At 45.5% G+C, this 53,119-nt stretch overlaps 4 protein-coding genes and 1 pseudogene across 13 annotated transcripts; 3 read left to right on the top strand and 2 right to left on the bottom strand.

Moving 5' to 3' along the window:
• The first annotated feature begins 2,881 nt into the window (after positions 1–2,881).
• LOC133906789 (glucan endo-1,3-beta-glucosidase 12-like) lies at positions 2,882–4,902 on the top strand. Its single transcript, XM_062348806.1, has 5 exons — positions 2,882–3,066; positions 3,496–4,083; positions 4,188–4,236; positions 4,328–4,544; positions 4,897–4,902. The coding sequence occupies exons 1-5, from the start codon at positions 2,967–2,969 to the stop codon at positions 4,900–4,902; spliced, it is 960 nt and encodes a 319-aa protein (XP_062204790.1). The 5' UTR covers positions 2,882–2,966.
• Positions 4,903–8,914: 4,012 nt separating this feature from the next.
• Positions 8,915–14,439, top strand: LOC133906698 (INCREASED PETAL GROWTH ANISOTROPY 1-like protein 1). 3 transcript variants are annotated; one of them, XM_062348669.1, is made up of 8 exons: positions 8,915–8,968; positions 9,808–10,044; positions 12,182–13,027; positions 13,137–13,268; positions 13,381–13,565; positions 13,649–13,760; positions 13,853–13,984; positions 14,110–14,439. In XM_062348669.1, exons 3-8 carry the CDS (start codon positions 12,368–12,370, stop codon positions 14,188–14,190), a joined length of 1,302 nt encoding a protein of 433 aa, XP_062204653.1. In that variant the 5' UTR covers positions 8,915–8,968; positions 9,808–10,044; positions 12,182–12,367; the 3' UTR covers positions 14,191–14,439. The 3 variants fall into 3 exon arrangements, with proteins under 3 accessions (XP_062204653.1, XP_062204655.1, XP_062204654.1); XM_062348671.1 differs by having other exon boundaries at positions 12,169–13,027; XM_062348670.1 differs by having other exon boundaries at positions 11,752–13,027.
• Positions 14,440–15,328: 889 nt separating this feature from the next.
• Positions 15,329–19,032, bottom strand: LOC133906418 (uncharacterized). 8 transcript variants are annotated; one of them, XM_062348312.1, is made up of 4 exons: positions 18,747–19,032; positions 17,782–18,207; positions 16,998–17,271; positions 15,329–16,961 (listed from the first exon to the last, which is right to left on the bottom strand). In XM_062348312.1, exons 2-4 carry the CDS (start codon positions 17,839–17,841, stop codon positions 15,643–15,645), a joined length of 1,653 nt encoding a protein of 550 aa, XP_062204296.1. In that variant the 5' UTR covers positions 17,842–18,207; positions 18,747–19,032; the 3' UTR covers positions 15,329–15,642. The 8 variants fall into 8 exon arrangements, with proteins under 8 accessions (XP_062204296.1, XP_062204297.1, XP_062204292.1 ...); XM_062348313.1 differs by having other exon boundaries at positions 17,082–17,271; XM_062348308.1 differs by having other exon boundaries at positions 15,329–17,271; positions 17,782–17,910.
• A 1,671-nt stretch (positions 19,033–20,703) lies between these two features.
• Positions 20,704–26,774, top strand: LOC133906128 (nuclear pore complex protein NUP98A-like). The gene is made up of 11 exons (XM_062347920.1): positions 20,704–20,917; positions 21,485–21,793; positions 22,622–23,089; positions 23,310–23,525; positions 23,794–24,320; positions 24,468–24,537; positions 24,640–24,700; positions 25,027–25,165; positions 25,342–25,455; positions 25,580–25,757; positions 25,959–26,774. The coding sequence occupies exons 1-11, from the start codon at positions 20,899–20,901 to the stop codon at positions 26,552–26,554; spliced, it is 2,697 nt and encodes an 898-aa protein (XP_062203904.1). The 5' UTR covers positions 20,704–20,898; the 3' UTR covers positions 26,555–26,774.
• A 449-nt stretch (positions 26,775–27,223) lies between these two features.
• On the bottom strand, positions 27,224–39,579 carry LOC133906127 (uncharacterized; annotated as a pseudogene).
• Positions 39,580–53,119: the final 13,540 nt, after the last annotated feature.

Raw genomic sequence — 53,119 nt, 5'->3', positions numbered from 1 at the left:
AAACCGACAGTGATACTCTAAGGTAGTGTTTAGTTCGATGTACAAGATGATACATATATGGAATGATGCATGATATGCCGATATGTCTGTCTTTGGTTAGATGAATGGTATCAACTCGTTCAGGACAGGGTGATACAAATTTTAAAAATATTCTATTAAGATGTTGAACCATCCTATACGGAAAAATTAGCCAAACGATCCCGTACAGGCTTTGTCAGCTCCTGTAATTACATGTACTTAGTGATGATTAGTGAGTATTAGTGAGAATTAAGAACAATTAGCTATGCATGAGTTACGGTTAGATGTTATTAGTCATAATTAAGTATTATTATGGGTAATTAGCGATGGATAGTGACATGTAAGTTATAATTAATTGTAATTAGTAAATATTGGTACTAATTAGAATAATCTGTTGATAATTATAATTATAAATTATCATATTATAAAGAAATTAAGTTATAAATAGATATAATGCTTATCTTTTTAGCAACTAAACACATTCATATATACATCCTATATATCTAACTAAACACTCTTATGTATTGTTCCATACATCGAACCAAACATGCTACTTGTATCATCTCATCTAGAACCATCCCATCCATCCAGGATGATCCCATCCTATTTAACTTCGTACAACCAACCAAATATTACCTAAATATCACTGTCGGCTCATGATAAGAACCGACCGTGATATGTACAGAGAGCTAACATGTTCATTCTTACTTCTAATGTACATTGTGAAATGAAAAATAGCATATATACCAGTTCATTCTCACATACATGTATTACAGAGCATTCACATACACAAATAGTCTTATCTCAACATATTTCATTCACAAATGACCCATATACAAAATCACATGTCATCCTCATTAACAAGTATAATTCATCCATACACATCAAATAAGTTATCATCCTTGTACATAGTTTTGCATCAAGTTTGAAATAATAAGGATCTACAAAAGTGTGAACCTCATCAATGATGAACTCGATGATTTGTTCTTTGAATTGCTATGATTTGATTGATCAATAATCGACTTGTGTTCAGCTTGAGCGCTATCGTTACAAGAATTGAAGAAATTAATACTTAAATACGTATAAAAATAAAAATTAGACATCAATATATATTTACATATCTTAGCATCATCATTGATCAAATTGTCCCTCATGAATCCGTGCATGTACTCACATGCATAGAACCCACATAAATTGTTGCATGGGTTCTGCCTCAAACATTGAAAAAAGAAATTAAAACATCAGTGATATGGAACAAGATGTTTAGTAGGAATTGTGTGACATGAATATTTCAGACGTACTAGAAAGCCGGTTCGGACAAAAAAAATCCTTCGTGCATGGTAGATATTTAGCACTCTTCTTACAGTATCGTTGGTACGCTCTGTGCATGATTATGATTAGTAATTAGACTTAGATTCAATCGAATGAAAGATTACTAGTGCAATAACGAAATGATTGACAGGTTGGTGCTGTATTTGTTCTCTCCTTTGTGAGTATAAGATAACAATCTTACTAATGTTCTGTTGGATGATAAGGAGGATCCAACGAAAACTGCATATATGCCATAATAGCTAATTAGTCCTAATATCATGTTACGCATAAAAGAGTAGAACAAGTAAATAGGGAAACACATATTTAAAATTGTAGTGTAAAAGTATGAATGTCTTGTATTGATGGTAGAGCATAGCCTTGAATAAATAATTCTTAGTTTCTTTTGAAAAATCTTTGGGAAGGCCCTGATTTACTAGTGTTGGGTTGAGGAATCCTACTTTGGATGCCCTCGTTCCTGCATTTCTATACCTCATTCTATATAAGAAAGAAATTAGACATGCAATTTAATAGTACAAGAATGTATACTATGAATTACACATAAAACACTTACAGATTTCAGCAACTGAGTACAGACACGTTGAGGTTATCTTACTGCTACAATTGATATATTTCCTTGAATTCTAGCCACAATATGCCATCCCCATCATGGAAATCTTTATGTTTGTATCTGTCAGCGAACATTTCTTTTAATGCCTTACAACGTCAATTCGGCATTTTTTGGAAGTTTTGGTGGATTCACGGAGTTCTCTCTTTATTTCGGTGAATCACAGGAGTTGTGTGTGTGCTATGGAATTATTTAAAAGAAATATATATATATATATATATATATATATATATATATATATATATATATATATATAATGGATGAGCTATCTAGAGAGGAAAGCCAGCCTTTTCACCTCCCACTTGGGCCTTAGGACGGTCCAATTAGGCCCAAGCCCCCTTTTCGCTCAACCTTAGCCTCCCCCCATCCCCCTTGGCCAAACTCCCCCTGGCTGACTTCCTCTTCTCCCCCTATTCCCCCCTCTCTCCTGGTCGTCCTCCCTTGATCCTGCTGCTCCCTGCTTGAAAGATGAAGGAGAGGAAGAAAAAGGAAGGAGAAGGAAGAGATTCTTGCATGCATGATCTAGATATGGAACTACATCAGAGGACAGTCAGTTTATCACCGTCCATCCAACTCTTCGCTCCCTACCTTTGCTCGATGTTATCTAATATGGTCTAACAAGTACAATTTAGTGTGGTTTAAACAGAAGCTCAGCTTAGTCTGTCTAGACAGATAAAATCAACTAAATATTTTTTTTTGGTAAATATAATTTTATTTAGCCTGCTTTCACGCAGTTGGAAAACCAAACGCAGCAAAGATGAAAAAAGTGGATGCACGGGTCAAGACGGTCGAGCGCGTGCTGCAGGCTTTTGGGCAGCATCGCGAAGCGTTGGATGGCTGCGCGGACGGCGATCTGCCCTCTCACGTAGTTTCAGCAACGTCAGAGGACTCCCGTAGCTTGTTGCCTTGTTGGAGCAAGGAAGCAGGCAGCAGGAGGCTTGGCTAGCTGAGCTACCCCATTTCTCCCTTATTCTCCTCCGAGCCTTTGCTTGCTGAGGCTGGGGCTTGGGGCATGGCCAGGACGACGAGGAAGCTGCTGCTCTTCCTCCTCCACATCTTCGCCATCATCCCCTTCCCCTTCGCAGAGGAGCTTCCCTGCTGCCCCGCTGCAGGTTCCCACTCGCTCGTCTACCTTCTTCCCTTCCCTATCCGGAATTGGATTAGCGAGCTCATTAACTACAGCATTGCCTGCTCCTCATCTCCAGTCACCAATGCCTAGTGTTATTAGTCTCCTGTTGCTTGGTGCTGGTAGTGTTAGTTACAGATGCAGGCATTTGATAGAGCTTTGGCTAGGGAGATTATTCCCTATTCTGTTTTCGCAGAACTTTCTTGTTTGGAAATGGGGAACAGACCACTAGTGTTCCTCAATTTTCGTCACTACAGTTATTAACCATCATTTATCTTTGCATACTCAGTCGGCTAATGAGTGCTAGCTATATCTGAGCTGAGCTCTATCTCTATCAGGATAGATGGACATAAGAGTTAGTTAACCTTGGCTGGGTCTTCATGTGTCATACTTGGCTAACTGAACTGAACCAAAGGTAAACAAAGTGTCCATGATGACCTGAATCCGGTTCAGGTGACCAACCTGATGACAACAGTCCCCTCTAACACCAACAATCATCACCGTGCCTTCCACAAACCCTACCATCACAATCCCTTCCTTGAACCCTCTGCCCACACCCATCACAGCCCCCTCAACCAACCCCCCTTTTTCTGCCACGCCGGTTCCAGTCATATATCCACTGCCTACGCATCATCCTCCGCACCAACTGTGCCGGTCACCAATCCCGATGTCACCACGCCTTCGACATTCCCTCCGTCGGCACCACTGACCAACCCTGCAGCGTCAAGCCCAATCACACCTCCAGCTGTTTCTGCAGGGCAGCAAGTCTGGTGTGTGGTCAAGGCTGCCGGCTCAACCGAAGCTGCGCTCCAGAATGCGCTGGACTACGCATGCGGCATGGGAGGAGCAGATTGTTCAGCGATTCAGCCATCGGGGAGCTGCTACTATCCAAATACCCTCCAGGCCCATGCGTCTTTTGCTTTCAACAGTTATTACCAGAGGAACCCTGCACCTTCCAGCTGCAACTTTGAGGGGACAGCAATGCTCGTCAATGCTAATCCGAGTACGAATGACTTCCTGTTTTCTTGCTTCCAGCTGGATCAGTTAGAAGCATTTCCTTTTCAGTTTTGTGTTCTGAATGATCTTATGTCTATTTCTTCTTTGCAGGCTCAGGGAACTGTGTCTTTGCATCCTCCTCCTCCTCCTCCTCATCAAGGTAAAAACTTTATAGTCGCAATGTGATAACATGGAACTCTTGCATGTGTAATGATGCATTCGTATGTGAAACTACTGTTCCATCTTTGCAGCTCTACTGTTGCGTACAATCCTGCCTCCACTTCTTCTACCACTCCATCCTCCTCCTCATCCAGTAGTCCTGTTACTAGTGCATCTGGTTCTGATTCGGGATCACCAGTGCTGAATGCGAGCGGGTCAGGATCTTCCGAACTGTCAGAGTTTGGGTCAGACATCCCAGGAGCGGCCAACACGGGCAATGGTTGGAGGTCAATGTCGCCGTCCCACTGTGTTAGGATTTTAGCGGAAGCATCATCAAGATCATCAAGCCAAGCACAAGATCAACACACAAGACACGATATTTTAACGAGGTTCAGTCAAGTTGCCTACATCCTCGGGGCATGACTACGGGCGCTCCTCCCCAACTGTTTCGTCTTGCCATGGTTACAACGGTGGTGCCTTCTATTTAAAGGCCCGGAATTAGAGTTCGACTACAACTCTAATCCTAGTCCCACCCAATTACAACTCAAGTCTATCTGTAATCTACTATGTACACATATTCGACACATATTCCAACAAACTCCACCTTGACGAATATGCACGCCAACTTGAGTCTGCCATGTGTGAACCTCTGTGTACCTAGACTTGAGCCGTTTATCTCTACTGCTCATCCTGCACAGTCCGACGAGGATGCCTCGCCGTTAGGAACGTATTCCGCAAAATTTGCAGCTCCCACCTTCATGACTTCACCTTTCAACTTGTATTGATGACCTCCCATCTTCTCACCTATCATCACAGTCTTGCCATCCTGCATCACATTCAAGGTCTTCTTATTTGACATCGCCTGATATAGCCAACCTTCTCCATGCAGAAATCCAAGCGATATTAGATTCTTCCTAAGTCCTGGCACATGCCGCACACCCTCAAGTAGCACTTCTTGTCCATCATACATCTTCAGTTTGATATTGCCGACTCCCATAACACGGTAACCCGTGTCATCTCCCAAGCGAGCAAGACCAAAATCACCTTCAGAGTATGAAGAGAACCACTCCTTGTTTGATGTTGCATGATATAAACTCGCCGAATCTAACAACCATGCTTCACCATAAGACTTTTCACTTGATAGTACGAGAAGATCACCATCGCTATCCGAGTTATCTTTCTTGGAAACCACAATATTTGCCACGCCCTTCTTCAGTTCTGGACAATCTTTCCTTACATGTCCCCAATCCTTGCATTTATAGCACTGTGGCCCCTTCTTCTTCTTTTTCTTGTTAGTCTCCCTGCCTCGATCACCTTTGACGAAAAAAGCATCTCCAGATGAACTCTCATCAGCATTGTTCTTCCTCCTTTGTTCATGAGCAAACAACGCCGCAAGAATATCATCCACTTTGACTGCCTCTTTACCATACGTCAATGTTGTGACCAAGTGCTCATAAGACCTTGGCAAGGAACACAGAAGAATAATCGCTTTGTCTTCATCATCAATTGTCACCTCCACCTTCATAAGATCAGCGACAACTTGATTAAAGACGTTTACGTGCTCAGCAAGATCTGACCCCTCCTGCATCTTCAGCCCATACAGTTTTTGCTTCAGATACAGCTTCCGAGTCAATGTCTTGGACATGAATTGATCATCTAATTTATCCCAAATCTTCTTAGGTGATGTTTCATCCATGACATGATACATGATCTGATCGGAGAGACACAACCTTATTGTCGCCGCCGCTTGTGCTTGCATCTCTTCCCACTTGTCATCATCTACCGTAACTGGCTTCTTGTCGCTAAGAGCCTTCAGGATCCCCTGCTGCGCCAGCAAGTCCTTCACTCTTGTTTGCCAAAGCCCGAAGTTGCCAGTCCCGTCAAATCTCATCACCTCGAATTTGGATGCCATCGACGCCATCTGCCTGTTGCCGCAGACCGCCGAATCCCGCTCACGTGTACCTCACGTGTGCTGAACGCGCCTCCGCACGCTCGTACCTGCGCCCCACGTGGACGCACCGCCACGCACACGCCGAACCGCGCGTACGCCCGCCTCGTACACCGCCCGTGCACGATCTGCCGCTCTCAAGCCCCGTCGACTACCACGCCGCTTGCACACGACGAAACCGACCCGCTCGATCGCCGCCCGCCGTTCGCCGTCAACCCCTCACAAGCAACAGTTCACGAACAGCACAATTGCAATTTTTCCGCAATTCTATGAACTTGTACTTCGGTTGCCTCTGCGTTCTGCTATTTTTGCGTTCTGCTTTCTTGGTGCTGTTACGCGTGCGCCTCTACTATTTATTTCCCGTCCGGCACTCCGACACGGTCCCAACTCCAACTGATATCCCAATCGGACACAACTGACACGCTAGCCCGACTCTCGCGAGACATCACGCCCGAGCTTTTCACAGACCGGTCTCCACCTCACTTACGAGCCTTGTACGTGCAATTGATACGTGACCAACTCCAACTCGGTGATCAATCCACGTCTCCCTGAGCTGGACCCACCGAGCCGAACACGCCTGCCGAAACCAATCCAAACACGAACTCCAACAACATGAGCTGCCTCCCTTTTTAATGCCACATCCGAGCTGCCTCCTTTTTTAATGCCTCTTCCTACACTCTTCCGTCACCTTGTGCATTATGACAGGACAGACAATCAAAGCAGCTCCCTTTTTTTATTTGTCAAAGCTGCTGCCCGAACAAACAATCAAAGTAGCTCTCTCTTTATTCAGCAAAGCAGCTCTTTTTTTATTCGGCCACATGCACCCCATCTGCATGCATGCATGTCCACCTGGGCCCGTGAAACCCCTCACATGCAAATCCATTGCATGCATGCATGTCCATTGGGGCCCACGCACCTCACCTCCCATGAGATACTCTCACATGCAACATGCAAATTTTGGCATGACCACTGGAGCGCCAGACCGCACGCGAGTCCAAGCCGGACACCGGACTGAGCCAATTGCCCACGCGTGTGGTCCACCTGTAACGTAGGGAGGATCGACTCCAGCTGCCCACGTGCTAGCCTGCCTCATGAGCCGACGTCCTGCTGCCATGTCCTACCAGGACACGTCTCCAGAAGCTAGCAGGACCATCCAGGCCTGCCTCTTCCTTTTGCTTCTGGTCCAACCGCAGTTGTCACGCCGATTTCAGATCGAGACTCTCCAACCGTTGTCGTTCTGCCGCAACGCAGGGCACGCACAGCAACTCCAGCTCCACGTAGAACACCTCCATCAACCTCCAAGTCCACCATAGCTTGAGTCAAAGCCGTCGCTCCGATCTGCAACGTCTTCCAGCCGCATCGTCGAATTTGGCCGTCACGTCTGACCGACCCCTATCGAACAGCAGCCACCGGCCGCCATCAACCCGATCTCCATGTCTGGACGGATCCCTGTTGATGCAGCCCATCGGACGGTTCAAGCCACCACGCTCGAAGTGTCCGAATCCACCGATCGAGTCGTCGATCGCCGCCATGCTCCACCTTGCGCCGTCCTTCCTCGGACCCGTGCAAGCCTTGCGCGGTGTGGAACATATCCTCGTGTCTTCTCTTGATCTTCCAATATGGCTCTGATACCACTTGTTAGGATTTTAGCGGAAGCATCATCAAGATCATCAAGCCAAGCACAAGATCAACACACAAGACACGATATTTTAACGAGGTTCAGCCAAGTTGCCTACATCCTCGGGGCATGACTACGGGCGCTCCTCCCCAACTGTTTCGTCTTGCTATGGTTACAACGGTGGTGCCTTCTATTTAAAGGTCCGGAATTAGGGTTCGACTACAACTCTAATCCTAGTCCCACCCAATTACAACTCAAGTCTATCTGTAACCTACTATGTACACATATTCGACACATATTCCAACACACTGGTCGCGGGCAGCTATGGTCTGCTGGATGCTGGCATTTTGTGCACATATCGAAGGAATGGTTTGAAAACGTATGGGGGCTGCTCCAGAATTCGGGGAGAGATAGCAACTAAGTGATGTAGAGAGGTAGCTAGCTAGAGAATCAGGCCTTAGCTTGATTGTGCTTGTGGATGTATTAAGTATGTTGATTGATGATTAGGGCGGTTTGTATGATACTCCAGTTAGTTGTAGGAACTGGGAACTAAGTATCTAGGGTTGTCCTGATCGATGCACTCACTCTGACTGGTCGTTTAGTAGAGTAGATATATTCGTTAAAAAAATAGTAGAGTAGATGTAGCTGGTGCTAGTTGTACTTTGCCTCCTCTCGACGGAATGCATGGTCGTTATAGCTGTATCTGAGTGTACCGTGCCGTGGCCTGCATAGATGAAAGGGAAGGGAAGTGACTGCATGTTGATCGTTTTGTGCAATTGATTTTGTTGATTCTTCCTGATGCTAGGCTACGAGGACTGGTGGAGCGGGCCGGGCTGGCAGAGGGAAGTGAGTAAGTCATCTGCGGAGTCCTTGAAATTAAAAGCTTGCTTGAAGAGATTTTTGGGTGCCTACTTATGTCTTATGTTACAGATTTTGATATGCAGTTTTACTAGTTAATATCTTGTATTTAGCAGGTGTCGAGAGAGAATGCCTGAATGTGTTTAGTCAAAAAGCCTTCACCACCTAATGCCACTCCCTCCTTATCCCCCCCCCCCCCACACGCACTTTGCTTGCTTGCTCCACTAACAATGCCTACCTACTTACCTACTGTCAGTGTGGCTCTGAAAGGAAAAGATATTGCTATTGCTATACATCCAGAGCAGCAAGGTAAGCTCAAAAGTTGTGTGGTTCTGCTCTGCTGATAGATTATCATCATTACACTAAAAGATGTGAGCACCGTTATGCACAAGAGCATAATACTCTTATTACATGAAAATGAAAAAGTTTCATGACCTACAGCTTGATATATAACAATATCAGACACCACTAGTTTTTTTCCCCACTTTTCTTTTGGAGAAGTAACATAGCTAGCTAGAGTTGAAGAACAGTGTCGAAATTATGATTTTGGAGGTAGTTAGTAATCCGGTTTTTAACAAATGTCGGGAACTATATATATAGCCTATTGGTCAATGGTCATTGTGCTGAAAATGTATGACCTGATAATCACATCAGTTCTTTTTTAAAACAAAATTCAGTTGTTAGTATAACTGTGCCCAGAAAAGCAGTAGCAATTTCGTGACATCAGATCGAAGTGTGCTGCTATGTGCATATTATGTTCTTCCCTGCTGCTAGCAGTTTGTTTGATAGGAAAACCTAAGGCGCTGCAAATGTTTAGTTGAGTGCGTTTTCAGTTGAACCATCTGAAGGTTAAGGTTATCATTCTTGAACGCGTCATGTCCAACAGCAACCACAAGCTACTAGGGTTAGCTGTACTACTAGCTAGTTTTGGAAGAAATAAAGACCAAACCATGCGTTGAAAAATCGATCAAAGGGGGGATTTGCCTCACAGAAACAAGCGATGCAGCTAGCGCATCGTTCAGAGACATCTTACAAAGTAGGGTCAGCTAGCTGTACTGACAAATAAGTGACTCGTAATTCTTTAAGACTGCTCTGCACTTTTCTTCCTCAAAAACTGCTCTGAATTGTTTAAGCTTTGGTTGGGTAAGGTTGATATATGGTTGAGCCATCAGTGATGTCAAGGGAAGGATCCAAATGTCGCGCCTACTTTCCCACTGTCTCCACCAGCTTTGTTGTTTGTTGGCAGCTATAAGTAGCAGCAGCACTTCTCCACCATTATTTCTGTCCTCCCACTAATTTCCTTAATACAGAGTTGAGCTGCTTGTCACTTGCTTCCATTCTACGAAATGCAGGTGCCTCTTTGTGCTCATCGTACATTGTTACAGGTAAAATTATGAATCATCTCTTGCGAATCCTGATTCTTGTTTCAAGGATGAACTGCTTGGTTGTTACCCTGTTTGGCCTTTCTTCTTTCACAATGATGTTGATTCTTGTTGGTGTTCTCTTGAGTTAGGCCACTTGATACCGATTTTTGTTTGGAGGATGATTCTTCGTTTGTTGCCACTTTGCGCAGTTAGCTTGATTCGGTTTAGCAAACGGGGTCTGTCTATCGGGAAAACGCTTGCATGTTTCATGATTATGCCATTGCTTAAAGTACAAAACTAAGTACTCCTACGCATTGGTTGAAAGATTTAGTTGTCAGCTATCAATGCAAGGAAGAGCCCCCAAGTAGGTAGATCATGGCAATCAGAACCATCATGCATATATATATTTTCAGTAATTAACCACCTAAGTAGTAGTAATTAACTAGGTACGTACCTGTATATATCTTTCCTATAGATAAGGTGCCGATAACAGGCTGTGAAGTGAAGAGACTACTCGATCAGTAGCTAAGCTAACTGGTCTGTTGTGGTAGAGCTGAAGCAGGCAGGCAGGCAGGAAGGCTGATGAGGCTCGATCATGCGAAGAATCGATTGATGATTCACAAGAAAGACAAAAGGGAAAATTGCTTACATGTATGCATGTCCTCTATGACCGTGATGTGTCCCACCCAATTCCGATTCCGATTCCAATTCATACTGGTTAGCGAGAAGTACATATTTGTGCCAACTACATATTACCAAAATCATTCATGGATACATGTCATTGAGTGAGCGAGCTACCTGCGCTCTGCGCGATGATCACCCGTCTGTGTTGTTTGCACTCGGACGGTAGCGCAAGCTCTACAGGACCGGCAGTGGATACGGGACATCCAAGGAGCGATATCTATGCAGGCTCTTGTGGAGTATGTCATGCTCTAGTCGTGGCTCTCGGAGGTCCAATTGGACAAGCATAGAGAGGATGTCTATGTTTGGCGTTGGACCGCGGACGGGCTGTACTCGGCACGGTTGGCCTACAATGCCCTTCACCAAGGTGTTGTTCCATTCCAAGGTGCCGGCCGGATTTGGGGGATATGGGCGCCTCTAAAAGTTAAGGTCTTCATCTGGCTCGTGTCGCGATGACGTCTTTGGACGGCGGACAGGCGACTGAGACATAGGCTCGATGCTCACTCCACTTGTTGGCTATGTGGCCATACGCTTGAGACTGTGGATCATATCTTGATCGACTGCTCCTTCTCTAAGTCCATCTGGTGGGAGTCCCTCTCGTGGGTTTAATGTTCTCGTGTTTTTCTCTCATAAACATCCTTGCAAGATTGGTGGATACACACCGCCTCTCTCCAACCGGCGGCGATGCGGAAAGGCATCAACACCATCGTCATGCTCATAGTTTGACATCTATGGAAAAAGCACAATGCCAGGCTCTTCGATTCGTCACTCTTCAACGGTGGCATAGGTTCTCAAGCGGATCAAGGTGGATGCAGAGTTATGGATCGCGACGAGTGCACGTCACTTAGGTCGTTTACTTTGTAAGTAGTCCGTTTAGCAACGCGGCATTTTGGTGCCGTCAAGCGGGTGTTCGTTCCCCCCGCCTTGCGTCTATAATCAAACTAAAACGTTTTTCCTCTTCTTAATACAATAATATGCAGTACTCTTGCATATTCGTGAAAAAAAGTAAGCGGACTACTTATATGTACTATCTTGTTTAATATGTAGGGAGTTTACTGATGATGGGGTTGGGGCTAAAAACGCTCTCTCAGTCAGCATCAGCATGCATAATGTTCATCTTCGTCTCTTCCCTAGCTAGTTCCCTTCCATGTCAGGTAAAATCAGTGGTGTCGTTGTCACATGGGCATGTGCATGCAACAATTTGTCAACGGCCTGCCTGCCTGCGTGCCCTAGTAAAGTACTCCGGTAAATATGACTGACTGAATTAGCCAGCCAGTGGCTAGCTTACTTAGTATTTTTAATGTATTGTGAATGGTGAGTAGCCTGGCTGTACCTGTTGTGCTGATTTTGCTGCTGATTGGATGGAGTGAGTAGCACAGCAATTTGCTGTATTCCTTCGCCAGCCAGCCATGTCTTAATTCATCATCTCTTTCTGTTTGTCTTGTGTTGGTTGGGACTTGGGAGGAATTTCCTCCAGTCAGCAGAGCCAGATCAGGGAGCAGAGGCACTGTTCACTACTCCATGATGGTTCATGATTGGATCGCATCGACCAACCCAGCAATTAAAATTAGCTGAGAAATTAACAAAGCTACCTACTGCGGTGGGGCTGCTCCTCCAGTCCTCTGCTGTCCTCGACCAAGCGGAGCGACCAGCCTAGCTAGCCATGAAGCAGCAAGCTCTGAGCAGCAACGGCCATGGCAGCAGGGTCTCCTCCTCGCCTTCGCCGACTCCGGCACCCACGCGAACGCGGGGGGCCAAACATGCTGATCCTTCTCCTTCGCCTCCAGCTCCAGGGGTGAAGGCCAGGCCAAGAACCACCACCACCACCATGGCAGCAGCGAGGAGGCAGCCTCCTGCGCCCGTCGCTGTCAGGAGGGTGAGCACCAAGGACAATAACAACAAGTCGAAGGAGACAGTCGAGGAGGAGGTGGTGCGCCTGCGCGGGGAGGTTGAGGCCCTGCGGAGGGAGATGCAGCGCCTGCTCCGCCTCAACGCAGACCTGCAGCACAGCCAGCAGAGCAAGGCCATCGTCAGCAGCGATCTGTCACAGCTGCCTCCCAATCCTTCGCCGCCACCAACCAAGAAAATTCCTGGACGGCCACCACCGCCACCGCCACCGCCACCGCCGCCGCCGCAGCAAGGCCCTTCAACTTCAAGGATGATAAGCCCCGTGAGCAAGGCCACTGCACTGCTTGACATGTACAGCTCGCTGACCAAGCATCAGAGTGACACACGGGGAACAAGCGCTGCCGCCGCTCAGGCTCAAGCTCATCACAGCAGCATTGTCGACGAGCTGCAGAACCGTTCCACGCACTTGTTAGCGGTCCGTCGGTCACCATCCTTTCATTTTCAACTCTTCAAAGAAACTATCTGCACTGACCGACATCTTTTTCTCCCCCCTGACTATTTCATTCCTCATTTCTATCGCTCAGATCAAAGCAGATGTCGCAACAAAAGCCGAGTTCATCAATGATCTCATCAAGAAAATCCACACTAGTACCTACACAGATGTAGATCAAGTACTCACCTTCGTGGATTGGCTGGATCAACAACTTTCAACTCTGGTAATCAAGAAGATGCATTCACCTTTCCTTCTCTATATATCCATCCATTACCTTGTTCTTCGGTCACTTATTACTGATGTATCTTATGATAAAATAATTTACAACTTTCCAGTCTGACGAGACAGCCGTCTTGAAGCACTTCAACTGGCCAGAGAGGAAAGCCGATGCACTGCGGGAAGCAGCATCCGAATACCGACATCTCAATTCTCTTATAAAAGATATCTCTTCCTTGAAAGATGATGGTAGCCCTACAACATGTGAAGCCACTCTCAGGAAGATTTCAAGCTTGCTAGATAAGTATGTGTGGCATCAGTCACCACTACTGTAGAAATATCTTGTCAACGCCAATTAACTCAAAGTTATGATATGATGTCTGTTAGGTTGGAGAAGAGCATGAACAGATTGGTGAATCTGAGGCGTTCAGAGATGCCGACGTACAAAGAGTTGAGAATTCCAACTGACTGGATGCTTGATTCAGGGATTGCTTCAAAGGTTGTCACTCTAGCTAGTCTCCTCCTGTTCTGATATATGCTATCGAACCATTAACAGGTTCATTGCGGTTGTAACATGTTTACTTTCTGCAGATGAGATTGGCATCAGTGAATCTCGCAAAGGTGCACATGAAGAGAGTTCTAAAGGAACTGGACAGGGATACAGCAGGGAACGAGGCTACTCTGGTTGCTCAGAGTGTGCGCTTCACCTACAGAGTCCACCAGGTTCACTACTCTACACTATCAATCTATCATCATGTATATATGTTATGTACAGTATTGAGAAACCAAGCTGATGGATGCATGGATTGTTAATTCGCTTCCTTTTCTTTCTTGAAATCTATGTGCAGTTTGCTGGAGGCCTCGATTGCGAAGCGATGCACGCTTTTGAAGAGCTAAGACGGCGGGTTCGGCCGATCTCTTCTCCTTAACTGTACTACATCTACATGGTGGAGCTCAAGACCTCTTCTTAATATAGCAAAATGTAGTGCCTAGTTCCTTCTGAGTATTCTTTTTTCCTTATTTTAAATGGTAGAGCCAAATCTTGAGTGATTGAGCACTGTTTAGGTCCCAGGCCAATCACGATCTCTGTCCCCTCTAGATCTCTGAGCTATCTAGTTCAAATATTTTTCATTTTTATTCTATGTATCGTGTCAATTTAAATAACACTGTGGAGTACATTTGCTGAAGCAAAATGTAGGTCTAGTAGTATTACATCAATATTTTGAACTAGATAGCTGTTCATGAAACCAAATGCCAAGTTGCAGATTAAAACCTATTTATGCCGAGCAGAAGTTTTGAAGAAAAGGGGCTTGAAAATTAATTTTGATGGCTCCTTCCAATAAATGAGTCACATTGAGCTAGAGATGGTAGATCCTGAAATTGTCTCTGGAAAAGAGAATGTGACATTTTAGCTCGCTCATGAACTTTCCAAGATTGGCACTTTCTTGGTACCTCTGTGCTAACAACTCGCCATTGCCATGATAGAGAGATTGGTGGAGGGTTTGTAGTAGGAGTTGGGAACATAAGGAAGCTGATAGATGAAGCGAAAAGCTCTTAGGATAGGAGGGGGTCATGGTCATGGAAGGAAGGAGGAACCAGAGAGGTGGCAACCAAAACCCAGGAAAAGCTTGAGATGGACAAGAGAGGATGGGAGCTTGACAAGAGTCTACTTCAATAAACTGGGCGAGCTCAATCCGAGCAGAGTTAGAGACCGAGCTAAAGAGTAGGCTCAAACTTAGCTCATATCTCACTCAAGCTGATTTCAAGCAAGATTCGGGCCAAATATAAAAATTAATATTCTAATAATCAGTTTGTACAACCAGCATTTGAAAATTAATTATGAGTATACAACAATGATGCAAACATACACAAACCTGCGACCATTCAAAACAACTTTTACATATTTTTGACATATATCAAAGAGAAAAGGAGAAAACCTGTTTTCAAGCACATCAAATATTTTGGCTGCAACTACAATACAATTTGTAGTGTTATACAGCAAAGTCATAGAAGATAAAACACTATAAATCACTTATAACAAAGTTGTAGAAGATTAAACACTATAAATCACATAAAAGCCACATACATACGTGTATTAACAATCAATAGATTTACATTAGGTAGAAGATACAGAAATTAGAAGAAAAATAAAATAAACAAGACTGAACCTATGCATAGATCATGACTGATCCAAGGAAACCAAGAGAAATAAAATGGTACAATTGCATTAATAGATTCACCAGTGCTGCATAGAGCATTTACTTGTTGACTGCTGGAATAGATGAAGACGGAGGATGCATGGGGAACCCAAAGCATGATATGTGCAAGAGTGATAACAACTTTTTTTTCTGTAAATATATTAGGTGTACTTCAAATGCTGCTCAGTTTACATTGATTTCAGCTGCCTCGACCAGTGGTTTCAAGGTCTTGGACCTCGGTGACTTTCCAACGATCACCTTTTTTACCTTGACGATGGACTGCTTCACCTTGGACATGATGTTGATGGAATGGCGCTGAGAAGGCTTCACAGCTTGAGTGGAGTCTGCCTTGTCTGACTCTCCTTGTTTCTCCACTTCACTAGACATATGTCCTAGGTCTCTTTGTGCAACACTTTTCCCTTCTTTTGTGTCCTCTGCAGCAGATTTTGCATCCTCAAGAACCGATTCCTTCACCACTTGCTCAGTGATGGTTGAGTAGTCCTTCACCTCAATGGCTTCAGCAGTTTTAGTTGTAGCTACAACCAAGTCGCTACTGTCTGCAGCAATATTTTCTTTACACAAGTCAGAAGTTTCCACACTGTTAGAATCAAACTCTTGGGCTGTCGTGGAATTAGGCACATCAGTGGAGTTCGTGGGTTGGTCTCCAATCGGTAGTTTTTCAGTGCTCTTCTCAGCCATGAGCAGGCCTTGCAACGTTCTCCTCTTGATCTGCTCAACAATTTCAGGAGTAACTGCTACCTCGGCAACACAAGACATTTCATCACTTGGGCTCCCATCATCGTTCTTCTCTTGCATAGCTTCAGCTTCTGAGAATTTCTCTTCAACGCTGTTTGGTGCCTCAGCAACACCCTCTTGACCTTCACATGGCTTTGCTTCATCATTTTGCACATTCACAATAGAGCTAACTGCAACAGGTTCTTGACCAACACCATTTGATTCTCCAACAGCTTCAGTATCTTGACCAGCACTAACTTCATCAATAGGAGCGGTGACACCTGGATGGATTATTGCTTCAGGTTCATCAGCTACTTCTGATTTCAATTCTTCAACCCTGTCACCAGCGTTAGCCATTTCATTGGCATCATCAGAAATAGTAGTTGTCACACAAGATGCTTGTGCTAAATTTGATGCTGATGCTTCAAATATCTCGCCAGCAATTTCGTCTTTAGGTGCTTCCTTGTGATCCTCAATACCAGCGGTTGCATCTGATGCTGCTAGTGTTGCACCATCAGTCGCAGCTTCCCCAATAAATTGGACTGGTTTTTCAGCATCTGCATGAGCTCCGCCACTACACAAAGCCTTGTTACTGTCCTCTTCTTCTGACTCGTATATAGCTTCTGCCTCAGCAGGTGTCAAGCCACGCACTGGTAATTCAGGTTCAGCAGTAACTTTTGTGTCTCCGGCTGGTTCTTCAGTTGCAGGTAGCTCCTGCATGGTTGGTGGGGTGGCTTGAGGTTGCGCCACTACTTTGCTCTCCGGTTCTGCAATACCATCAGTTTCAGAAGTTATTTTAGCACCTGCATTTTCGGCAGTTGAGTCAGCAGTCATGTCCATATTAGCGTCGGGGTTTTTACTCTTCTCTCCTAGGTTTTCTGCCGCACCAGAAGCTTCAGCAAAAATTGCTTCAGTGGTTCCAATTTCAGTTTCAGCAGCCTCCGATTCGGTAGTTATTTCAAATGATGTGTCAGCAATAACTTTGCTTTCTTCTTCTGCATAAGTACATTCCAGCACCGAGACAACTGCTTGTACTGCATCTTCTGTGGTCTCATCTTTCTTTGTTTCCTCAACAGCCTGCACGGTGCAAACATAGTATATGTCAGGGGTGATGAGCTAAGAAGTAATGGGGACTTATGTGCACTCATAGTTTTGTTGGTGTTCGCTCCTCGCTAGTTATTGTTGTTTCCATTCTTGACTCGTAGACAATATACACTACGTTATAGCTAGCTTTGTTGGTGACTGACCGTGCCGGATAGCAACATGAGAACCATCTCTATCATGGCAATCTTTATTGACTACTTCCACATGCTTCTAGTGAACAGGGTCGAATTACCCCAGAAGACGAAGTCTTTCAATATGTAGCGTGCATGAGTCTCATAGGAAAGATTCACAAAGCAAGGCAACATGGTATCGTTTGGAAGTTGGAACACAGGAAAAATCATATGAAATAGTCGAACACAATCATAAAAATTCATAGATGTACAAGATCGAACACACAGTAACAATAATTGGTACGGTAGGCGACGCAATAGAAATGCAATGGGTGGAGCAGAAGAAATGAGAGAAAAGAAGGAACTGACTGACATGAGGAGGCAGGATTGCAGGATCGGTGGGAGGCGATTCCATGTCCATGGATTTCTTCATCGAACTCTGAAGCTATACCTATATGTGCCTCTTCTTCCTCCCTATTGAGCTGGAACTGCAAGTAGCTAGCTAGAACAGTGGTCACGGGAGAGACAGAGAGAAGGTGGTGGGGTTGCTGATGCTTGTGAGCTGTCTCATGAGCATAATACAGGCAGGCAAGAATCCAACATGACACCATACGAACTGTACTTCATGGGATTATATTAGGATGCTAAGCACATTTAGAAACCAGAGAAAGGGCCCAGCCGGCAGCTCAGCAGTCCAAGGGGTTGGTTCACTTTTGGTCATGCTACCCAAATGCCTCTAGAAAGATCCGAAGTAATTCGTCCTCTATCCTTTCCTTTCCTCTCCTTTTTTTTCATTTTGCTAATAAATAAAAAGGATGGAATGAGGCATACTGTAACATCCAGCCCAGCCTGGAAGAGAGAGGGTCACTGCTGGGCCAGCAAGGATTCATTGCGAGATACTAAAAATCTCTGGAATACGCAGGAGAACTGCGTATCATTGCATTCACTAATGTATCATCCCAAAGAAACTAGAAGTAGTGATTTTTGTACGACTTGTTGCAGATATTAAATAATTTTTTTTCCAATACCTATCTATTTGATTTGAAACTTGTTTCCAGATTAATGAATTAAGAGGACAACCAACTAGTATATATCGTAGAGCAAGTTGCAGCAAGATTTGGGGCTTTATGAATTCATATACACGTGGGGATGGTGGTGAGCAGGGTTACGATACACATGGTTAGTGGAACAATTATCTTTCATCAGGAGATAAAAGCACATCTGACTTGGTGGTGAATGTATCATCTAATCTAAACTTGAATAAGAGGAGAAAGTCTATTCCATCTATTATACCAGGAATTGGAACTGCCAAAGAAAATGGAGAGGAGCAGTAGGTACCTAGTGAGCAGCAAGGTATATTGTCGTATTCATATCAGAAGCGAAGATCATCAAGTTGATTTATTTAGGACTAACATAACACAGAGCAAGGGCGAATAAGCTCGAAAGGTGATTCATTCCATTGGATGCTACCTGCTGCTGCTTGATGATAATTCTATTCGGGGCGGCCGCCGCGACTTGGACTTGGTGGTGATTTTCCTTGTAGCTACTACTAGCTAGGGATTGGGATTTGGGATGCCGGCCGGCCGGCCGGCCGTAGAGAGTGGAGTGGTGCGGGGAAGAAGAAGAAGAAGAAGAGAAGAGGTGGTGGGTGCGGGAGCCTTGTTGGCCCAACCCAACAGCTGAAAAGCCCATTTGGATTCCACGCTGGGATTGGGCCGGGCCGGGCCGGTCTGTCTCCCAAACAATTAAGAGAGTAGTCTGCATTTTGGGCCCGGCCCGGCGTTGAAGCCACGCTACTTTCTTTCTTTCGGGGGATTACGCGGCACGGAACAGCGTCGGAGTCCTTCTCCTGTCTCCTCACAGCTGATGTAAGCTACTACTGACTTCGGTTTCAGATCGTCGTATAAAGCGGCGGCGGAAATAAGAGGAGGTCTCATTCTCATCATACTCTTTCTTCTCAGTCTCCTCTTTCACGTACTTTTCACTCTGTTTCCTTAACTGTCTCTTTTATTTTTTCATGGTACAAGTAACATAGGTGGTTAATCCTTTTACACAATATTCTGCACTTATCTCCTTTAATGCCAGTGGTTGCCTAGTACACGCTATTTTTCAGATAATTACTCACAATGCTAATAGTTATCTTTTGAGTCTCAGAATCTTTTAAACCTCGCATCAATAATATATACAAGTGTTCGATACTTTTGTGCATAGGTCTAAAGATACACTTATTCATTAACTGAAATACGAATATCACTACTCCTTCTAAACCATACAATATTTTACTGTCTCCATAAAAAAAATCCTAAACTGCCATTGATCCAACATATCTGGCAACCAACGATAAAAACTTTAACATTAATACGAGAGAACAAAAATAATTATATTAAACTACATCTACAATGAAAAATTTATTACAAACATGACCCACTATACTGCAACAAAATATTAGCAAGTCGCTACATCAAACACCTCTAAATCCTACACCTACTACCTCATTTATGCTTATACTATATCTAAATCCTACATCCAATATCTAATATATGTCTAAATACTATATCTAATTGCTAAAATATACGTTAAAATATGATCTAGTTGCTAAACTATGTCTAACCCTAATTCTAAATTTAGATCTCCATTCTATCCTACGTCTAGTGACTATCTTACTAGATTTATAAAAAATTTCTAGATCTAACCTCTAAACTATGTCAAAAATTAGCACTAATAATTGTTTTACCGGGTTTGAAAAAAAACATCTTTACTTCGATAGGGCTTCGCCGTAATTTTTTTTTCTGTCCCCTCTCCTCTTCTCTCTCCTTCCTCTCTCTTGATTGAGTTTGAAGCAAATGGGGCATTGACATCGAAACAACCGCGCTAGCGGAATTATATACCAAAAGATCTCGCCCACTAAATGAACAAGAACTTTTAGGTGGGTCCACAAACATCGTAGCGATGAAGAACTCGTCCGTTCATCGAGGAAGACCTTAGGGTCACTAGGCTTCACAAGATCTCACCTGTTCAATGAGTGAGATCAAAATCCTGTCTAACGAGCCTTGTTTACCGAACCCAGCAGCTAAAAAGCTCATTTGGATTCCACGCTGGGATTGGGCCGGGCCGGGCCTCCCAAACCGTTAAGAGAGTCGTCTGCATTTTGGGCCCTGCCCGGCGTTGAAGCCACGCTAGTTTCTTTCTTGGGATTACGCGGCACGGAACAGCGTCGGACTGCCTCACAGCGTTGCGTTGGATGTAAGCTACGTACTGTACTTTGGTTTCAGATCGCCGTATAAAGCCGCGGCGGAAGGAGGAGGAGGAGGCCCCACCCTCCATTCAGAGAGACTGAGAGAGCGAGACCAGATCCCCCCCCCCTCGCTTCCGCCTCTGCAAACGACAACACCCGCCCCGCCGCCGCCGCCGGTGATCGAGGGGCTAGTCGTCCCTTCCCTCCCCGTCCCTGCCCGCGAGAAAAGAAGCAGTAGCAGCAGCAGCAGCAGCCATGTTCGGCTCCACCAACCGTAAGCACCTCACCCCACCCCACCCTTCTTCTCTCTCATCGCCTCCTATTCTCGTCGATTCGCTTCCATTGGATTGGACTTGGAGGAATCATGCTTCCCTTGCTCGCTCATCCTCTATTCAACTATGTATTGCTGTATTGCACCACCTCCTCATTCGATCTCATTCCATATCTGGATTGATGGATGTCTGCGCACCTACGCTAGGGTTTGGTTTGGTTTCGTTTGCTTTCCCGATTTCGAACAAATCACCAGGGTGGGGAGGATAGTTGCAATGCAAACTTGCAAGGATCAACGGATTACCTACGCTAAGCTCCCCCCCCCCCTACTATGTTACTACTTAATTAATGCTGTTTGTAGATGCATGTTTGGTTCCCTACGTTCTGCTGCTCATCCCTTCTTTTAAGCTAGCTCATACAATGTAACACCTGATTATGATTGCACATCTTTCTTATGATTCTTGTTTCACTTGCTGCAACCCCTTACATCACTGCTCACAACTCTTCTTATTTACTTTTGCAATGTTGTATACTTATTATTGTCATGACTCTCTTCTCATCTTCATTGCAGCATTCGGGCAGTCATCCACGAGCCCATTTGGCCAGACCTCATTTGGAACCCAGCAGGGATTCGGCCAGGCTACCACTGCAGCCAACAATCCCTTCGCACCAAAACCATTTGGCAGCCCAACTACCACTTTCGGGGCACAGACTGGGAGCTCACTTTTTGGCACTACATCCACTGGCGCCTTTGGGCAGCAGCAATCCACTCCCACGTTTGGCACCCCATCCTCCTCCTCTCCGTTCGGGAGCTCCACACCAGCTTTCGGTGCATCGCCCACCCCTGCCTTTGGTGCCACATCCTCCTCCTTTGGCTCTGGTATGTACTATGCCAGCAATCTCAATGCTCGTCATATTTTTTCCTATGTTACGTTTCCTTGATCCCTAGAAAAAATATTGTTATTCAGCATATCAGCATTTGGTGAATCTCCATTCTTCACACACTTGCTAAGTGTTTGTCATCAAACTTTGAGGGAATGCTACATATCAAAGGAAAACTGATGATAGAATTCTCCTGACGCCCCACCAAATATATTCACTTTCCAATAGAACTATGTAACTATGTGCATATTGGGTAAATACATGCATTCAGTGTGCCCCTAGGCGCAAGGCGGGTGGCTGACCAGGGCCTAGCACCTAGTCGGTGGTACTAGGTGGCCGCCTAAGGGAATACTGCCTGTATTTTGTGTTACACATTTTACTCATTCCATGTATTGATGTTCTGTTCTTGTTCACGCCCAACAAAAATTACGATGCTGGATTTTCTATTTATTTCCTTTTCTTGCTGGATTGTCGGGTTGGTAGTGCCTCCCCTGTGCTTGTGATGTGATTGTCCTAGATTGTGGAGGTGCTAGACTCTAAAGCCACTTTCTAGATTGTGCTACCGAGGATGACAGTTTGATGCTGACTTTTGGGGGGCTTCTTATATTGGAAACACCACGAAGCATTTCACAGTTTTTTCCATGTCTCACAAGATTTGTTTATCTTTTCTTTACTGTCTGATAATGCATTCTACACTTGTTCTACATGGCTACTCAATTGAAGTTATCTTGATTCATGTGTTATTCTGTTGTTCTTTCTTAATCCTCTTTAGACCAATAGTGATGTAGTGTATATGTTGTGACACTCTATTCTGCACATGTTGTAGGATCTTTATTCGGGCAAAAGCCAAGTTTTGGGGGTTTTGGAACATCTCCTAGCCAGTCGAGTCCTTTTGGTAGCACGCTCCAGCAAACACAGCCAACATTTGGCAGCAGCACTTTTGGTGCAGCAACTACACCATCCTTCGGCACCCCAACTACACCGTCCTTCGGCACCACAACTACCCCAGGATTTGGTTCAACGTCAACATCTTTATTTGGTGCTTCCAGCACCCCGGCGTTTAGTTCTACAGCTTTTGGTTCGTCCACTCCTGGTTTTGGATCTTCAGGAACAACAGCGTTTGGTGCGAGCAGTACTCCAGGTTTTGGAGCTTTGAGCACGCCTTCATTTGGCACATCAACTAGTGCATTCAGTTTTGGTTCTTCAGCATCATTTGGGCAAACGGCAGCTTCATCTGGTAGCTCTCCCTTTGGCACAACTCCATCACCTTTCGGCGCACAGACTTCTCCCTTTGGTAGGTTTTCCCATTGGATATTCACATTATTTCTTAGCTAGTTATGATTACATGCTCACTGAATTGTTGTCATCGATTCTGTTGGTTATTTGCAGATTCTTTTGTTCTTTCTGACTTCAGCAATCCTATTTTATTGCAGATCTCTCTTTTTTACTGTTTTCACCCTGGCCATGTCATCTTTTACCCGTTTCACTAATTGTTTGCTCCCTTTGAGTTTCAGGCTCACAGACAGCAGCGCCAACTTTTGGGCAAGCACAATTTGGTAACCAAGCTGGAGGAACCAGAATAAAACCTTATGCTCAAACACCAGATGTTGACAGTGCTACAAGTGGTACTCAGCCTGCTGCAAAAATGGATTCCATATCAGCAATGCCTGAATACAAAGACAAGAGTCACGAAGAATTGAGGTGGGAAGATTACCAGCGTGGAGATAAAGGTGAGCGAAACCCTCGTTCAAACCATCATGTTTAATTTCATTTATTTCTTTTCACATGATTATTTTTGTATGAACTGGAGCAACCAAGTAACTATTATGTCCTGGCTTATGCTGCAGCATAGCTGGTGTTTTTCTTAAGTACAATCAACTAATAAAACGTGCTATTTGATGCTCCCTTTATTAATTGTGTATTATGATTATATTTATTTGCTCCTTGTAACTTGTTCCTGTAGCTTATTCGTGAATTTTGTAATGTTTGAACTCCCAGGTGGACCAAATCCTTCTGGAACTCCAGCAGCGGCGCCTAGCTTTCCCTCTACACAACAAAATGCTTTTACCGGTGCATTTGGCCAAGCTACTTTAAACCAATTTCCATCGACAGCAACAAACAATCCATTTGCTGCTAAGCCCTCAACTGGCTTTGGTTCTACTAGCACATCAATATTCAATTCGTTTAATAATGCATCAGCTGCAAGTTCGAGTCCATTCCCATCGTCCAGTGGTAGCACACTATTTGGACAATCAAGTGGTTCTGCATTTCCATCAAGTAGTTCACCATCTTTGTTTCCAAATACCACTCCTACTTTTGCTCCGTCTTCGTTATTTGGCACATCATCAACGAATGCAAGTCCATTCAGCACTAGCTTGTCGTTGGCCAACACTCCGGCAGTTGGGCTATTTCAACCTTCCCCAGCATTTGTGCAACCGCCATCAAGTACACCAGCTTTCTCCTCTGGAAGCCTATTCAGCACACCTAACTATGGCGGTCTGAGTGGGCCTTCACTTTTTTCAACGGTAAGCATTCCTTGCATTTTTTTCACTTTTTAGGCTAGATAATTCTTATCATATTACACTTATTATTAGTACTTAATTCTTTTCTGTATATATTTTGCTTTGCAAAGTTCATTGTTAACAAGTTGAATTTTGCTCCTAATGATTAAGCCAACATTTCAACCATCTGCCCCTGCTCAAACTTCAAGCATGTTCTCCTTCCAACCTCCGACTCAGCCAGGTCAGTATTTTGTCTCCAAATCATTCTCTGTTGTTTATAATTTATCTTCAAAAACTAATTTGTGCCCAGCTTACTTTTGCAATACCTGCATGGATACTGCAGCTCCTACAGGTGGATTCCCTGGTTTTTCCAACACTACAAATCAGGCCCCGATTGGACAGCTGTATGATCTCTTGCTACTTCTCAAATGCGCGTGATTATTCTTTTCCTTTTTTTAGTAATTTCATGGATTAAAACACTTATTAGCTATAATACGGCGAAGGAAAACAATACTATGATCAATGTAATGTGGAGATGGATGGTGTTGGCAAAGAAGAAAAATATTTGATGGTTCTTTGAGCCTATAGCTTATATACGAACATGGTTTTGACTTAGATCATAATTATCCTCTGAATTCACAAATGAGTTTTGGCAACACATATGATTCTTTTTTCTAACTTATACACTATCCATTTTAACTTCAAGTATCCTATTGCATATTTGACACAGAACTCCTGGCCAGTCCAATATGGTCATGCAGCCTGCTCCTGTTTCGCATCCATTTGGGACACTTCCTGCATTGCCTCAGATGACCATTGGAAATGCTAGATCTTCTCCTTCGGTTCAATATGGAATATCAAGTTTGCCAGTTAGTTTTATTTTTGTCTTAAATATTTCCAATTGTTTTTATAGAGTGGGTGGACTGTAGAGATAGCAAGATGGTTGTTCATTAGCAACGTGTGGTACTAAGGGTGCTATGAGCAGGTGTCATAAGGAAAGGGTGTTTGGCTGTTTGCTTGATTGCAACATTTTTCTGGCTTGCAGGTTGCGGAGAAGCCACTTCCTAGCAGAACATTATCCATGGTGGTTCCTAGGCATTTGTCACATAGAAGGATAAAATTGCCCCCAAGAAAATATAATCCAATATCTGATGGCAAGGTAATGACCTGTAAGCACATAACTTTTATGTGCAAATTTTGTTTTATGATTCATTCATGGAGCTTGTGAAAGCCATGAAGAAAGCATGGAATGCGGTGCTCAGTTTCTTTTGTTATTCCTGTAGGTTCCATTCTTTGCTGATGATGAAGAATCTCCTGCAACACCAAAAGCGGATGCTTTCTTCATCCCTAGAGAGAACCCGAGGAATCTGATAATCCGTCCAATCGATCAGTGGCCTTCACGGAGTGGAATTGACAGGCAACTGATTCCAAAGGATTCAGCTGATTTGGAAAAATCTAAAGGTAAGTATTGTCATTACATTACAGTACTGGAATTCCTATTGCCCCCCCCCCCCCCCCCCAAAATAAGGTGACGTTTGAAGCAAAAGGCTGCTTATGTAACTGTTTCTTTAGAATTATTCTTTTTGCTTTTCTTTTGACTCAACTTCCATGGTGTATGAATCTGTTGGGCTGTGAATGTGCTGATCTCAGGAACTTGTGCAGGTGCTTCCTCAGAAAGTGAGCGTGATGAGACTGACATGTCACCAAGCAGGCCTTCTCCAGTGGAAAATGGCAATCACCGCGAGCCCAAGGCTGTGACTCAACATGGGAACGGTACTTCAGTTGAGAGGCTGATGCCTAAGCTCCCACATGCAGATTACTTCACGGAGCCTAGCCTAGAGGAGCTTGCCGCCAAGGAACGTGCTGAGCCAGGCTACTGCTGTCGGGTGAGGGACTTTGTTGTTGGGCGTCATGGTTACGGCAGCATCAAGTTCCTGGGGGAGACAGATGTAAGGGGCCTGGATCTGGAGTCAATTGTGGAGTTCAATAACCGCGAGGTGATTGTGTACAAGGACGATAGCAAGAAGCCCCCGGTGGGTGATGGGCTGAACAAAGCCGCAGAGGTGACTCTTCTGAACATCAAGTGCATGAACAAGAAGACTGGTGAGCAGTACCTTGAGGGTCCGAGGGTGGACAAGTACAAGCAGATGCTGGTGAAGAAGGCTGAGGAGCAGGGCGCTGAGTTTGTGTCTTTTGACGCTGCCAAGGGAGAGTGGAAGTTCAGGGTGAGGCACTTCAGCGCCTACGGGTTTTGGTGAAGGCGCAGCAGTCCCTGCAGTAATGTAGTCATCAATCACATTGCAATGTTTTTGTTCGCTTTGTTGGAGTTGTAGCAATTTGCACGCTGTGCTGTCAATGTCATGCATGGGTTTTGTTATGCTTTTGTACAGATCTTTTTTCTCGTTGCTGTAATGTTTGCATATTGTGCATGTACTGCTTTGCTAAAATAGTAAGCACAAAGGCAAATTTTTTTTGTAACCGTAGCAATAACAGCGATTGGCACTAATGCAACATAACGCAATGTGTGTCTGCTTTCTGCCTTCATCCCCTTGTTGCCTGTCACGCTCTTGCTTTGCTCACAGCATGCAGTTGACCAAGCTTAACTTGAGCTCTGTGGTACATTATCATATCAGGGATATACTCATGTTGGAGATGGCATTTTACAAGAGCAGCTGGGCAAGGTGCTCCCTGCTGTGCCCTCTCTGTTGCTGCAAGGAGAAGAAGAAAGAAAGGAGAACGGAAAGAGGAGGAAGAAGAGAAGGCGCCCCATGAATTCTTGGTTTCCATCGACCTAGGTAATGAAATCACGTTTTCCCCCCTCTGATTTGCCACGTTTTAGGGCTTGATTTGCAGAGGTAACGGAGGTTTAGGGGACGATGGATACTGCTCAGTTCACTGAAGCTGCATTCCGAACAAGCCATGTCAAGTGCTCAACACCTCAGGCAAAAATATACTGCTCTATACTACACATAACTGACCACTGGTGCTACAAAGTCACCCCCAAGGCCTTGCCATATCTTTTTTTTTTTGGTCTCGACCCCATGACATAAGAGAGTACCAGTTGAGTCCTCTCCATTATCACACATAAAACTGTTCATCTCTGCATTAAAAGAAAACTATTCCATTTGGGTTTGGATCTAGAATTGCACTCTTGCACTATATTTCTTCCATGACAGGTGGGTGATCTTGAAAATTGACCGCCTTCATAAGCTTGTACCTGTATGCACCATCACTCACCAGGTGGGGCTAACTTGACTTCTGGAGATTTGATCAGCTAGCTACAGACAACAGATGACCATGCTAGCTCTAGTGCACAGGGCCGAGATCAAAGTAAGTACAGAAACAACCAAAACCTTATATACACTTTCAAAATTGCAAAATTCCTGTTATTTTGCCACAACGTTTACTTTATTCCCAACATGTGCCCATCTGCCCTCGCCCCTCGGCGTCACCGCTTAGCACCTCCTTCTGATTCTTCTGAGTGTAAAGTAATAACTGGCATCCATCGTCAGCCACAGCCACTACGCCTGATTTGGCATCAAAGGCAATACAGGATACTCGTCCACCTGATCGCACAACTTGGAGATTAGTCAACTATTCTTACAATTGACTACAAACATGACGGCTTTATTTACCCAACAGACACACTTGTAATATGAAACAGGTAAATCACTCGTAAAACAGATTGTAACAAGAACAAATCCAGCTTAGCATTGTGTGGGCTTTACACTGAAGTAGCATCCGCAAAGAAAAATATGTAAGAATTAGCTTACTCTCGATAACAAAAACTACAAAGAATTGGTGCCGTGTCACTTACCGTTGATACATTGTGTACCAGCAAGTTTTCTCCCAGAAGACAATTCCCAAGTATACAACAGACCTTCATATGTTCCAGCAAATCCATAGTTACCAGAGGCATCGACAGCAGTAGCTCTGAAAAGATAGATGTATATCAACTGAGAAACTGAAGATCATTCATGATATGCCGTTGAACATAATGATCCCTGAGATCTAAGATTTAATAGGGTAATGGTTCAACAACATTGGGCTATTCTTGTTTTTCAACCTTTTCTCTTTCTTGATGAGGGGCTTTAAATTAGCAACTAGTCAATAACTTCATCCACTACTTTCCTCAAATAAAACTATAGATGTAACTCCGTTACAAGAATCGAATGCTATATTACTACGTTGATGATAACCCCAGCACGACAAGTTCCATTTTCAGTTTCCTTGAAGATGGAACCTTGATCAATCGAGGATCGCCAGCAGGGACAATGGAGTCACAGGCCAGTACACAATGATTGTGAAGAATCAGGCTGTCCATCATGGACTAGTGCCTGGTCAGATGGTTGGGACATGCTCTGCTTGAACAAGGCGACCTCCTAATGCAAGTTGTTGAAGAGGAGTAGCTGGTGGGCTCAGAAGACCTACTGAAACCCAAACTCATCTTGTGAAATCCCGTTCAGTGTGGCTGGATTGTATTTGCTGATAGCTTGCAAATACAAACATAGTAATCAGCTCCATCCCCTGCCCCCCCCCCCCCTCTCCACCACCACCACAAAAAAAAATGGTGTAACAGTAGATGGAGAAGTGAGAATACCTCGGATCCAAAATATTTCCCATAAAAATTCTTTTCTTCAGCAGCGCTAGCCTCCATTGTGCATTGTGTTCCTTTGCTCGAAGATCATGTTGATACTCAGCTACTGAAGCAGAAGAAACCAGAACCCAAACTGCTATATCTTCTCTTGGTGCATCAGAAAGGACTCTCTGTCCTTTTCTCTGGACATGTCACGGACTGTGATCTCTCGTAGCCTATTCTCCAGGTCATCAACTGGAGCATGAATGATATCCTCATGCAAACTACAGAAGCCTACTGGCAGAATCTGGAAGACAATGTTCCCTGGAGCTGTAAAAGTTGCCACTAGTGTTCGCTTGGAGATGTCCCTAAGAAAATTATTTCATTTCATTAAATCATGTCTGTTAAAAGAGTATATGAAAGTAGCAGATCATAAGAAAGAACCATGCTCAAAAGCAAACCGAAACTCAGATAGTATAGATCAATTGTAATTTACAACTTGTTAGCATGCACACTGGGTTACATTGTTATGCTATGAAGTTGTGAACATCATTCACCATAGTGAAGTTGAGCAGCATTGCCATCTTTTCATATTATATTTTCAGCTTGTTGACACAAAGGAAGACTAAGCGCAGGCAGGCAAACCCTTCATTATGCAATACGAATTGGTAGTGTGTTGGTCTTTCCAGAAACCTGAATATTAATTTCACATTGAGATGAGCATCTGCTGAAAGCCCGAGAGTATTTCAGAGCATAACTATAACCGCATCACTGTGTTCCACGTCTGTCTCACTTTCACTCTGATATATCACAGGTTGGGTACAGGTCCGAGGACCGAGGTTAGGGCACTCGACCTTGATCAACCAGTCCTTGCCACCATCAAGGCTCTGAGACTGGTTGAGGGGGAGCAACTAGAGATTTATCTGATTCTCATTCCTTAATCCATAATAGATACATCCCATCTTTATATGCATATCATGGATAACTTGACCACTAAGAAGCTTATGTCTAAACAAGGAATCCTACAAATATGCAACTAACATGATTGACTAACAAAGCATGAGATATGCATGAAGCTAACCAAGGCAAACCAATTTAAGAGTTAACCTTACAACTAACTCGATTCATGCTACAGTAATCATAAACAGTCCTCGCACTGCTGCTGGGCCCATGTTCATAACAAGTATGTCCGATTCTATTTTATAGCATGTTGCTGGTTCCTACCAGTGCTGAAGCATATATTATCACTCTCCAATATACTATTAGTCTTCGGAATTTGGAACCTACCACATGTGAACAGCAACCAAGTCAACAGTAACTGCAACACTACAGAGCCGTTGTGCAGTCTTTGGACACTGCACATTACCCAATGTGACAAAACTAAGATAGTAGAACTTACCACAAACAAAAGCTGCCTGCGCCATCATGACCAACAATGAGAGAGTTGCTTTTTGACATTCTTCTAAGCTCCAGTATCGAAGGACCCGCGTTACCCAAACTAGGAATCACATACTCCTCATATATCCTACTGTAAACAGAAGGAAAATGAGAATAAATGACATTTAGTCATAGAGTTGGTATGAACATCTAACTCATGTCTGAAAGGAATTCCTAGAATAAATGTATTCTTAATCATAACGGGGATGCCTAGCAAAAGGAAGTACAACCATAGACAAAATGCATGATTAAAGCATCACGGCAACATTGTGAAAATAACATACAGAAATGTCACACCCGGTTTTAACGGCCAAAACCAAGTGCGGCTTATGTGTGCCCAGGAAGTTTAACACACATAAGGACGTCATAGGTGAAGTAACAAAAGCAATACTTTATTTATTTAAACGTTCACCTCTTACAATAAAAGACTTTACCTAAGCAAAAATCAAAATTTAACCTAAACGACATCATCTAAACGACGGCAGCGGAATGAAAGCATTGGCGACCAAGACTCCACAGGCATCGACTGGAAGATACGCTCCTTAGAACACCAGGCCGTCGTCTTGGAAATCCTCAAAGTCTTCCACTGAGCAGCATATATTTTTGGTAGGAGAAAACAAGGGTGAGCACATAATGTACTCAGCAAGTGTGGGAAAATAATGACATGCAGGCTTATATCAAGAATAGGCTAACACAAGGTATTATTTGCGTAAATGCGAGTAATGAAAAAAATAACACATTTGGACTCAAAAAGCATTAGACATATATTAAATGAATCTAACCCGACAATCCATCAACTAGCATACAAGGCTCCCCACCCTGCATACCACATCTGTCTTGTGCTCCCCGCACTAAGACCACAACATCTAGTACTCCCTGTACCAGAATCAAAACCAAACCACTATCTAATCATGTGAGGATCCAAGTCTCTCATATCCGTGAGCACGGCTGTTATAACAGTTTTACACTCTGCAGAGGTTGTCCAACTTTACCCACGAGTCAGTGAATTCCATGTTGCCGTGTTTGCAAGACACTTAACACACGCCAGTGGTGTGCCGCCAAGAATCACTGTATGACACTTTCCACTAACCAGAGACTAATCCAGTGCATGTCTGCCCACTAGGTTTCACTGCCAGGCTTTACGCAAGCAACAGCTCCTACCCAGAAGCCCCTTTTTGTGCTGACCCAACGCACACTGGACAGACTCTAATCAGTATATCACACTTTACCCATATCAGCCTCGTGGTTGGTACGTTACTTCTTGGGTTGTCGCTCCACGAACCGATCCTTACTTAGATTACTTGAGCAAACACTAAAGCAATGTCATAACCATGACAACCATCACCAACATCCCTATGCTCAAGGCCTAAGGTTCCATGTTGCTAAAACATTATCATATTAATCATCATTACTGCATATGTTCATTAGTCAAAATTATGACACTTCCCAATATCCCAAAAGCAAGGCTAAGCAATCTACCCATAAAAGACTACTAACCATAAAACATCTAGGTTCCAAGGGATAATAAGGGAATATCTAGGGAAAACCCTAACATAGGTGACTACCCATCATATTGACAGACATTGCATGCAGTTTTGTAAAACAAAACATTTAAAAACATAGGTTCAATATGATCAAGGACACTTGCCTTCTCCTTGCTGCTGCTCAGTGTATTCTTGCTCCTGGTCTTGATGTTCTTCCAATTGATCCGGGACGTTGTCGGCTAATCGCACAATTACCGGCAAACAAGCAAACAAGATACACTAAGAACAAAGCATAAAGCAAAAGAACAACGAGATAAAAACTTGCTAACAAGAAAGAGCACTGAAAAACGAATCCATCGACGCAAGAATCGCTTAAATCGGAGTTACGATGGAAAAGTTAGGGCTAAAACAAGTCTAGGGTTAAATCTGAAAAAAAGAAAAGGACTTAAATTGAATTATCAGAAAGTCCAGGGACCTTTTTGTAAAAGCAGAGGGACCAAAATGTAATTATAAAAAAGTATAAGGACCCAACTGTAAAAAGACAGGGCTCTTTAGTTATTTCAGAAAAGTTCAGGGGCTAAAATGCAAATTTACCAATTAAAGGAATTAACAGATTTATTTTTATACTGAAAAAGGTTTGAATTACTGACTGGGTAGCTCAGGCTGACGTGGCATGGTGACAAGGGTGACACATCAGCAGAAAGGCTGAGGTGGCGGCTGAGGTGGATGGGTGACATGGCATGACCGCTGACTGTGTTAAGTGACCACACGTGGCAGCTACTGATTGGTTGACCGAAGGGGTACGATTAGATCTAATCTGGGCCGATGAGGTTAGATCCAACGGTTGAGCTCAAAGGGGATGGTCGGCGGAGAGGTTCTCGACGGAGCCGAGCTCGGGCATGGCGGCGACTCACCGGAGACAAGCGAAAACCTCGTCGCCGGCCTCGGATCACAACGATAAGCGGCGGAAAAGCATCAGGAGGGAACGGCGATCTCGTTTTGGGGCTTACCGAAGGCTGCGCGGCACGGGAAGGTGGTCGGCGACGAAAGGGGGCGGCAGCGGCTTCGGGAACTCGTCGGAGAAGGCTCTCCGGTGGCGTAGAGATCAAATCGACGATGGGACAAGCTTCTGTGGTGACAGGCACGCGCGATGGTGGGCTCGGGATGCTCTGTGTTGCTCTGGAACGGCGTGGCGGCGAGCTCGGCGGAAGCGGCAGCGAGGGCGGCGCGGCGACCTCTGAACTCGGTGTCTAAGGCTCGGGTTTTGGCGAATTCCGGTTGAGATGTGTTCGGGGAGGGAGGCTCTACTTATATAGGAAGCTCGGGGTGTCCAGGGCGATGGCGCAACGCGTTTGACTCGGACACAGCGGCGGAGGACCAAATCCGAGCTCGGTTTCCCTGTTTAAACGCGGAATCCTTGGGGATATGGTAGGTTAGAGATAGAGGGGATCCCAGGGGTTTGATTTGGCATCTCTCCAGCAGCTTTCGGTTTTGGTTTGGCCTCGGATTCGAACGGAAATCGGCGGCTGGCGCGTTCCCGTCTCTGCGTCGGAATCCGACTGAGGAGGAAGAAAGGTCTGACGAGTGGGACCCGTCTGTCGACGACTCTGTGTGGGCGGCTTGGCGCGTGGGCTGGCGCGCGCGCGACTGGGCCGAGGCTGGCTTGAGGCCCAGGTGGGAGAGGAAAGCCGGGCGGCTGGGCCGAGGCCGAGGAGTTGGGCCGAAAAGGAGAAAGGCAGCCCAAAAGAAGTTTTATTCTTTTTTCCTTTTTCCTATGAATTCAAATCCAATTTCAAATTCAAAAATCCAGACAAAATCTCTTCAAATAAGTTCATCAAGAATTCAAATAAAATACTATTTGCCTAATTCAGCATGAATGCAAGATTTTCACTTATATCCTATGTCATTTTCTTTTCTTTCCTATAAATAGGGTTTTCTCTCTTTAAGAATAAAATAATTAAATTCATTTGAACCTTAATAACCATTAAGAAAAAAATTTGGAATTAGAGAAAAAATTAGGGTGTTACAAGAAATTCTTGAAATTTGTGAAAGAATATACCTTAAAAAATGCGTTCATTAGCAAGACTAGTGCATCCACAAGACAAACAAATAGGCCTTCGGAGCAGAAAAGTTCGCACAGACTTCTCTCTTCAATTGGCATTCTAGTTTTATTATTGCACACCATATTGGAAGTATAAAAGTTCAACAACAACAACAACAACAAAGCCTTTCAGTCCCAAACAAGTTGGGGTAGGCTAGAGATGAAACCCATAAGATCTTGCAAGTCTAGTCATGGCTCTGTCACTTGGATAGCTAACTTCCACCCACCCCTATCCATAGCTAGTTCTTTGGTGATATTCCAGTCTTTCAGATCCCTCTTTACAGATTCCTCCCATGTCAAGTTTGGTCTACCTCGACCTCTCTTGACATTATCCGCACGCTTTATTCTTCCGCTATGTAAATTTGGAGTGGAATTAGTTTCGAAAAGAAAATCACGAAAGAGTTCCATTGTTATCAGATAGACTATCCTTTGAATAGATTAAAACGTAGGCGATCTAAATAGATAGTTACAATTCCAACAGAGAATGACCACCCATTTCAACATTTTAAACTGAAAAGTAGACTATTACTGGAAAACTATTGTACCATGCAGCGAAATTCGAGATGGAAGGAGGGCATATAATGCTCAGCAAATATGTACCTCCACCCCGTGACCATCTTCCAGATATGCAAGTTTCTGCTGTCTTCGGCAGCTACAATGTAATTTGGTTCACAAATCAAAATGCACGACACTGTCCCACAAGGAATCAATTTGGTCACAAGTGAAACATAACCAAAGTTAACATATACAATTTTCAAAGAATTATCCTCGAATCCGTCCAATTTGCACACAGAGCACGAACAATCGATGCTTTGCATCCTGTCAATAAGCATATAGTCAGCACCAGTGCAAGGGATACATCCAACATTTTCCTCAATGCCACTAAGTGATTAAGATTACAACCTGCAAAAAGGTATTCTGATACTGCTCAGGAGGACCAGAAACTGGCCATCAGGTGTAAACTGCACACCAGATCTTCCAAACGGAAACTGAAAGAACATGAAGCATCAAATAAAAAGTAATACAATGTTCCATCACCGGAAAAAAAAAAAGCACTCATATAAAGCTCTTACCTTTCCTGTAGAAGACTGCTCCAAGGAGGGCAGTAGAAGGGGAGTGTAACCAACAAAACAAGGTGGTGCTCTTGCTGGTCTTTAGGAGTGATAGTATAAACATAAAGGAATCTTTGGCAGCCCTCCAGAAAGCCACAGAGTACACAATAGTATAAGCTGCTATGCTTTTTGGTGTTTAGCATGATAGACAAGACAGGCATTGGGTGCAGGTAGCATCCAACGAACTCTAGGTGATGATCTGACCCTCTTGCTGGTGTTTCTGTGTATTTAGATACTAGATCACTAGTATTGTTACTGCTAGAAAGGGTATGATGAGGTTGGTGGTGAAAAATATTGTGTTCACCCTTAGGAGGTATGTGTTCACAAACATTGCTTTCGCAACCGACATACATCATGGTGGTCTCATTGCCATTTCTACATTGAGCTTGACATTCTTGCACTTTGCCAAGTGGGTTTCCTTTACCTGCTTTAGTTCTATCACCAACAGGCCACACTGCAATGGTGTTTACTCTTTTTGACCCATCATTATAATACTTGCCTTTGCCTGATGACTCAAAAGCAACATATTTGTCAACAAATTCAGCATCATCAGAATTGCAACTACTCATACTCTTTGCAAGAGGATCATCAAATTTTCTACATTTATCATTTACATCATAGAACCTATTTTCCTTCTGATTAACAGCTGGGACTTCAGTATGATGTTGTTCATCCCTCATGAGCGACAAAGATGATTTTGCCTCGCTTGGAGTTGGCCCAATCAAAGTTGAACACACAGGAAACTTACTCCACTTTCCAGTATCATTATGTTCCTCAGAATGAACTGGAGCCTGCAAGACATTTGGTAAACACTCTCCAATACTCGAAACTGCTGGACCATGCCTAGCAGAAGCTTGTGCACAGACATCAACCAATCCATTGTCAATGTTCTTGTTGTATGGCAAATCCATGGAAACTGATGAGCCATCTTTCATACAATTTGTAGGGTCCTTAAATTGCTGCTCAGCTTGCATTTGTTCAACATCGCTGTTACACTGATTGTAGTTTGCCGGGTAGGAACTATCTTCCCCTACTGGCCTTTTTCATGATCGTATACCACATCAGGTGTTATTGTGCTATTGTGTACACCAACCTGACACTCAAAATGTTCAGCATAACCTGCAATTTTGCCATCTAGCACCTTTGAGTTCTCATTAGGTTCCCTAGAGCATGCATCATCAGACTCATGATCGTGAACACCCGTGGGTTTGGATGTATTAGCACCCCAAATCTGTGCATCATCCTCAAAACTGTCTGCAACAACATCTTTCATCTCATCTAATTTAAAAACTGACTCGTCATTTGTGAAGTCATCATGACCAGAGCCATGTTTAACCATGTCACAAAGAGATCCCCCATAGACATACGTTTCAGAACTATTTCTATTTGTACCTCCAACAATAGTTGTAGGGACAGTTACACCTGTTCAAGAGAAGAAATTGTTCAGGATCATAACTCTCTTACACAGAGGAATAAAATCATCTGTCAAATGTCGTAAAACTGCAAAATCTGCTCTCTGTAGGCTGCTTGATTGGCTATAGAAAGTTTCCCTTTCCAGGAACACCATTTTATTATGATGATAGTCAAGTTTTTCATGAAAAATATAATTCGAGAAGAACTAAAAATAGTTACCTTGGTAACCATGATCAGAGGGATTGTGAGCTGAGGCTGTTCTCACCGAAGCACTAAATTTGTTGTTCTTTTTTTGCTTGTTCTTCTTTTTATTACTTTTCTTGAGAAGGGGAATAGCTTGGGGAAGCAAAATAGACATCATAGACTTTGCTACTTCCTTCTCAGCTGATTCTAGATCAGAGTTTTCGGAGCTTAAATAAGAATAACCAGAAGAGAAACCAACTTGTTGAGATGAACTTGGGGGAGGCTCTCCCAAATTATCATCAACCAAAGTGTGTTTTGAATTGTCAGGGATTTCTTCCAGCAAGGGAAGCAGGCATCTTGACTCAGAGACATCTTGCAGCCGTGCTTTACTTGCAGGACCTCCCTGGAACATTGCAAAACAATAATTATTATCGAATAGTGGTCTTTCAACTCAGAAGTAGCAGTGTAGAACTAAAATTCAAAAGTCGCACAGGTGAGGGTGGTTGACCAGCAAATAAAACATGACTGAGTTTTAAAAACTTGCATGATAATCAATGTTCTTTAACATCCTGACTGTGGTGCGGATTCATTTGTTAAACAGAGATAAAAGGACATTTTGTGCACAACCATGGCATTAGCAAACAGAAATATTCAAGCAATAAGAAGGTGCGCGTTCTCACGGTTTAGGAATTTCTAAGGTGCAAGTTCTCACCTAAGGATGTTGAAGTATATTGCCCACCTTTCCTCAAAAGCTTAAGCTTTCGGGTGAGTTGGTGCATGTAACTCAATAAAGGGTATAACAGCTATCATCCAAAAAATTGTACGTATTCATTAATGAAAGAAAAATGCCAGATGTGCATTCAATTAAAAAAAGCTATGTAACTCATGAAGGAAATAAAGCAAAGTAACACTATACAATTGGTGGTTTATACCCAAAAAAAAAACTATGGATTCTTACAGCACGATATTGATTACCGAAGCTATAAAGAAGTACCTAATAGTTGTCCCACTCAATGATTTATTCAACACATACACATGAAATAAAGTTTGTTAGAGCAGAAAAGATTCAAATACACAGATGGCAATTTCGTTCATTGTTATCAAATCACCCATAGGAAGTTCTGATATGAAATGAAGTCTGTTAGAGCACGAATACATTAGATGACAATTACCAACAGGCCGAAGGAAGTTGTGATAGTTGACTGACAAAAATATTGTGTGATACATAAGTAATCAAACACCAGCCACACTTCAAGGGGAAGGGGGATTTATGAAAGAAGAGCTCAGCTTACTTCATTTGCACTTGCCTGAGCAGATTCACTACAGTTATCAACAGAAGCAAAACTGTCCTGGTAGTGGACCCTCTTAGAGGCACCTTCCATCTGGCTTGGCTTCATACTTCTTTTAGCAGTTCCACCTGTCTTGTCCAAGCAACCAGGCAGATCTTCAGCATCAGAAACATCAGCTGCAGCTTTATTTGTTGATGGTGAAACAGCATCAGAAGTGACTGGACAAGGCAAGTTTAGTACAACTGCTCCAGTTGAATCTATTATAAGCTCACGAAGCAATCTCTGAACAGATGCATTTTTGAACCCAAAAAGCTGCATAAGGCAATAGCAAAATTAAAACATTAGAACTGGCTACAGTAAACACGTTAATGCGTGCACTTATTGTCTTCAAATTCTATTCAAGGAAGCAGTAATCAAGCAATGCTTCCTATTGATCAACAGAATTGCTGTTTCCTACTGGAACAAAGTATCTAGATTCTAATTGGTGTACGTGCCAGGGCCATGGAGATTTAGTCCTTGATTGCTTGAATCAAAGTGTTGATGATTATGTATGCCTACCCCTGCTTTTTTGTCCTTTGGTGCTCCATTGACCAAAAGCAACTGCTCAAATGCTAGGGATGTTAGAGAAAATCAAATATTTCATTTTCCGAATGTATGAGAAAAATAAATACACTAGGGTTACAAACTTACAATCAGATGAACCACAATTAACCATATGTAGATTATTTGTTTATTGCTTGTCAAGTCACCCTAAAAATAGGCAGAATAATATAGGGATGACCATTTTGATCCAATGTGAAATGCGAAGTAATAGAGGTGTCAAAAGTGAGGACATGCCTCAGCACCATCAATCTTCTGAGGGAAGCTCCTTCTCCTCTGCCAGTTCCTGACTTTAGCCCCAGTCTTCTTCTGGAAGTTTTTCCAAGCGATATCGGGGGTCTGCCCCGTGGCCGAGTCTCCTTCGGTTGATGTGACCTGCGAATTGAGCTCATCAGGGTATCATCTATTTCCATACGCAGCCATGCCAAGTTGGTGCGGAAGGCTCCTCACCAGGAACACAGGCCCCCTGGACCCCCGTTGAATCTCCATGGTGTAGGATATCCCGGAGAAATGGCGGACGGTTTGGTAACCCACCGGATAAGGGTACCGATCTTTGCCCTTGGATGAGTGAGTGAAGATGCATAAAAAATTAGTCGAGCATGGGGTAAAATTACAAAATCAAATTAGATAATTGACTAAAGCATGTCCTGAAATTCTAAAAACGAAAAATGAAAGCATGCCCCAATCGCAGCTGGAATTGATGCCAAGGTGCGATTTAATCAGTTCCATTTGCGCATTTCTAGCCTAGCCCCTGTCCAGATCCCCAATCCAACACCCAAGGATAATCAGAGCATCGAACGCAAGTACTAATTACGCGACGGTCTAAGGTAGTAATCCCCGAGAAAATCCGCGAAACGGAAGAGCGAGGCGAGCGACCAACAAGTCAGCCGAAGACAACCAGGCGAGGCGAAAGGAGATTTGGAGGAGAAGGCGAAACCCTAGGGCCTAATTGGCCGTCTTACCCTGGAGCAGCTCCAGTCAGGGCCGGCTCTGGGCCAGGGCGGGAGGTGCGACCGCCTAGGGCCTAAGCCCGAAGAGGGCCTCACGGCAGCAGTACGCTTGGGCCTTGGCATAACGTCAGTATGCACGAAGTCATGAAATACTGTCTCTTGTGCAGAAGTCACGAAGTCACGAAGTCCAGCCACCAGCGGCCAAATACGGCAGACGTTGTAGCTGTCTCGCTGAGACCGTGAGACGCCAACTCGCCAAGTCGAAGTCGACGAGTCCTGTCCTGCCGCCGGTGCACGCCTGAGTCCTGACGAGTGACGGCTCCAGTCCTCCACGCGCCGCGCACTCCCTGGCAGTCTGGCAGTCAGGCATAGCCGCAGAGGTGTGCTTTTAAGCTTTTTCAGATTGGAGACGGCCAGACGCCAGCGGCCAGACTGGCACTCACGGCAGACGCGCTTGTTAGATCCTTTATTCCCTTTTTCCTATTTACCTATTTTGTTTGACTAGATTGCTAATTTAATTGTGCAAATTGCAATTCGCTGACTTAATTTGTACGGTTATTCATAGATGAAACATTGCTCATTGGTTAGGTCGTTAGGGTTCTTGTTGCTTATTTTCCTTTCTAATTTCAGGTGTTAGAATGTTGCCTAAGAAGCATTTGTCGGGTGCTGAGAAAAGGAAAAAAAGAAAACGAGAAGATCAGTTTATTGAATCGCAAAAGGGTGCTATACATAAGTTTTTTTTCAGTTTCAAGTAATGTTGTTTCTGGTGATAATCCTGAAGATATAGATGATTGTAGTACAGAAGATCAAGGGCAAGAACCTAATCATAATTTAAATGCAGAAGTTGATGTCAATGAGGATGGTACAGGGGAACAAAATTTACCGCCTTCATCTGATACTGAAAATTCAAATGCTGATGAACAAAAAGATTCTCTGTTAGCTATCTATGATCCTAGAACATGGGACAATCTTGACAATAGGGGAAGAGATATCTTAATTGAAAAAGGACCTGTGAGAGAATTGAATTTGCAGTTTCCTTCGGATAGTAGTGGTAGACACTTTTCATATGCTTACTACTCCAGGAAGTTAAGTAATTGTGAGGTTGTTGATAGAAAGTGGTTGGTTTACTCTAAGCATGTGGACAAAGTTTACTGTTTTTGCTGCCGATTGTTCAAATCAAATCAGACCAAAACTTTGTTGGCATATGATGGATTGAGGGACTGGAAGCATCTCAGTGGGAGACTCAAACAACATGAGAACAGCGTTAAACATATAACAAACATGAATACGTGTTATGAACTTAGGTTGAGGTTAAGGAAAAATCAGACAATTGATGATGATTTGCAACGGGAAATTGCAAAGGAAAAAGAGTGTTGGAGACAGGTTTTGGTAAGAATAGTTTCTGCTGTGAAGTTTCTTGCTAAACATAATTTGGCCTTTCGAGGATCCAATGAGAAACTTTATCAGGATAACCATGGTAATTTTCTGGGCACAATTGAAATGATTGCTGAATTTGATTCTGTGATGCAAGAACACATTAGGCGCATTCAAAATAATGAAATTCATCATCATTATCTTGGCCACAATATTCAAAATGAGTTAATTTCTATTCTTGCTCATGCCGTGAAAAGTTTTATTTTAAGGATCATCAAGGATGCCAAGTATTTCTCTATTATCTTGGATTGTACCTCAGATGTGAGCCATGAAGAACAAATGACTCTAATTGTGCGGTGTGTTAATATGTCAAGTAACATTTCGAGAGTGGAGGAGTTCTTTCTAGAGTTCTTAAAGGTGGATGACACATCAGGATTGGGGCTTTTTAATGAATTGATGAATGCATTGGACTCTCTTGATTTGAATGTCGCAGATGTGAGAGGTCAAGGTTATGACAATGGTTCTAATATGAAGGGAAAACATCAAGGTGTTCAGAAGCGTTTGCTTGAAATTAATCCAAGAGCATTATATATGCCATGTGCATGTCATAGTCTAAATCTCACTCTTTGTGATATGGCGAAATCTTGCAGCAAAACTATTTCATTCTTCGGTGTTATACAACGGATATATGCATTGTTTCCATGTTCTACTAAAAGGTGGAAGATTTTGCTTGACAATGTTCCAGGACTAACTGTCAAATATTTGTCTAATACTCGTTAGGAGAGTCGAATAAATAGTGTACAAGCTATCAGGTACCAAACTCCCCAAATAAGGTCAGCTTTGTTGGAACTGGAGACATCTTCTACTGATGACCCAAAAGCAGTGAGTGATGCTCAATATTTGATAACTGCACTTGAGAATTTTGAATTTTTAGTTGGTATGGTTATTTGGCATGACATTTTATTTTCTATAAATATGGTGAGCAAAAAGTTGCAGTCCAAAATTGTGTGTATGGATGCTACTCTCAAACAAATCGATGGGGTCATCTCATTTTTTAAGAGGTACAGAAATGAAGGCTTCACTTCTAGTATTGATATTGCAGAAGCCATTGCATCTGAATTGGATGTAGAGCCAACATTTCCTACAAAACGTCAAGGTAAAAGAAAGAAGCATTTTGATGAAGAAAATGACCTAAATGAAGAAACACAGTCAGCTATATAATCCTTCAGAGTTAATTACTTTCTAGTCATGATTGATGTTGCAATTACTTCATTGACTATTCGATTTGAGCAGTTGAAGGCATTTGAAAATATGTTTGGTTTCTTATTCAACTCAAAAAAATCTAAAGTCCTTGGATGATACTGATCTACAGAAACATTGCACTACTTTTGTAGAAGCTTTTTCTCATGATAACTCATCTGATGTTGAGTTAAATGATTTTTTTCTCTGAATTAAAAGTGCTGCAAGTAATTTTGCCAGATGTTTTGATGTCAGCACCTGAGATTCTTCAGTTCGTTATAGCTGCAGATTGCTATCCAAATGTCTCTGTTGCCTATCGGATCCTCTTAACTATACCTGTGATTGTAGCTTCAGCTGAAAGAAGTTTCTCAAAATTAAAATTACTGAAAAACTATTTGAGGTCAACTATGTCACAGGAAAGATTGAATGGTTTGGCTATGTGCTGCATTGAGAAGAATGTCTTGGACACCATTGATCTCGATATTGTCCTTAATGATTTTGCATCAAGAAATGCCCGAAGGAATTGTTTTTTATGAGAGACATTGGGTATTCATCGTCTCCTCTTTTATGAAACATTGTCAATGGAGTCATTTGAGTTTGGTTCTCGTTCTTATTTTAGGTAATCTTACTAGTTTTATTTTGCTATTCTTTTAATTTTTTTATTGTAGTATCGACATTATTCATCGAGATTTAAGAATATGTTAGAAGTTAATTTTTACTAGTTACTTCTCGGTTTATCATATTAGCAATGTTCATTTATATCATCTTAAAAAATAAATAATTTATAAATTATACAAATGAAAATAATATTTAGCTTTAAGGGCCTATAGTGCCGCGGTCGCCTAGGGCCTATAGTCCTTGTCCTCCGCCGCCGCCATCCTGCTCGCCGCCGGAGTGGAGGGTTGGGGAAGTTTCGATTCGTCGGTCGTACACACACTCTCTCTCTCCTCTATCTCTCCCTCTCACACACATGTTTTCTGATTTTTGGTCTTTCGGCGGGCGCGCCAAAACAAACAAAACTATCCGTTCAAAAAAAAAACAAAACAAAACTAGGAGTATTTGGATTTTGGTGACCAAAGCTTCCCAAACCTATCTTCCATCAACAGGAATCGCGTTGGTTACGCAGTTGAAGAAGAGTGATGGGGTCACCATCTAGGCCTCTCTCTGCATCTGCGAGTTCAAGGGGCAATCCAATTTAATGGCTAAACGAAAATATCTTGTGGATTTGCAAAAGAAAAAAGTCTTTTTTTCCCTTAACTATCGAGTTGGTTTAAAAATCGTCCCTCATCTCAGAAACCGGAAATCTTAAGTCCTTCAAGTTGCGAACCCATTCCGAACTCATCCCTCACACCATTTTGAATGGTTTTCGTCGCTTACTGGGACTTAACGTGGCACTGGAGCCATAGACCCTTTTTTAATCCGCTCCCAAGCTTGCGTTGTCGCCCTCTGATCCCAAATCAATAGCTCCCATTCCTATCTGCTCCCGCCGCCGCCTTCACACTCCCACCACCGCATGCTATTGTCGCCAACGAGCCTCTCAAATGCGGTTGTCGCATTACATTGCCTGACCTAGAGCACTTGGCCCACTAATCCCCCGGCTCGTAGACCTATTGTAGCCCCTGCCCTAGCAAGCTCAGGGAGCACAATGTCCACGCTATTGATGGCAAGCTCCATCGACGGATTCGGTGGGCCGCCTATCCCATACAAGGAGGGGCTTCTCGACTACTGGCCTCCTGTGATGTGTGATTTGCGCTGAGAAAGCTGGTCGATTTCTATCTTTGATCGACAAGAACCTAGCAAGGAGGTATATGACATGCATGAGACAGCGGGTAAGTTGCATTTGCTCGATTTGTGCTTGAATATAAGGAGGCAACTCCATTTGGTGGATTTAGGTACTCTGATGCAATGAGGGGTTTTTTGCAACCACAGGCTAGTGGCTGCAACTTCTAGGTCTGGTGAGACAAGGAGGCAACTCCATTTTTTAAGCTTGTTTTGGTTGATTTGCACGATGTTGTTAGGGAACTAAGGAGGGAGAATAGGGTGAGGGCCAAATGTGACTGGGCAAATTGCCCATGGTCTATCTTGTTATCAGATACAAGCAGAACTAAAGGGTGGCAGGTCAGTACTTTTAGAGATGAGCACAGTTGTCCACCAAGGAGGGATAATTCATTAGTGACAGAAAAGCTAACATTTGATGTCACGGACTTCGAGACGGTGTACAATGTGATCCTAGGTTGCCCAATGCTGGGCAAGTTCATGGCGGTGGTTCACTATGCCTACCAAACACTCAAGATCCCGGGTCCTAATGGGGCCATTATAGTTAAAGGAGATCAGCGTGCAGCGGTCAAATGCGATAAGCAAAGCCTGGATATGGTCAAACACTTCAGTCGAGTGGCCATCACTCCTAAGGACGCAAATTCTAAGCATCAAAGGCACCAAGGTGTTGTCGAGGCCAAAGATTCCAGTCTCGTATGTCTTGCTGGCACTTCTAAATCCGACGACGCCAAGGGAAAGAACAACAACGACGTCAGCAACAAAAAGACCGATGGTTGCGTCAAGGCAATCCCCTCAACCCGTCTGAACCATCCAAGACAGTTAAGGTTGAAGTTAATCTTGACCCCAAATAGAACTCGAGCTCATCACCTTCCTACAAGAAAACAAAGACATGTTCGCATGGCAACCGTCAGATATGTCTGGGGTCCCTAGGGAGGTGATCGAGCATTGAGTAGCTATTAAACCCGATGCCAAACTTGTGGTGTAGAAGCAGCGAAGATTTGCGGAAGATAGGAAGCGGGCCATCCAGGAGGAGGTCGATAAGATCCTAAAGGCGGACTTCATCGAGAAGTGCGTCATCCTACATGGCTCGCGAATCCCGTCCTCGTCAAGAAGGCCAATGGCAGATGGAGAATGTGCGTCAACTTCACCTACCTCAACAAGGCTTGTCACAAGGATCCTTTTCCTCTCCCGCGCATCGACCAGATCATCGACTCTACGACAAGCTATGAGTTGTTATGTTTTCTAGATGCCTATTCAGGGTATTACCAAATTAGCATGGGATTAGAGGGTGAGGAGAAAACAGATTTTACTACTCCCTTCGGTGTATTTTACTATGTAAAGATGCCTTTCGGTTTAAAAAATATTGGTGCTATGTATCAAAGGTGTATTCAAAACTGTCTACAACCCCAAATCAGGCGCAATGTAGAAGCATACGTCGATGATGTTGTAGTCAAATCAAAAACCGGAAACGCATTGGTTGACGATATCAAGGAAACGTTCGACAACCTCAGGAAGTATCGCATGATGCTCAACCCCAAAAAGTGCACGTTTGGTGTGCCATCAAGCAAGCTTCTCGGCTTCCTGGTGTCAAGTCGCGGTATTGAGGCCAACCCACGCAAAATTGAGGCTCTTGACTAGATGCGGTCACCTCGAACACTGAAGGAGGTTCAGAAACTAACAGGTTGCATTGCTGCTCTTAGTCGATTCATTTCCAGGATGGGCGAGCGAGCAATACCTTTCTTCAAGCTGTTGAAGAAACAAGACCGGTTCGAGTGGACAGAAGAAGCGGAGCGCGCCTTCCAGGACTTAAAAAGATACTTATCATCTCCATTAATTCTTACACCGCCTAACGAAAAAGAGGAACTCTTTTTGTATATTGCAGTTACCCCACAAGTTGTAAGCATGGTACTGGCGATCGAACGGGAATGTCCCGAGAAAAAGGCCAAGGTCCAGAAACTTGTTTACTACGTGAGCGAGGTTGTATACGATGCTAAGCTACGATACCCGCAAGTACAGAAGCTGATATATGCAATCTTGATGTCTTCCCGGAAATTACGGCACTACTTTTAAGCACACAGGATCACCGTCATGACGACGTATCCGCTGAAGAATGTAATACGTAATTGAGAAGCTACTGGACAAATCACGCAATGGGCAGTAGAACTAAATGAGTTCGACATAAGCTACGCACCACGCACAAGCGTGAAATCCGAAGTGTTAGTAGATTTCATCGCCGAATAGACAAGGGTTGAAGAAACAAGGCCAAACATGGTCGAAGATCACCGGACACTCTTCTTTGATGGATCACTCACGCTCCAGGGCTCGGGGGCTGGCATGTTACTCAAATCTTCAACGGGCGACGAACTCAGGTACGTTGTTCAGACTTTAAAACTTCTAATAATGTTGCAGAATATGAAGGACTGGTAAACGGGCTCCGCATAGCTGCATCACTTGGAATTAAATGACTTCTTGTGAAAGGGGACTCATAGCTAGTTGTAAACTAAGTTCAAAAGGAGTACCAGTGCTCAGACGATAACATGGTGGCTTACTTACTTGACGTACGAAAGCTCGAACAAAAGTTCAAAGGGCTAGAAGTGACGCACATCAAAAGGAGTGATAACTCTGGTGCGGATAAACTTGCTAGACTCGCTTCTTCTTGAGCACCAGTACCCATAGGGGTCTTCGTTGAGAAACTCCTTAAGCCATCTATCCCGACAGTTCAGCGAACGGATGTTGCCCAACCTGACCAGCAGTCTGGCCAGGTCAGCAAGGCAGAACCTGCAGACACAAATGTTGCACTGCTCAAACGCAACCAGACTTGGATGACTCCGTACCAAGCCTATCTCGAGGGTCGAGATATCCTTGATGATTATGCATTTGCAGAGAAAATTGCTCGTAAATCCAAGCTCTATGTTTTGGTAAACGGCAAGCTCTACCGAAAGGGGAGTAACGAAATCTTGATGAAGTGCATCACTCAGGAAGAGGGCAATAAAATATTACTCGATATCCATGGAGGCATGTGTGGTAATCATGCGTCTTCTCGCACCTTGGTCGAAAAAGTTTTCTGCCAGGGATTCTATTGGCCGATTGCCCTCTAGGATGCTTTTGAGCTGGTCAAAAAGTGCGAGAGCTGCCAATTTTTTGGAAGGCAACCACTCGACCAGCCCAAGCTCTACAAATAATTCATCTTTCTTAGCCTTTCTTCATCTGGGGCTTGGATATTCTAGGACCATTTCCAAGGGCCCAAGGCAGTTATAAGTTCCTATTTGTGGCTATCAACACATTCACTAAGTGGATAGAGGCCGAACTCGTTGGAAAAATAACTGCAGAAGCGACCAAGAAGTTCATGAGGAGCATAATTGTTCAATTCGGCATTCCGCGTCGAATAATTACGGATAATAGTAGCCAGTTCAGAAGTGGGACCTTTATTGCTTTCTGCGAAGAATTCGGCATCAAAACTTATTTCGCCTCAGTAGCTCACCCGCAGAGTAATGGTCAAGTTGAGCATGCTAATGGAATAGTCTTACAGGGCATCAAAACTCGGGTCTTCAATAGGCTAAAACCCTACTCAAAACGCTAGGTAAAAAAACTTCCCTTGGTACAATGGGTCGTTCGTACGTCGACCAATAGGGCCACTTGTGAAACTCTGTTCTTCTTGGTTTATGAAGCGGAAGCGGTGCTCCCGACTGAGTTGCAGTTCGGATCACCTCGAGTGGAAAGTTACTCGAAAGAAGGGCAGGAACAATTACGAGCGACAACATAAATTTACTCGAGGCGTACCGAGATCGAGCATCTATTCGAGCAGCTAAGTATCAGCAGGTGTTGCGTAGATATCAAAGCCAAAGAATTCAGCCCACGAAACTCGCTGCTGGGGACCTCGTCCTACAGAAGGTACAGAAACAGGCCCAGCACCACAAGTTATCGCCTAAGTGGGAAGGACCTTATATAGTAGTCGAAGTCACTCGACCTAGATCAGTACAACTATCTACTCCAAACGGCGAGTGCCGGAGGATGAACTCCACAAGCGGGGATCCGGAGGGACCCCCTTTGAGATTCGGCCGGGGGGATGATTCTGAATCTACCTCGTACGTGAAATAAATAGGAGTAAATGAGATGCAGGTGGGACAGATGATCAGATGCAGGAGGAAATAAATGCTTTGGGGATTTTAGACAGGTTCGGGCCGCACGGAGCGTAATACCCTACTCCTGTGTGTATGCTATAAATGCTCTGGAAATGCCTCTTTAAGGATCTCTTGTGTTACAAGACTGTTTGTCTAAGTCTAGAGCTTCGTGCTTCTTGTTCTTCGTCAGCTTGTCTCAGTCCGGAAGAAGTCGTTGTCTTCTGAACCTCTCAGACCCCGTTCTTGCCGTCGGGATGCACCACCTCTTTTATACCGTCGAAGGAGATTTGGCGTGCCCAGAAAGGAAGGCGTGAGTTCCAAGGTACCATAAATGGAAAGCAACCATCATGGGTTGCAGTTTGATGTTATGGGGGGGGGGGGTTGAAAACGCGCCTCCATCTGGTCCTGTCATCTTCATCCCACTTTTCAGCGGGTGTCGCGCGGAGGGCCCACTGGGCAGCCACCGAGCAACCTGGCATGCCCGCTTGGTCAGAGCGAGCTTGATACAGCAGAGCGGCAGGCGATATGCCTCGAGCCCTGCAATGTTATCCCGAGGCACGCCGGATGACGCGCAACGGGACCCACCGCATTAAATATCCCCACGCCTCCCTACCAGGGAGTGGCAGGGGTTGACAGCATGCGTGGGGGAGTGGTTGGAAGTGACAGGCCACACACTCTCTTAAATGCAGCATCGGGCCTCTCACCAGTTGACACCTCACCGCTGAGCCCTTGTGGGGACTACCGGCGAAGGACTTCTCAGGTCCTCGGGGAACTGTGAGTGCTCGGGGACTACTGTTCATAGCCCTGAGCACTCTCTCCCGGATATGCCCTTTCTTGGTCCTCGGGGAACTCGGGTGCTCGGGGACTACTGTTCATGGCCCCGAGCGCCCTCTCCCGGAACTGTGTCTGCTCGGGTCATCGGGGAACTTGGGTGCTCGGGGACCACTGTTCATGGCCCCGAGCACCCTCTCTCAGAACTTGGTCTTCTCGGGTCATCGGGGAACTTGGGTACTCGGGGACCACTGTTTATGGCCCCGAGCACCCTCTCCCGGAACTTGGTCTTCTCGGGTCATCGAGGAACTCGGGTGCTCGGGGACCACTATTCATGGGCCCGAGCACCCTCTCCCGGAACTTGGTCTTCTCGAACATCGGGGAGATAATCCCCGAGGGAGGGCGCCATGTGGCACTCTGCTGTTCTGGCCTCGGGACTCGGGGACCCCCGGTTCCCATGTCACCGACAGCAGCCCCCGGGCCCATTGGTAGGCGATGGCCCATAGACTGCGGATGGGGCCCTCGTTTTCTTCGAGGGCGATCCCAGCATCGATGCCACATGGCCTGTTCTCAGGCACTGGTCTTTTGCGATCTTGGCTATCTTTCTGGCCCAGGCTTGTGGTACGGCCCAGGCGGGGAACCAAAAGGACGTGTGTCCTTCCGACTTCCAAGGAGCGTGATAACAAGGCGGGAGGCTCGCGTGGTGACCGCGCGGATCGAGGATAGTGCGCCTGGCAACCGCACGGATCGAGGGAGATTCGCCTGGCAACCGCACCGATCGAGGGAATACGCTTCGCAGAATGCGCCGCAAAAAGTGCCGTTTGAAATCCCCAGGATATATAAAAAGGGAGGGGGAGCGAACTGTTGCCCCTTACGCCATTCTTGCGATCGCCGCCTTCGTCTTCTTCTTCGTCCTTGCGGTTAGGAGCTCTCGCCCCCTTCGGCCCGCTGCGCACCCTCTTTCTCAACCCTTCCAACACACTCCGCACCCCAAAAGATGCCGATGGCAGGAAGCAGCCGCTGGGGCACGTCGAGCTCCGACAGTGTGCTGCCGCAGTCAAGCATTGTGAACGAGGAGGGGGCGGAGAAAGTCCGCAAGCTGATGGTGCCTGCCGGCCAGCGGGAGGCGTCGGTGGTGACGCCGGCGAGCTTTCCGCCCTCCACACGCCGGCCGGAGCGGATCGTCATCTTCGTATCCTTCGTCGCCGCCGGGCTGGTGCCGCCGTTCTCGACCTTCTTCTTCCAAATGCTGGATACATTCAGCGTCTATCTTGTCCACCTGAATCCAAACTAGGTGGTGACCCTGGCCATCTTCGCGCACTTCTGCGAAATGTTCGTGGGAGTGCCGCCGTCGGTGGCCCTGTTCCGGCACTTCTTCGTCCTTCGAGCAGCCAGAAAGAAGAAAGGGTCTTCCGAGGTGGATGTCGCCGGCTGCTACAATTTTCGCCTGCGGACAGGCTCGGCGAACTCTACATTCCACAAGTGCTGCGCAGCAAATGGGAGGACTGGCGCCGGGGCTGGGTCTACGTTGACGTCAGCCCCCATGACCGCCTCACGTTGCTCAAGACGGTGGCGGAACCCCACAGGCCGACCTGGGAGGCGGCCCCTGCGGAAGATGAGCGCCTTTGCCCGGTGCTGAACCGCATCGAGGACCTGTGCCGGGCGGGGCTAACTTCCCTGATGGTGGTCGTCGACTACCTGCGCCGCCGTTTGGCCCCCTTGCGGGAGCGGGCCTGCTTCGCTTGGATGTACACAGGCTCGGGCGACATCACGAGGACCCACATCAGAGCGGACGGGGACCTGGACGAGGGGGCGCTGGCGACCTTGCTGAAGGTGGTGACCGGCGTCGACGACCTCGCCTGGGCGGTCCTGCCCAGAGAGGACCTGGAGCTCTGTGCGGACCTGGGCCAGGCGGCACTACAAGCGTCCATGCCAGAGTTCGACGCCCAAGACCTAGGGGATCGTCTAGGGTGCCGGAACCCCGGGACCATACAAATCCCCGGGGTGGATGAAGAGGCCGGCAGCAGGCAGCAGGCCGATGGCAGGAACGCCGCATGCAGCAGGCAACAGGCCAGCGGTAGGGATGCCGCTGGAAGCAGGCCGGCGGCCCAAGGAGACAAGGGGAAGTGTCCCCGGGCATACGTGCCTCAGCTGTCTTCATCGTCGTCGCCATCACCTCCGCGACAACGGCCGGCGTAGTCCGGGACGGAGGCCAGGTCTAAGGCGCGGGAGCCCGAGGGCCAGGGCCTGGCCGGCGGCGTAAGAGCTGGCGGCCGGACTGACCAACCGCTGGAGGCGGGCTCTAAAGCGGCCGCTGGGTCCGGCCCATAACGGCCCGAGGGCGAGAGCCCTCCACCGAAGAGGAGGAAGGCGGAGCCCGGACCGAAGCCGCAGGGCCCCAGCTTCAAGATCCCCGAATCCTGGTGGCAGTACTGTGGGCCGAAGGCCCCGTAAGCTCCCTTTCTGTCTCGAGCATACCTTCTCGGATGTTAGCTTGTCACTAACCTTTTTGTTTTCAGGCTGCCCAAGGAACCCGCAGGAGGTCAAAGGCAGCCGGAGGAGTCGAGGCCAGCCCCTACTCCGGGGTCGAGCGCGCCCGTTCCAGAGCCGAGCGCTTGCAGGCCCAGAGCCGAGGGAACCGGCTAGCCCTGAGCCAAGGGCCCCGGTCGGTCCCGAGCAGCCAGCGTCGATCGAACCCTCCCCAAGCATTCCGAGGACGGAGCGAGTGGCCGCGAGGGAGGTGGTCGCGATGAGGGCGGCTCCAGCGCAGCAGCCGTTGGGGACCCCGAGCGCCTCTGCAGAGAGGGCTCGTAGGGGACCCGGTCCACGGCCACCTTCTGGCCAGTCCCCGGAACCCCGCCCAGAGGTGCTGGGAAGCGCCTGGGAGGTCATCGAGCGGCTCGAAGTGGCCGTGGTGGTGGAGCGGGCCAAGCTCGACAAGGAGCGCGCCGTCCTAGTTGAAGAGAGGGGGCGGCTGGAAGAGGTCAGGAGACTTTTTGAGACCCGTATCGCCTCGACCCGCGCATATTACAAGAAGTCAATGCGCGAGGTGGCCGAGGAGCGGGAAGCGCTGGAGGAGACGCGCGACGAGGCCATCACCGCGCAGGTGAAGGCCAGCCGTATGGAGCGGCTCGCGACCGAGCTCGACTAGGCATCCCGGAGGTGGGCCGCAGAGCTGCTTGCTCGGGAGCTGCAGCTGCTGTCTCTGGCGGAGGCGGACTTGGCCCACCCGAACGGCGAGCTCGAGCGCAGCCGCACTGATGTTCTCCTCTGGCAGGAGCAGGTCAAGCTGTGTGAGACCGATGTCGAGATAACGGCGGTGGCCCTTGATGCCCGGGAGGAGCAGATCACGCGGCTCGAGGCAGATGCTACCTCGGCATCATCGGCTCTCACCGCCCGGGAGGAGCTGGTCACCAAGCGGGAGGCCGTGGCAGCCCGAGAGCAGGCCGTTGCGGCCCGGGCTGAGCAGCTGCAGCGAGCTCAAGCCGAGACCCCGCCCCCCAGGGGCATCCCTGCCAGCGCAGCCGACGGTACCAGCCTCGAGGACCGGTTGCGGATCGCAAAGGATGAGCTCGAGATCGTCATCACCGAGCGGACTAACATGAAGCTGATGATGCGGGACATCCTCCAGCAGGCACGGAAATCGGTGAAGGCGGCTGGGCTCGGGCACGTGCATGTGGGCGAGCAGGGGCTGGACAAGGAGATGATCGGCCACATCGCCCTCGGTTTTGAAGAGATTGCCCGGTGCCTCGAGGCTCTTCTAGGCGCTGTGCAGGAGCTGGCGTCCCTCCCGGGACGTTGTCGCAGGGTGAATTCCACAAGCGGGGATCCGGAGGGACCCCCTTTGAGATTCGGCCGGGGGGATGATTCTGAATATACCTCGTACGTGAAATAAATGGGAGTAAATGAGATGCATGTGGAAAGGATGATCGGATGCAGGAGGAAATAAATGCTCAGGGGGTTTTAGACTTGTTCGGGCTGCACGGAACATAATACCCTACTCCTGTGTGTATGCTATAAATGCTCAGGGAATGTCTCTATGAGGATCTCTCGTGTTACAAGGATGTTTGTTTAAGTCTAGAGCTTCGTGCTTTTTGTTCTTCGTTGGCTTGTCTTCTGTGTGTCTTGACCTTCTCCGAGTTCCAGAGTTCTTGTCCGTACGTTTTTTTCTCTCCAGGGAGCCCGCCCTCCTTTTATACCCGTCGGAGCGGGTAGCGTGCCCAGAAAGGATGGTGCGAGTTCCAAGGTGTCATAAATGGAAAGCAACCATCATGGACTGCAATTTGATGTGACGGGGGGGGGGGGGTTGAAAACGCGCCCCAGTCCGGTCCTGTCATCATCATCCTGCTTTTCGGTGGGTGCTGCGGGGTGGGCCCGCCGAGCAGCCTCCGGGCAGC

This window comes from Phragmites australis, chromosome 23, assembly GCF_958298935.1.
Source record: "Phragmites australis chromosome 23, lpPhrAust1.1, whole genome shotgun sequence".
Lineage (NCBI taxonomy): Eukaryota > Viridiplantae > Streptophyta > Magnoliopsida > Poales > Poaceae > Phragmites > Phragmites australis.
The sequence above is the reverse complement of the archived record's forward strand: the minus strand, read 5'-3'. Positions and strand labels throughout refer to the sequence as shown.

Bases quoted from the DNA above. Each gene is read 5' to 3' on its own strand.
- LOC133906789 (XM_062348806.1), top strand. From the start codon at position 2,967: ATGGCCAGGACGACGAGGAAGCTGCTGCTCTTCCTCCTCCACATCTTC. The intron at 4,084-4,187 runs GTACGAATGACT...TCTTCTTTGCAG, and splicing joins GCTCGTCAATGCTAATCCGA to GCTCAGGGAACTGTGTCTTT. The intron at 4,237-4,327 runs GTAAAAACTTTA...CCATCTTTGCAG, and splicing joins TCCTCCTCCTCCTCATCAAG to CTCTACTGTTGCGTACAATC.
- LOC133906698 (XM_062348669.1), top strand. From the start codon at position 12,368: ATGAAGCAGCAAGCTCTGAGCAGCAACGGCCATGGCAGCAGGGTCTCC. The intron at 13,028-13,136 runs GTCCGTCGGTCA...TCTATCGCTCAG, and splicing joins GTTCCACGCACTTGTTAGCG to ATCAAAGCAGATGTCGCAAC. The intron at 13,985-14,109 runs GTTCACTACTCT...ATCTATGTGCAG, and splicing joins TCACCTACAGAGTCCACCAG to TTTGCTGGAGGCCTCGATTG.
- LOC133906418 (XM_062348308.1), bottom strand. From the start codon at position 17,841: ATGAAGAAATCCATGGACATGGAATCGCCTCCCACCGATCCTGCAATC. The intron at 17,272-17,781 runs GTCAGTCAGTTC...TGCACCGTGCAG, and splicing joins CTGCAATCCTGCCTCCTCAT to GCTGTTGAGGAAACAAAGAA.
- LOC133906128 (XM_062347920.1), top strand. The intron at 21,794-22,621 runs GTATGTACTATG...CACATGTTGTAG, and splicing joins ATCCTCCTCCTTTGGCTCTG to GATCTTTATTCGGGCAAAAG. The intron at 24,538-24,639 runs GTCAGTATTTTG...TGGATACTGCAG, and splicing joins CCAACCTCCGACTCAGCCAG to CTCCTACAGGTGGATTCCCT.